The 68,425-nt window shown below is 38.7% G+C and overlaps 2 long non-coding RNA genes and 1 pseudogene across 2 annotated transcripts; 2 read left to right on the forward strand and 1 right to left on the reverse strand.

The window, feature by feature from the left end:
• The first annotated feature begins 402 nt into the window (after positions 1-402).
• On the forward strand, positions 403-6,038 carry LOC144577767 (uncharacterized). Its single transcript, XR_013522322.1, has 2 exons — positions 403-562; positions 3,625-6,038. It is a non-coding gene; the product is annotated as an uncharacterized LOC144577767 (long non-coding RNA).
• Positions 6,039-32,450: 26,412 nt separating this feature from the next.
• Positions 32,451-35,709, forward strand: LOC118144453 (uncharacterized). The gene is made up of 3 exons (XR_004729262.1): positions 32,451-32,556; positions 34,726-34,837; positions 35,439-35,709. It is a non-coding gene; the product is annotated as an uncharacterized LOC118144453 (long non-coding RNA).
• A 29,098-nt stretch (positions 35,710-64,807) lies between these two features.
• Positions 64,808-65,332, reverse strand: LOC100409759 (NEDD8-conjugating enzyme UBE2F pseudogene; annotated as a pseudogene).
• Positions 65,333-68,425: the final 3,093 nt, after the last annotated feature.

The raw sequence follows: 68,425 nt of genomic DNA on the forward strand, positions 1-68,425 counted from the left end.
AGGCAACCTTTGCCTGAGGAAGGTTGAAAAATTCTGTAGGAAGTCAGATAGTCTTCACTTCTCATGGCTGACAACCTATTTAAAAGGGCTCGATTTAGTTTTTGATCAGCATCAACTTTATAACATACATTTTACTACCCAAATTTCCTGATTTTGAAGCTTGAACTCATTTTCCTTTTACTGCTGGGCAACATTTCTCAAGGTAGTCTTTAAGGCGAAACGAAGGAGGAAAAAAATGCCAGGAATCTCTTTAAGAAAATATAGCAGTGTCTCCTCCACCTTCTTAAGCAAATGGATGGTTCCCAGGGAGGCTAGATTTGGTTGTGTACTTAGTCTGTAAATTGAATCTGCACATGGGATGGACATAATTTTACTTAAAAAAATAAAAAGAGGATTTTGAAGTATTATTTGTCTATATTAAAAGTGAAATAAGCATGCCTTAACTAGCCAAGCCATTTTGTCCTTTGTTTGCTAGATGTAAAATATTTCATCCTGACTTTGGAAGAAAAAATTCTCAGTGGTTTAAATCAAGTGCTTCAGTAAGGAGCAGGCCGTTTTTAAGGTATGTATGAATTCTACACTTCGCCATGATACAAATGAGCTCCTGCTCTGAATGAATAATAGGATTTCACTCCCCTATCCCCCCATTAAAGTTTCTTGAGTTTATTTCCTAATCTGCAGGAATGAAGTTTAACAAAACAAAGCGCCTTACCTGGGCTCTGAGCACCAATTCCTTAAGACAACTTTATTCTGATTCTCATTACATTTTAGTTCTCTGATGGCGCTTGGAGAGGTTTAAATCAAAATAGGAAAAATAGTAACGGTTGACTCACAGAGGTGGAGCTCAGTTTTTCAGTCTTTGTTCAGGCAAAACATGTGTTGGAGGCTATGAAAGCTTTGCAAAATCCAAATCTGGGGATTTTAGCAGCCACATGCCATAACTGCAGATCCCAGGCTCTGGGCATGACGAATACGTTTGTACTTCCCATTAGCCATATTGTTGCAACGGAATAAAAAATGTAGTCCTTTTCACACAATTTAATTAGAAGTACCAGATGTGGTGTTGTATGACTGATGTCAAAATATGACACTTTTATGTAAACACTTTAACTTAATCAATCAAGTAAATAGCTTTCATTATTTTAAAGCATTTCAAATCTGCTTGGTACAAATACATTATTTTTGTGTTATGCTAAATAGATCGTGGCCAGCTGCAGCATTATTAAGAGATTAGGGGAATAAAGTTAGATTTTGCTATATTATTTTTCAAGGGCTGGCCTTTACAATTTCCTTCTCTGGGAAAGATGAAAAGAAGACAGGGTTAGAAAATCCTTTAATTTTGTGGTGCCAAAAAAAGTTCTCCTTGAAAAAAAAAGCTCTTTCTCCATCCCCATCAAATGTTATTAAATATATCTGCATTCTCCAACACTTCCGGGGAAAATTGTTTTTTCTCTTGTTCTCTATGTAGTAAACGGTTTGTTGCTGAAGTAGCGCAACGTCAGCAACATATTAAGTGTTCTAGAAGTTTGATACTTCTAGAACAGTACAGACTGGGAACAGAGTATTCAAAAGCTAAGCCATTAGTTTCCAAGCACCTTTCCTTATCCTACCTAGTTTGAATTCTTTGTCAGTTCGAATTGCCTTATATCACTAGGGTCAATTTAACTTTATTGGCAAAAGTTGTGCCTTTGCCCAGAGATGTCCCTCTGTGAAGAGCAAAAGCTTAGGGGAGACAACAGGAAACTAAGACGATGCAAGAAGCTCAAGATTGCAAGCATGAAATGAACTATAGTTGTTATAAGTTCCGAAAGCCGTGTGAATCTTTGTGTGATATTCACGATGTGGGGGGCTGAAATAGCACTCTGTGGAAAATACTTCAATTTAAGAAGATGTGAAAAGGAAATCGACTTTAGGCTTCTTCAGGGCAACAGTGGCTCAGAAGGATGATTAAATGTGTGTTTCTAATAAACCTGTTTCTCACCTGGCCCTGCTTTCCCTAGACCTCTTTTTCTCCCTTGCACTGGGCTTTTGTGACAAAAAGAATTATTTTGGACAGAGAGTGGTTGGGAGCAGCACAATGGAAATGTAGAAGCTGATGTGTGTCAGGCCAATGTTCTAGAATATTCTACAACCTCCATCCTTGATATACTTTTGAAACACTTATTCTACATTGTACCATTCACACTATGGTTTCCAAAAATAAAAATAAAAAACATGTTTCCTGCCCTTGGGCAACACAGTGGTTGTGCTTGTGGAAACTGAGTGAGGACAAAATGAAAATGAGAACATTACCCTTGAGGCCCTGACTTTTCCTGCTTTAAGAACTATTGACAGGGAGAAAATCTTCTGAAGAAAAGAGAATTCAACCTATAGCTTATATGTTTTGTTTTCTTATTTATTATGCTGAAGTCAAAATTCTTTTGCTTGGTTAACAAGGGGATTGCTTTAAAACTCAAAACATAACTAAGAATAAGCTAAATCAGTATATAATTTCTTCAGAATTCACTTTTAAAAGCTAGTCATAAACTGAGTGATTTTGTGCAGAGAGGTGGGCAAAATTAAATCCTGGCCCGGCCTCTTGAAAAAGGTTTGAGATTGTTGAAAAGCCCATGTGTGCTGAGAGGCTCTTAATTCATTTCCATGCCAAATTGGGACTGTTTTAGTCAGAGTAGTGTCCAGGGATTCCAAATTAGGAAAATGCGGAATGACCCGTGATTCAGCTTCATAATCATTTCTAAGTAAAAATTTAGTAATTTTAGCTCTCTGCTGCATTACCCAGAACCTGAAGCATCAGAGGGTTTGATCAGGCTCTTCCTAAGGTCCCAGCATGAGGGAGGCCTCCCCACTCCCTCTTGGGCACCTCCCTCCACCGGCTCCCTCCCTTCCTCCCTCCTGTGTTTCCTGTGCTTTATCAGGGGCTACTTACTTTACTGATCCTACTTCGGTTGCAGGCATTACCTGGAGAAAACAATGAGTAAGGAAACCAAATGAACTTGCAAAGAAGAGGTGAGGGCTTTGTCCTCCAATGGATTGATTTTCTGGACCACACACCTTGAATGCGATCAGTTGGTGGGCCTGCTTTTTAGGCCACTGAAGCTGGGGGACTGGGTTGTTCATGTGTTTTGAAAAGCTACAGGAGTCAGGTTGGCATTCGGATGATTTTGCTGTGTGAATCATAAAGTGCAAGAAGTCCTGGAGGGATTTATGTTCCCCTTTCTCTGCATTTCCCTCCTATTCTTTTTTTTTTTTTTTTTTAAGTCATCTCTGTTTACTTTGGCAAATGCATATGTCTAAGTTAAAGGTGGGTGGAGGCATTCAGGGAAGGAAGTGTGTGTGGTGTGGGCGCACCATGGAAGTGCAGTGGGCCAGCTGCCACCCTGCTTTGCTTTGCTGCAAGACCAGACTCATCATCAAATGAATGTTTGGGGAATAGTTTGTTTTAAAATGCCAGAGACTGATAGGATTCTTTCTATTTCTCCCCCTTTCCCTCTGCCTTCTTATGCTGGATTCTTTATAGTGGAATATGGAGCACTATATCACTGTGTGATGTACCTCTTTGTGATAACATGTATGTCAACTATAATTTATTAACTCTTGGGCAACCAATTATTTGTTTACCACTAGGCTTCCCTGCTGGACTGTAAGACTCCAAAAGCAAGACTGAATCTTGTTCACCACCCTATCTTCAGGGCCTGGCATTTGATAGATATTTAATGAATATTTGTAGAAGAAATGAATGAACAAACGAGTGCCTGGCTTCCTACCAGATGACTGCTACTGTGAGAGAGTTGCTACCATTTTTGGGAGACCAATAAACTCCTAGCTCCAAACAAAACCGCAATCATAAATGGCTACCCAGGACCGTTAAAAGCCAGTTTAAATATATTTGAGGGAAATTCAACAGCGGAAGAAACGATAAGGAGGAGGAGGGTGTGTGATGATCACTATGTTTCTCTGCAGTATGCAATTAATGATTCTTTGCCATTTTGTTAAGAAATCTGAGTCATTTTGAAAGATCCTCACCCTTTTATGGTGTCCTTTCCCTTCAAATCTAGTGAATACCTAGTGACGTTGTATGTTGAGAAACTAGACTCCTACTCTGAAACACATTCACTCATTTATTCACTTATTTTTTTAACTTTCCTGAGATTTTATTTAGATAATATTAAATGGATAATTTTAGACAGCTTTTCATTCAAGTGCATATTGAGTATTGATAATGCAGTATCACAATTGCCAATGGGAGACATTGGGTAAAATACTTAATCTGCATGTGCCTCAGTGTCTTAAGTGTAAAATAGGGTTCATAGGATTAAATGAGATAATACTTGCAGTAAAGCTTTGAGCACAGTGTCTGGCAGATGGCAAGTTTTCACAGCTCATGAATGACTGGCACTGCAGTGCTCAAGAGGATCTTTCCCTGTCTACATTCAGCCAAATCGATAAAATGACTATCAACAGGAGTTTCTCACTGCACTCATTTTGTGCTATGGGCTATGGCTCCCAGCTTTTCACATGTTTGGCAGAGCTACAGCATGTTCACATCACACCACTCCCAGCAACATTTGTTTTTCTGCCTCTGTGGTCAAGTGCCGAATGGAGTCCTCTCGTTCATACCCTGGGGAGGTGGAGTGGCAGGACAGATGGTGTGTTGGCCATTTGCTGTCATGCTCAGATTATATTGAGCTTAGGTGCTGCTGGATACATGGTTGAAGGTTTAGAGAAAATTGTTCACAATCTGTGAAGCATGGGAATTATATTCCTGTGACATTTAAAAAATTCTTGGCAGAGGAAAAAGTGTTGAGTGAAAGGTAATAATCCACTGTTACCTTCCCCTTCATTTGACTGCTATAATAGCTGTTGGAAAGGCCTTTGAGAAATCTGTGAATTAGACTCTTGTCATTGTGCTTCCCATTCGTTAGACAGCCTCCTTATTCTTCTGTGCCATTTCCCACTGGCAGTCTGTGATTAAAAAATATTTTGGACACAGGCAAGCAATTGATGTTCAGTCCCCCAGAGATTCACTTCTTAACACAATAGGTTCTAAGTGAAATTGTGACCAAGTTTTGGTTATTACTTTTATGGGGGAACATGTTTCACAAGTATCTGCTATTTCTTTAAAAATGCTATCTCAGCCTTGTGGGAGATTGTTTTTTGTTTATGGGAAAGTTTGGATGATAATATAGAAGTCTCTATTCAAATTTTTTGGAGACTTTCACCCAGATGGAAGAAGGGGAAAAAAAAGCATAACCAACAAACCCTTTGAGACTTCATAACTTAGAAGCATGCATATCATTCGTAATTTTTTCTAAGACAATTTTCATACCATTTGTAATTTTTTTAAGATGATTTTTGGAAGTTGCTCTTCCTTCCTTCTTGTATCTCCACACTGACTACATTTATAAATACAGTTAATACTTACATTACAGTTGATTATGTATCAGGCATTCCCTGAAGAGTTTTACATGAATTAACTTCGTTGACACCTTACAACAACCTTATGATACAGTGGTGTTATTAATACTATCCTTATCTATAGGCAAGGCAATAGAGGCAAAAAGAACTAAAATAAGCCACTTAAGATCACAAACTAGTAAGCAGGTGACCTGGGTGTTTGAACACAAGCAGTCTGGCTGCAGAATAGTGCCAGCCCTTAACGACTATGCTTCGTTACCATTCACGTTCTAGCATATGCAAAGCAAATCAGAGAGAGCCTAGCTCAGGCCCAAGGACTTCACCAGTTATTACAAAACCTTGCAGAGCAACCGGTAGCCTCTGGGGCTCAGTGTTGAACACTTTGCTTGTGTGCCCTTAGTAGGCTATTCACTGAGCTGAACTTTTCTGCTTAAAGTAATAGATTTTTAAAGATCAACCCAGTCTTTGTGAAAAAAAAGCTGTTAATAGAATAAAGTATTGAGAGAGCTTTCTTCTCAGTGATGCACCCATTGAAGAAGACACTATCCTTATTACATTTAAAATGTATAATCTCTTTTAGGCTTATATATACAGATCCTGTATATTAAAACAGACTGATGTGTGCATCTTTCTCTTTTTTCTGAGTGGTATTATTTTCAAGTTCTATATGTTTTAAATTGTGTTTTTCGATGTTTAAGATTGTCTTTAAGTGGAAACATAGAAATTCTATAATGGGCCAGGCGCAGTGGCTCATGCTCGCATTATATCGAGCTTAGGTGCCACTGGATACATGGTTAAAGGTTTAGAGAAAATTGTTCACAATCTGTAATCCCAATACTTTGGGAGGCCAAGGCGGGAGGATCGCGAGGTCAGGAGTTCAAGACCAGCCTGGCCAACATGGTGAAATCCCATCTCTACTAAAATACAAAAATTAGCTGGGCATAGTGGTGGGTGCCTGTAATCCTAGCTACTCAGGAGTCTGAGGCAGAATAGTTGTTTGAACCTGGGAGGTGGAGGTTGCAGTGAGTTGAGATTATGCCACTGCACTCCAGCCTAAGAGACAGGGCAAGACTCCGTCTCAAACAACCAATCAAAAAAATAAAAAAAGAAAAAAGAAATTTTATAATGAGTCCACACAGGCTAAGCCTAGAATTGGCAGTTCTATCATATGGCTTTCCATGTTTGTTTGCCTTTTCATGTTTGTTTGTTTTAATGAATTCAATTTCATAAACTCTTATGTGGTCCAGTAGGATGATATTTTAGACATAGACTGAGTTTACTGACTTCAACATCTGTTTTTAGAAATGTCAGTGCTTCTCACCTTTAGTTGGAAGCTGCTACGTTTTACCCCTAGAATGAGGTAAACTTTGAGCAGTTAAGGTGAAGATTTTACCAGGCCCTCTTAAATGTTCATACCTTTTATGCCTTCCTGAACAGAGCTCTGGGGATAGAGCAATGTGGTCTTGGCTATTAAAGATAGTGGACCAGGAACACCTGGTCACAATAAATATAGGCTCCTTCTTTCAGCCTTCTCTGTGGTCTTAAAATGAACCTACAAATTTAAAAATATGTCATTTCCAGGATTATGATAATCCTAGGTAATGAGATATTTTCACAAGCCCTACATTGTCAATCTGATACTTGCTCATTTAAAAGGCCATATCCAAACAAGATTGAATTGTGTTAAGTATACAGTTCATCCCAACACCAAAAATACTTAAAAATCAAGAATATTTACAAGTTATCTAATTATAAAATCATAAAAGCAAATTACTTTATTCAATGTTATTTTAAGAAATTGTCCACCACTCTGAAAGCAGGCAAATTCTTGGAGAGTAGAAATAAATTAGGGCAAAGTCCAAATATCTGTGGGCTTCAGTGAGTCTAAAATCTTCTTTCCAAATAATAACATTTATTGGTGTGTTTCTAATTTATAAAAGTTATTCATGCTTGTTTTAGAAAACTTTGAGGAAAAAGGAAGGAAGCAAAACCATTTTCGATCTCACTCATGCCTGAAATCTTGTCATCCAAGAAAAAAGCAATTTCAAAGTGGCTGCATTATTGAATTTAATACACATTTGAATTTAAAATACAAATAAGAATATCTGATAATAGCACCAGTTACAATGACTCTATTCTACAGTTTCTAATGGTGGGACACTCCAATTTAAGATACAGTTTTCCTTATTTACTTTTTAAAAGTTACTTTTTCCAATCATGAAAGTTACATTTTAACTACAGAAAATTTGAAGAGCATGGGAAAAAAAAATCACACAATCATCCTTACATCTTCTCAGGGAAAGCACTAATATTGATCTATTTTTATCCAGCCCTAAAGCTTTTCTTTCTTTCTTCAGCAGGTGCTTTCGCAGAAATAGTTTGCTCAGGTCCTCTTAGAAAGGCAGGCAGATTTCGCAATGTCAGATCCTGAGCCAGGGTTTGACAGACTATCACTGTGTCAGCAAACAGTTTCCAACAACTGTGCTCTCTGGGCAGGACTGTGGGTGGAGTGTCTAGGAAGACAACTGAAAATGATCTGTGACATGAAAGCAAATTCAAATACGTTGGGAGCTGAGTGATCTATCTATCTGCAGCTCATACTTGCTACTGGTGCTTCTTTGCTTGAGATAAGTGCCATCTTGTCCTCATTCCAGCTTGTGCTTCAGCACAATGTGGTTTTCATTACCCAATCAGCTTGTGAAAATAACCAACCCAGCCTAATAGAATCAGGCACATAGTAGGTCCTGTAGAAATGCATATTGAGCTCAACCAAAGGAAACTTAACTTAGAATCTGGATGGCAGTCTTACTGAAGAATATCAAATTGTTTTGTAGAAAGACCTATAATTGAACTTAGTGAAAGGATAGATCTTTTAAACAAATGTGAACATAGTTTGATATGCACTGAAAGAGGTGCTGATTATATCACCGGAAAAGGAGAAAATGGAGGAAAATGTGAAGGCCAGAAAGAGTTATTCATTCAGCAAAGCACTATGCTTATCTTAGTATATACATGTCTGCACCTGTGTACCTGTAAATAAAATATTTTATAAAACTGTCCCGGGCTGTGGTGCTGATGAGCTTATTTTTAGAGAAAAAATAAGAACTGAAAACGCCAAAATATAGAGAATGTCAGATGCCAAGAAATATGCTCAAGGAATAGAAAACCATAATGAGAAATATGTTACGTTTATACATCAGCAGAAATCCTATTTTTGCTCTCATGAATTTTAAACGTGCATTTATTTGATTCAACTAATTTCATTAACATCTAATTTCTACTTAGGACTTTTAATGACATGCAAATGACTTACCTGAAATGAAGGCCAGCTACCCACATTTGGAGAATTTTCTTTTTCATTCCTTGGGAAGTTCCTTTAATGCTTGCAAAGTATTGGCTGTAGATACTGTCTACTAAGCACAGAAAATCAAATCAGTGAACATTCTTCTGGTTCAGCAGGTGCTCTTTATTATCTCTGAGGTCCCGAGACTCAGAGGGTCTACATTTCTGAAAGGGCGACCTAGGGACCACCTATGTCAGAGTCACCTGGGTACTGACTTCATGCAAAATCTGCTTGATAGCATGGAGATTCCTGGGCCCCACTGCAAATCAGCTAGTGGAGAATATTTAGGTATGAGGCACCAGAAATCCGGGTGATGTTTATGCACACCAAAATTTGAAAACTGGTGTAGAATACATGTGAGGAGATATTTGTTTAAATATCTCCTAAATTATGTAAATCCAGAAGAGAAAAGGGATGGAGCACACTGGATCTTTCACCAAAGACAGTAACTTACTCTTTAGTCTTAAAATTAGTTTGAACACACTAAGAGACAGATTACCAAAAACCCACAAGCAGAGGGTGAACTGATATTCAACGGAGGAGAAAACCAGATTTACTTCTCCAGTGAATGACCCTGCTTTTTGATCATTTCAATAACAATGATCGATGCCATTTTTTGATTACTATTTTGTGTTCAGCCCCTTCCACATACAACTGTAGGGGATCTTACTTGATCTTCTGAATAACTCAGTGAGGCTGATGCATCTAAATAAAGATTGTGAGGCCACTGAGGTTCAGAGAGATTAGATAATTTGGACCAGGTCTCCCTGCTAGTAAATTGTAGAGCTGGAATCCCTTTAACTGTAGAACCTGAGATCTTAGCCCCTAAAGGGCAGTGCATTCATGACTTTTATAAACCACAGCTTCGGATGCACCTCCCGGGGAAAGAACTTTAACTGAAATGTTTTGTTCCCCTCTTCTCTGCCTTTCTTGAACAATCTACCTTGATCAGTTGCTGTCATACAACATTTTGGGACCTACTAGACTTGTCAAAACCACAAGCAGAGAGAACTCTATACTGGCTGTTGCCATTTTCCATTGCTTTCCGGATTCAGGGCTTCACCATTCTTTCTAATTATGATATAGGGCAAGATGTAAATGCTGACTGCGAATAGAGAGACAGTGCTAAAAAAAAAAAAAAAACTTGCAAGAGTGCTATAATGTTCTGTATCATGTTCTAGGTGCTGCTTACATGGATACATTCAGTTTGTGAGTAAAGTTTATACTCATGAAATATGCACTATTCTGTTTATATATTACACATAAATAAAAAATTTAAATATAAACAAAATCTATAGTCTTATTATGAATTATGTAATTTAGTTGCTGAAACTCACCACCTCTGGCCATCTTCCACTGGCTCCAACTCTCCCTTTCATTACCAAATCAACAAACAGTTTTCTGGTGAGAAAATGGTAAGGTAATTGTTCCAACAACTGCAAATATAAGTATTTGTTAGACCAAAGACTCACAGTGGAATTTAACCCTGGTGAAGGAAATGGGCTGCTTCCCTGTAAAATTCTCTTCATCTCTTGGTTTCAATAATCTTAAAAGTTTTGCACATTTTTCTATTATGTTAACACATTGTGTACTGAGTGGGCAGACCTGAGGCATCTTGAATGTGCTTTAAAATTTTTGGCTTAAGTAACCCACAAACTCCTACATTCCTTAGTTTTGCCTGTATTGAGAATCAGCAGTTACTTATAAGTTTTAATAAGTTTCACATGTTTTGTAGTGAAACTGTGTTTGGTTAATTCCAATCTTTAATTAGTAGCCTCTGGATCGGTGTATACCAGACACAGGGATGTTATTAGTGTGAACTGAAAGCTATGTGTGTTCCTCCATAACAGATCAAAACAAACCTTGTGTGCTCTGACAGCATTAAACCCCACTGAGACCTGACCAGGATATGGTTTTCAGTTGTAAAAGAAAATTGTAATTCCCAAGTCCTTGCCAGATGTTGTACCCCAATATCTCGGCTTCATTACATCTACCCCAGAGTAGGTGGTGAGATGAGGGTTAGCCGAAAGGGGCCTGGGTTGGTTTTAAGAATCATTTAAAAATTAGAGTCATTGAAAATATTTAAAGTGGGAAAATTGGTGCATCTTGTTTTTTTGAACTTTTTAATAAAAAAAAAACTTTTGGGATGGCAAATTTTGAGGAATATAAATAGTACTTTCCAGTTTAGAAGATAGCTTTGAAATATTCATATATAAGGTAAATTTTGACAATGTTAAGTCAAGAAGAAAATTTTCATCTGCAAAATATAAAACAATGCTAAGATAAAATAATTGGAAATGAGAAAACTTGAATGAAAACACAGATTAGGGAGCTCGTGTCTGTTTCAAGAAGCAAATGAAAGAATCCTAACATTTTTCTAATCTCAAACCTGTGCTACACTGTGGATGCCACCAAGTGCAAAACTGCAAAAACTTTTATTAACTTGACCAAGACAAAAAGAGCTAATACATTTTAAAGAACACATTTGATTGACAGTGGCCTCTGAAGTGTGGAAAGGTATCAGATAAAGTTCAAATGCTAATGTAAATGGGATATTTACAACTGGTGCATGTGGTTATATCCGGATGTTGAGATTCCACCTATCTTGGAGTTTAACACGTGACTTGACTCCTAGGCAATTTTCATGCTCTTTCCGAGATCATTCTGTTAAATGTCACTCTAGCAAAATATACATTTTGTACCTCACATTTCTCCTTTCTGAAACTATTAGAGTTCTGAATGTTTTCTTTGATTAAACAATTGGTCTTATTCTAGCACTTATTTCAATATAACTTTAAAAAAATTTCACAGTAATATATAAGGCAGATGGTAAAATATAGTAGTAACTTTCACCTTAAAGGCAAATCATGTTGTGTCTGGTTGCAACTATGAAAAGTTATCCCTGAAGGAATGCCATAGTAAGAGTTTTTTCCCCTCAGTGGGATTTTATGTAATAAAGATCAATGTTAAATCTTGGTGATTTAAAATTTAAATTATATATATATATATTCCCTATAAAGAAGTAACTACAGAAAGCAACTCCATGGGTAATCTGGTTATGAACATAATTTGACACTAAATTCCCTGTTGACTAATTTGAAAGATACCACTATGTTTCTTTGTTTTTAGAAGCCCCCAATTCCCTGTCATTGATGAAAAAGCAACATTTTAAAATGTGGTGGGAGGATGTTTTTTTTAAAGACACTCCCCTCTCTCTTTTCACACATTTTGAACTTGTGAGGAAGCAAATCACATGCTGAATTTGAGAAAGAGTGTTTTCTTGCATCAACACCAGAAGCAAAGATTTTTTTTTTTTAAACAGGCTTTTAGGATCCCCAGTGCTAATTCTTGTGTGTGAACTAAGCAATAAAACCACACAGGCAAACTTGAACTAGGCTCTGAGGTTGGAGAATAAATTTAAACCTTCTTTGGAATTTTTCCTTTGACTTGTTTTATTCTCCAGATACAAACCACAGAAGTGGAATTTGTTGCTCTTCATGCTGTGTATAAATTGTTGTTGGCACCGACTTTTTGAATGATATCTTCTAAACATCCTTCAGAGGGATAGAGTTTTTTTACTCTTTCCTCTCCATTTTAAATTTAAAAATTTCAACTTCAAGAATTAACAAGATTCAAAAGTCTCTTCCTGGTTCATTATCTTTTCAGAGTTTTCATTAACAATTCATTTTGGGAAGTTTACCCATTTTCAGATTAAAACAGTTAGATAATGAGTTCCTCGTTTTATTTTGCTTTGTTTTCCTACAGTGAAAAAGATTTAAAATCATTATCTGTAATTCTAAACTATCTCCAGCCCTTGAAAGGCTATTAAATACACAAAACTAAGAAAAATATATTTTTTTATGATCAGTAATACCTTAATATTTTATGAGGACTATAAATATGTGATTCTTTCGGTATTTATTGTTAGGCTAATGAATGGTTTTAACTGCTGCTAAATTTTTATAAAATTAAAATTGAGAAGCATTTTAATTCAAATTATTATTTTATTAACACAAAGAAGTAGTAGTGCGTCCTTACTTGTGGAGTGCGCGTGCATGTGTTTTGAAAGACAAACCTCCCATCACCTCTTCCTACTGCTTTGCAGTACAGAGTGGTGGTAAAGTTGTAACAGCAGAGGAGTTAGTCCTGAATTCTGCTCTTCATCCTGCCTCATGCTAGCTGTATGACTTTAGGTAAATACCTTCATTTATTTAACTCTCAATTTACTCATCTCTAGAATAGAAGATTTAATAAACACCTGCCTCAAATGTTGTTGTTAGTGGCTACACATCTTGTACACTGTAAAGTGATGTGTTACTTTGTTACCAACCAGGGGTAAGCATCTGCAGTAAGTAGTTCTCCTATTAGCAAATATATTTCCTAAGACAATGGGGAGATAGTGGTTAAGTGATAAGCCTTTGAAACTAGATATTCTAGAGTTCAAAATCTGGTTCTGTGTATCAGCTCTAACACAGTTTGACAAATTTCTTTATCTCTCTGACTCTCAGATTCCTTACCTGTAAAAAGGGGTTATTGAAATTACCCTGAAGGGTTACTAAAAGGATTAAATGTGATAATATACACATTGGGCATTTAGTATGTGCCTGATAGTAATTGCTCAATATATGGTAACATAGTATTATGATTTTGTCTTTGTCAACAGTAATCAGTCTTGAGTTCCCCTTGAGTAATTATACTTACTACTTGTGTTAAAAATGATGTATCAAGCATTTATATGTGCCATTGCAGAGGAAGCAACTCAATAAATATCTCCTGGGTGAATACACGACTTTCATCAATGTGGATTTTTTTAAAATGTAATTTGTTACCCAGCAAATGCTCAACGTTAAAAAAAATATTTTCAAAGAGGCTGGGCATGATGGCTCATGCCGGTAAACTTAACACTTTAGGAGGCCAAGACAGGAAGATTGCTTGAGGCCAGGAGTTTGAGACTAGCCTGGGTAACATAGGGAGGTCCTGTCTCTACAAAAAAAAGTTTGAAAAATTAACCAAGCATGATGGTCCATGCCTGTAGTTCTGGCTACTCAGGAGGCTGAGATGGGAGGATTGCTTGAGCCTAGGAGGTTGAGACTGCAGTGAGTTGTGATCATACCACTGCACTCCAGTCTGGGTGACAGAGAGAGAGAGAGAGAGAGAGAGACCCTGTCTCTAACAAATCAAAACAAAACAAAACAAAACAAAAAAGCATAGGATAGTTATCAATCAAGGCATATCTACATAAGCTGACGATGATTATTTCACCACAAAACTTCAAACAAAGACATGCTTATAACTGTTCTTTGTTCAAGGACTTTAGTCTAAGATAGTTCTTTAGCCACAACATAATTATCTTTACACAATACTTTCCCTTGCAAATAATTTCAAAATAGCAGACTGCTTGCTATAGGGACGTCTCTTACTGCTCAAGAAACTCATCAGAACAGTAGCCATTCAACAATTGTGGAGACTATTTAAAAATATTTTTCACCAAAAAACACTGTAAAGAAACATTTTGAGTAATGTTAATTTTCCATAAAATAAAACACACGTGTCAATTGTAAGATAGATCACACTAAAAAATAAACGTCCACAGATTATTTCTAAATCTTATTGCATGCCTCTGTTTTACCTTTTATCACTGCAAGAATTAACAGCAGGTGAAGGAGTAGAATTGCACAACCACTGTGTGCATAAATGCTAACAAACAGCGAAACAGCCAAAGGTTAAACACCAGAAAGAAGAGGTATCATACATGTGGCTAGTAGACATATTAAACTACTATACCGTGGAATGTTGATGATAACTTATTGTTTAAGGAGGCTCTTTCAAGAGTCTGACAAAGATGACACCAACACTGTATTGCTGTTTATCTGGTCTTATGCACTAATGGAGCTCAAGGTCTTTTTTCACGTGCTCGAGAAGTTGCAAGCAGACACTACCATTTTTTTTGGCAGAGGAAGAAGAAAAGACAGGCAAGAAGTTAAAGGTATCTCAGTGTTTGCAGGTTAGAGTAGAAGATGCTAGCAGCAGATTTCGTTAGCTGAAGCAGTGTGGTGTCTGGTGCAGCCTGCTGTGCAAAGCCCCCTGTAGACGCTGCCCCACTTTTAGACCTTCTCAGGAGGTTTTCTCTTGATGGGTAGATCCCCAGGAGACTCCCAAATCATGCCATTTTGCTTCTCCTTTTGCCTGGAAAAGTCCTCATCCTCTTCTCACCTTCTGTTCTTTCAGAGCTGCTCAAACATCACTTCCTCCATAAAGCCTTCCTTCACCCAGCACACCTCCGTGTACCCCCTCGTGTTAGTTAGCATGGCTGGTTTCCAGGTGCTGGTCACATACTGTAGGTGTGTCAACCAGCATTCGCCTCATTGTATTGCAATCAGAGGTTTACATGTCTTTCTTCCACCATACTACTGGGCAGGGCTCATGCTGGATTCCTTTTTATATGTTCACCATACAGAATAGAACTTGGCAGAAAGGAAGCCCAAATTTAACATAAAATAATTGAATATAAATGGAAATTAAGAAGTCTTTATTTGCATCTTGATGATGTAATTGTTTTATAAGAAAGCTTAAGAACATGGCCTTTTAGGAAGTGCTAAACCTGAATATTGAGAGATTAAAAAATTAATTTTTAAATGAAATGTACTAATTATAGTGGCATTATTATTAGGCACCTCTTGAAGAAAAATTCAGGATTCCAAAAGTTAAAGAAATATGGGGTTAAGCAAAATTTAAAATAACATATTTAAACTCTAGGTTTTACCAGAGCCTAGTATATATGTGTATTTTGTTTTCTTACCTGAATGCTAAATTATGAGGGGAAGGAGATTTTTACTTCTATTTTCCAACAAGTAGGCACCGTGCTTGATATGCAGTTAATGTTCAGTTAATGTCTACTTGACATCACACACACACACACACACACACACACACACACACACTTCATTACCATACACCACACATCCTGAGAATCATCAGGAAGCCTAGCGTTATTTTTGGCTAGGGTTCACATGAAAAGACATCAGCTTTTCATTGAATACCACCAATATATAGTTAATTCATGAATAAGAGAAGTGTCATGATCTGTAAATGATTTAAGGGTGCTCCCAAATTCCTGGAAGCCCAGTGACTACAATTAGAGAAACACAACCTCAAGAGTATTTTTCCAATATAGATCTTACATTTGCTTTTATGTTTACAGTTTTAGAAATGCTATAGCTGTGACTGTACCCAAAAACTAATGCCATGTGAATTTGCCTCTAGTTTCATGAATGATTGCAGATGTGAGAACGTCTCCAGAAAACCTGCTTTCTCTATTTGGGTGAGGAAAAGAGAGAGAAAATACAAGAATTCTCCTGTGTAGTACTGACTTCCTCTGTGGCCCCAGAGAAGCCATTTGAACTTTCTTCTTTAGTTCCTCCAGCTGTAAAATGGTACTAATAATGACTAATAATGTATTTCACAAGGTAACAGTGAAGATTAAAATAGTGTTTCAAGGAGGTAGGCCCCAAGTATGAAATATATGTATAATGCTAAACTCTGACCAATGTTTTTCTATCAGATTGAGTTTTCAAATCCCCTGACTTCATTTAAATACCCAAGTCAAATGACTTGCAAGCAAGGTGCCATATTTCTACTTTAATAATTTAATTTTTTTTTTTGACAGAGAAGTTTCTGGGAAACAATAGCATTTGGCATTAAGATAAACAACGTAAATTCTTACCCCATCTATATTGCAACTGTTGGCAATCCACACAATTTCTTTGCTCTTCTTTTTCCTTTCGGGTCTAAAAGCAAACTATCTGTGCCTGACTCTTACAGAATTGTGAAAAGTAAAGAGGTTAACATATGGCGAATGCTTTAAACTCTGTGGTGAAGATGCCAGAGAATAATATTCTACAGATGGGAAAACTGAGTCCCAGAGACACAAACAGGCTTGCCTTAAATCATGTGACAAGTTAGTATCAGGAAAAACACTCAATACTCTGGATTATAACCAGTTATTTTGGCCTTATGGCTTCCTAAGGAAACAGTACCTATAGAAGCAGAGTTTTCCCTTCTCACTTTCATGAGAGTCAGCTTTCTTTCACCTGTTGAGATAGCTTTTGCTTCCTTCTAAAACCGAAGCACTTTTTTTTTTCTTGCTGAGTTTTCTCTCTGCCTGCAGGATAGAAGAGGAGGTGGCTAGAACTTGTTGCCAAGGAAAAGAGCCTGATTAGGGTGTCCAATTGAAGGCTTCTTATTGGCTGCCAAGAACACTGTTATATGGCTTGTAGAAATAAATCAAAGTCTCGAGAGGAGGCCAGAAAGTCAAAGAAATGCTGTTAAATCTTGAGTCCTGTATGATGCCGAAGAAATAAAGGAAAAATATAGGGTGTAAATTGAGTTGTAATTCCAACCAAGTCAATGCAGTCAGTTGTGATGGCCAAACAACAGATGCATGAAGGCTTTAAAGGATGCAAAATATTACAGACTCTGGCTGCTACCCAAACACCCTTGCTGCTGAAATCAAAGAGTCCAATATTCTTTCAGAGACAATGTCTTAAAGACAAAGCGGCAGACTCTCTTGGCTAAAAGGGTTTGCAGTGGATATATTGCCAGTAATCTTAAACCTACTCAGCAGAGACTGAACAGGCTTGGGAAGCAAACAGGTTTTGTAGAATGATGAATTTTGTATAATGCCTAACATATTCTTGGCACTCAATGGCCTCATTATTATTCCTTTGAGTATTAGTTATGTAGCACAGCAGTATATGAACATAGGACTCCCTGAGTGGGGAAGAAAAGAAACCGGCATGATTTCTTCAAGTCTTCCCTGATGGTTCCACTTCTGGGGGTCTGGGCTGAAATGACAGGGAAAGGCAAAAAATAACACCTGATATCTTTTTAGTGCTTATTATACCCCAGCCCTGTGCTAAATTTATATGCATTATCTCTTTTTTGTTGTTTTGTTTTGAGACAGTGTCTACCTCTGTCGCCCAGGCTGGAGTGCAGTGGCATGATCTTGGCTCATTGCAACCTCCGCCTCCAGATTCAAGTGATTCTTGTGCCTCAGCCTTCCGAGTAGCTGGGATTATAGGTGTGAGCCACCACACCTGGCCTATATGCATTATCTCATTTAACCAACACAATTATTCTATGAGGCGTATAAGCTATATTTTTTAAGATGAGAAAATGGGCATAGATAATGTGAAAGATAGCATAGTCACAAAGAGCTTGTTCTCTGTGGCCAGACTTTGTGGGTTTGAATCCCAGGTCCTCCACTTCTGAGCCGCGAGACACTGGGTAAGTGATTAATTGCTGTCTCATGTATAAAATTGTGTGAAAATAGCACTTATCATCATTGTGATAATTAACTAAATTAATAGACTCAAAGCCTTAAGAATAGTACCCAGCACATAGTAAGTACTCGATAAATTACTTGGTGATTGCCAACCAAGGTTATAAACATAATTAAAAATAGGGTAGTGGCAGAGCTGGGCCTAGAACTCAGGTCTCTTTGAAGCCAGTGACTTTTCCATACCCTTTCACTCTACGGCCTATATAAGGAAAAGAGAGAGGATGTGACTGGGAAAGGTAGAAGCAATGTTCTGGAGCAATTTCTAGCTGCTCAGCAATAGGAGAGCACCAGAAAGAGAATTTCTTCCACACTCCACCCCTGGCCCATTCTCACCGTCACTGACTGTATTTATTTTATTTTTATTGTTTCCAATTGATATCACTGAGAGCCAAAAATAAGAGTAGCACAACGGTACATCCTTACTTTCGTGCTGCCTTGCTAATGCTGTCTGCTGGCGGTGTATCCTCCCTACCGATTCTTGCCTGTCCTTTGCATCCAATGCTTATTGCCAAAAAGAGAAAAGAAAGATGGTTTCCCTGATGTTTCTCATGAGCAAATAGCTTCAGGGGGAAGATCATCAATTCTATTCAGAGTTTTAAAGGCATGGGCATTTAGATGTTGAAAAGGCACTGTCTAATGCAATTTTCTTGACATAACCCTTTGGACTTGGCTTCAGTTTTGATGAAACCCACAGGAAAGCTCTCATCAGCGGCTTGGACAGACAGCACTTCCCTCACAGCCCTGCTGGATCGTCTGCACGGAGGATGAATCATGTTCTCGGATGCTCGCAGCTACCAGTGGTGCTTTGGTGGCAGCGAAGTCCAGGGCCCTCTGTAAGACTCCAAGTAAGTTGGAGGTCCCACATCTGTTACAGAGGGAGTTGTAAAGCTGATGCTACCAGTTTAGAGGACTAAGGCAGTTGTTAAAATTTTTATTTTAATAATGATTTAATTTTTTAAAACTCAGGACCATAAGAAAATGTTCACATGAATGTAATCAGAGGGTTTTCAAGTTTTAATGCGGCAAAGTCAAGTGTAATCAGTCCTGCTGTCAGGCTTCAGCTGAGATCACATCCTCTTTGATTCCAGTATGGGCTAAGAAATAACCTTATGAGAGTGTGGCTGTTAAATGATGTAGCAGGCAGGGGCCTGCCCAGCAGTTCTTGGAATGTCTTTCCTGGGGCCAGAAGCATCTTGTTGTTCTGCTGCAGAGGGACACCACTTTGCCTCAGACCCAACAGGCTAAAGACACAGCAGAGACCTCCCACCTGTTGGGTAGGAAACCTGGACTTAAAGGTTTGAGTTGCCAAAGGGATGCCAATTCAGACATGCTGTGATTGTTTCTGTATCACATTCCAGCCTCCGTAATGGGTAGGTAATGCTTTAATTTTCTGGAAGAGGATACATTCAAATAGTGACTTCCTCAAGGAGCTTCTTTGTTCCGCCAATAGTCGTACTATCTAGTCTTCTTTGGGCTTTTTGCAACAGTATAGATTGACTGGATATAAATTAATATGTGTTAATGATACAGAAGATAGAAATTATTTAGGCAGATAGTGAGGGTAAGAGAGTCCTTGGGAAGACTTCCCTTGTAACAAAAAGCACCCCTCAAATCATTTCTTTTCTAACAAAGAGCAGCCTGAAAAATCAAGCTGCGGACACAGATAAGCAAGCTGGAAAGTTGCATGGGTAAATGCCAGCAGCTGTGCCAATAGAAGGGCTACCTGAAAACTAGGTATGTTCAACATGGAGGCTCCATCTTCCCTTTTCTTTGTCACCACATGTACAGTACAGAACCAGGCAACATGGCACTGGTCGATGCATCATAAAAGACTAGGGTGGGATGGCAAGATTCTTTGTGCATCACGCAAATGGCACACCTGGTCCAACCAATCTTTCATGCCCTATGTAAATCAGACACGGCCTCCTCAAGTTCATCGATGAAACCTTCTGCATTTCACTGCGGAAGTAGCAACCCATTTTTCCAGGACCCCACTCTCTGCAGCAGAGAGCGCTTCTTTTTCTTTTGCCTATTAAACTTCCACTCTGAACCTCACTCTGTGTGTATGCATCCTAGTTTTCCGTGGCCATGAGACAATGTATCTTGGGTATTTACCCCAGATGAATGACACTGCTTCATTAATTTTGGGGCAAATTGACCCCACATTTTATGCATTGGAGTCCAGGAACTTGGCCTTTACTGGTAGACCACAGAGAACACTGAGGGAATCTGCAGCGCACTGTCCAGGGATGTTTAGACTCCATTACCCACCTGCCACCCAACATGGCCAGTGTTTACTGAAACAAACCCAGTAGCTACTCAATGTTTTTACTTTAGAAACCTTTTTGGAAGTGTTTCAGTGGCTCAAGGTTAGCTGCACCATTTTCTCAGTCCTTGAACAGACCTGTTATCTACAAAGTTAGCATGTTCTACCCAACATCTAGAATCATTTAGTCCAGACTCCTGCCCAGTGGGGAAATCATTTCCACAGTAATTCTGATACTGAATATGCCGCAGGGCAGCACTCACTATGCACAGGGTTTGAGAGAACAAATAATCTTTACATTGGGTCAGAGCTTCTTAAGTGAAAAATGATGAAAATGTGAGGTTGATTCATTGATCCACTGTTAATTCCAGGCTACTATCCAATTTGCTATTATGTTTGATCTGGCTTGCTTTTCTGCTGTCTTTGTAAGTGCCTCTTTAGAGCTGGGAGTATGTGTGGAATGATATTTATGTTAATTTTCATACTTCGTAGTAAGCTCAATGAAAGAGTTGTTTGTTTTTTGCTTGAAAGAAGCTGAAACTAACAACCTAAATGAAACAATGGAGTAATCTATGCATTTTTCTTACTCGCACTGTTGTCAGTGCCAACCTTGCAGGTGGGAAAAATTTATGACTGGAGGCTACTAAGAAGGTTTTCTAATCAGCAAGCCACTTCTTCCTATACCTTTTTCTCCTAGAAGTGTGAAAAAGTCACTTCACATGCTGCTGGAAAAATGTCTATTTGTCCCATAGAGAAGTTCACCAAAACCTGTTACCTGTTGAATAATCAAGACTTTTCTAAGGTAAAATTGCTTTCCAAAACATTTGGTCTCAATCGGAAACACACTCGTGTTCATTTGCTTAAATCTCGGTGCAAGTTTCCAGGAAATTTGAATGGAGACTTCTCTATTATCATCCAAACATCATTGGCTTCTCATGTCCCTAGATCTTTTAAGTACTCATCTTTGATTTAGACATTGGCAATTCTCACCCTAAAAAGAAAATGTTTTAAAATTGTTTTTCTTATCAATGGGTGATACATCATGTAGCCCATTTCCCCATGAAAACAATGCTGCTAGTCAGAGTTTCTCTTTGTTCCAGGTTTTTCACGTTAACGTGGGGTCTGCATAATAAAATCGTTACTAGTAAAGGGCGTGCCAGATTTGTGGCACGGCCCATAACACATATACATTACTGAGACCACACACAGATCAAAAAGATAAAGGCACACATTGCTTTTGAGCAATGGCCCATGTGCCAAAAATGAGGTTTCACCTACAAGAGACCAGAAGAATGTAAGGGTTTTTGTCTCAGGGAATCAAAAGTTTCCTCTTTTGTTCTAGTCTATGTTTTAAAAGGATGATAGGACATTATTTAGCACCTTTGATTGTTCTTGTTTCACTATTTGCAACTGAAAAAGGAAAAAAAAATGCCTTCTTCCTCCCTCCAGTAGCCACTATATGAAGAGCAGAGACAAGTGAAGGGCTGGAAACTTTGGCTCAGGGGCCAGACTGCCTGGGCTTACTTCTGCACTCCTCACTGTGCAACTTAGTCTCAGTTTCCTGTAAAACAGGAACAATAACTGCACCTACTTTGTGAGGCTGTTGTGAGAATTAACTGAGATAATACAGGTACCCAGGACAATACATGGACCCTAGTAAGGTTTCAGTTGCTATTGTTACAATAAAATATTATTGGAATAACATCAATATGCTCCCTAAATTAAATTGCATAAGATTTGGCACCAATTTGCCCCAACTTTAATAAATATTAATATATTTTAGTCAATCTGTACTGTTGCAAAAAGCACAAAGAAGATTAGATAGTACAATTGACCACTTGCTCTATGAGGAGGTCACCTCTTGAAGGCATCCTGTTCTGGAAAATCAAAGGGTCACCCAGCCATTCTCCAGCTCTTTATAGGGGTTGGGCTGGAGTATAGGTATAATCACTGTGTGTGCAAATTGACTTAATTAGGGAGGGGAGGCATTATTGAAGATGTTACTTGTTATTATTAAGGTAGGTGTCTCAAACTTGCTTTTAACCTTTCTAATCAGTGACTCTTAACCCTGGATGCATATTAGAATTACCCAAGGAGCTTTAAAGCCATAGTGATGCCTGGCCCCAAGATAGGAGCAGCAAAATGTAGTTACTTAGACTTGGGTTCAGATCCTGTTTCCATCATTTTTAGCCATGTGATCTTGACAAGCTATTAACCACTCTGTTGCCTAATCTGTGGGATGGGCGGTGGGGGGTCGTCTTAGGGACTAAACCAAGTATTTAAAGCTCCGAGCACACGTCTTGTCATGTAGTAGGTATCCAGTAAATACTTGTTATTAGGAACCTATTTTTTTATGAAGACCCCAGCCCAAAAATTCCTCCACCTCCACTGAACTCAGTTGTGGAAATTTCACCTTGGAATACAGTCCTGGGAAAGAACTAATGAAGGTCTCTTATTTAGAAAATTAAAGCACAAGAAAGTTATTCAAAGTTACATGGCTAATAATAAGCTAGAATCTGAACTCAGGTCTCCTAATTCTTTGTCCATTGTTTTTCTTCCTGTTCCACAGTTCTTAATCACGCATCCCCAGAAGCCTCAAATTCTGGCCCTTGATGCCAGCATTAGTCTCATATTTTCCAGTCTCTTCCAGCCTTAGCTTTATGGTACAACACCACCAAATTGTTTTCTGATACTCAGAATTACTGCTTCTTACCTATTTGCCTTGGCTTATTTGATCATCCCTGCCCTGCCTGAAATGCTCTCCTTGCCTTTGTTTTCTAGCAATTACACTAACTTCTGTTGCTGGCCATCAATGATTAACTGCTACAGCAATCGTCCTCCCATTTTGTAAACAGTCAGAAATGAGACAAAACATCAGACACTGGACAACAAGATTTTGATCCCTGTGACTAGGAAAATAAATGGGATGAGCCCTGTGATTGACACAGCTTATACCTGGAGGCAGTTTACAGGACACTACCCATGGTGGGACAACCAAAACAGCCCAGAGGTTTACTAAGTTGAAGAGACAGAGTTTAAAGTCTGGGGAGACTGAGGAGGCTAGAATTTGCAAGACAGATTACCAGAAAGGGGAAGCTAGATAGAAAGGAAGCTCTGGAGATCTGCAGAGCATTTGCGCCATGTCTTTGGATGAGTCTTACTGATCTGCACATGCACATGAAGACACTATGAAGATTGGGGGGTGGGTATCTCCCTGAAAGCACAGGCTGAACAATACCTAGAGCCTACAGAGGACTGAGATACCTTGTGTTTCTACCAGTCTGAGTGAAGAAACCTCAAAATATGTAGGGCATTGGGTGGAGTCCTCAGAAGTGCCATGCCTTAATAATGGTGTCAATTAGTCCTATAATAAAAGCTGCTCTGGAACCACCATACAAAACTTAAAAATGAACCTTTCATGAATCAGACTAATCGGCCACAAAATCCAATGCTCTTTAAGGGAAGAGAATACAATCCAGCACCAAACAAAATTAACAATATCTATAATTCAAAAAGTAATTTTTAGATATACCAGAAAGTGTAAAATGTGATTTATAATAAAAGACAAATTACTCAGTAGAAATAGATCAAGAAATGACAGAGGTAATGGAATTAGTAGGCAAAGACCTTAACAAAATTTATCCTATGCTTAAGGATGTAAAAGAGAACATAAACATGGTGAATAGGGAATAAAAGATATTTAAAAGACCCAAATGAAACTTATAGAGATGAAAATATATGAAATAAAAAATAAGCTGGATAGGATTGCCAGCATCTTATAAGATCCAGAAGAAAAAGTCACTGTATCTGAAGGCATAGCAATAGTAACTATGCAAAATGAAGCACAGGTTAGGAAAAAAAAAAGGCCTGGCATGGTGGCTCATGCCTGTAATCCCAGTATTTTGGAAGGCCAAAGTGGGTGAATCGCTTGAGGTTAGGAGTTCAAGACCAGCCTGGCCAACATGGTGAAATGCTGTCTCTACTAAAAATACAAAAATTAGCCAGGCATGGTGGTTGGTGCCTGTAATTTCAGCTTCTTGGGAGACTGAGGCAGGAGAATTGCTTAAATATGGGAAGTGGAGGTTGCAGTGAGCTGAGATTGTGCCACTCCACTCCAGCCAGGGTGACAGAGTGAGACTGTCTCAAAAAAATAAAATAAGTAAAATAAAAAAGACCAAAAGCAAACATACACATACAGAGAGCCCCAGTGAACTCTGGGACATTATTAAGCCATGCAACATATGTGTAACTGAAGTCTTAGAAATGTGATGTGGGGGAAACAGAAACATTATTTGAAGAAGTAGTGGCTGAAAATTTTACAAATTTTATAAAAAATATAAACCCATAGATTCAAAAGACTCAACAAACTCCAAACAGAAGCAATGTAAGGAAAATTACACTAAGGCACATTATAATTAAATTTCTGAAATTAATGCTAAAAAAAAGATCTAAATCACAGCCAGGGTGAAAAAAAAACATTATGTACAGAGGAATAAACTTGAGAATTACCACAGACTTCTTGTCATACACCATGCAGGCCTAAAGAAAATGGAAGGTCATCTTTTGAGTGGTAGAGAAAAACAAAAATCTGCCAACCAGGAATTCGATACCTAATGAAGATATTTTTTTAAAGATAAAGGCAAAATAAAAACTTCAGGTCAATAAAAGGCATGTGATCTTTACTATAAGAAATGTTAAAATACAAACCACTGTGCTTCCATTATTCATGAAAAAAAAAAAACCAAGAAATGTTAAAAGTTGTTCTTTTAGCAGAAAGGAAATGATACTGAATGAGGAATTTGGACCGATGGAAAGAGCTAAAGAGCACTTAAATGGTAAATGTGTGAGTAAATATTTAAAAATGGGGTTTCCCCTCATTTTTCATCTCTTTTGCATCTATTCATCCATCTAGGAAGAACTACTATGCTTCTTTATCACCTCTTTTTAGGTCAGAAGTGACAAACTCAACTCCCTATACAGGCTTAGATTGATAAGGTAAATGAGTAAAGTCTGTGTATACTTATAAGGAATAGTGGGAACAGTAGTAAACTGTAGAATGCATGTCTCATTTAAAAGGAGTAATCATTACTCAACTTCTGTTGATAGTTGCTGGGAGGGAATTGAGTCAACTTCTTTCTTTATTTAAATGTAGCAATTAATTTAAATCAACCCAAACCAAAAACTCCAAATATACCACATCTGTGGACTATAGTCAGCTGTTGGGCCACCAGGGTGCAATTACTATTTTAGGTATTCTTCACGTGTGCCCTCATAATACTCAGTGACTATCTGTTATATTTACTAAAATGTATTTCAGTTTTTTGTTGACATATGTGTCTTCCCAACAAGATTAGAACAATCCATGAACAAACACTATATCATTTATTTTTATATTCCAGGTGACTAGTATATAGCCTGGCATAGTAAACACTCAACAAAGACTTATCAAATTTTCATGTATTTTTTTTTCCAACATGAGCTCATACTATCTGCATCTCAGAGAACTGGAGAATGGTTTAAGAGTTGAGCACTTTGACTAAAATTTTGGTGGCATACTCAGTGTTTGCATCAAAATAATTTGATTTACTTTCCTTAATTCAGTTGATAAGTTTATGCTATCCCAAATATAAAAAAGTTCTATGAGAGTCACAAGTATGTGGGTTAAAGCAATGTAATACTTTGGTAGCTGTAGTCTTACTTCAATGCCTTTATTTTTGTAATAAAGAAAGAAACTACAAAGTTTCCCTCAGCTTCCCTAGGAAGTACCTCTCTTAAGGTAATTCCACAGTGAGGCATCTGTCACTGGGCAACTCTCTGTCTGAACATGAATGATGAAGGTATAGGTAGGGATCTTTCTTTTTATTCCTTCCCAGATTTGCTTTTCTTAGAACTTCCTCCACCTGCTTCTGTCCCCCGACCTGGACTTCACTTCATTCTGCACACCTCATCTCACCGTTAAAAAACCAAATCAACAAATCAGTGTTTTGAAAGCTGCCCCAATGCTCAAATGAGAAAAAATAAAATATTGATGATGGTCAACATATTGATTCTTTATTATGTCCCAGGTAAATGACATCATGTCACTTAATACTCATGATAATCTGATACCACAAGAGTACAGAAAACAATCTCCATTTCACAGATAAAAACACTAAAGCTAAAGTTTTCACAGCTCATAGGTTCTGAAGTTGGATTTTGCGTTCTTACTTTCTCCATTCTTGCTCCTCAAAGCATTGTCACCTGAAACTTTACTAGAAAGGTAGTATCTCTGGCCTCACACCAGATGACTGGGTCAGAATCTGCATTTTAGCATGATCTCCGGGTTATTCATATGCACTTTCAAATTTGAGATGTCCTGTTCTATACTGCACCGCCTCCTTTTAGGTGCCTCCTGATAGTGCCCATCTGCTACTGGCCTGGAAGCCCCCACACACTTCCCAGTGTGCCCAACTTTCTCTCAAGAGTGATTTATGCAGCAAGCCTTCGCTGGTGGAATTCCATTGTGTTGACTTAAATACTCACCCTGAGATCCCTCCCTTCTTCCTACTCTCAATCCATCATCATGTCTCATTTTCTATTTTTGGACACAGCTCAGGGACATGAAGAGGGAGGGCTGGGCTTGCAGCACTGGAAGGTTGCCTGACCAATAATTTCTCCTTGTGGCTGCTTCTGGGCCTGTGTGGGCCATAGAACAGTGCTATGGGTGAGAAGTCAATAGAACCTTCATAGAAACACCCATCAAGCAAAACCCTTGGCAGAACTGAAGCCATGGAAGTTGTAATGGGCACAGAGGTCCATGGAGGCTGGCGAGTTTATTAAAGCTTATTTCCATGTTGATATTATTCACAAGCAAAAGTCTGACCATTACATGCACTTTCTATTGAGTCCAAAAGACTGTAGAACTGAGTCATTATACAAATGGGTTCTTAAAATACCGCATAAGGGCAAAGTTGTTGGATGGTCAATGAAAAATATTTTTTCAGTTAAATTAGCTCATATGCTTTGGCTTTGAGATGGCAGAGGTGACAAAGGATGCTTTTATGATGTCTTTCTAAGGCCCATGATGATAATAAACTATTTTTTTTTCTTCTTTTCAAGAGGTATCTCCAAGCTCCCCGTTTGCCATTTCTCTCTTTGGAAACCTTTTGTATTTGTCACCTGGTTTCTGCGGGGGCTGAGTTAAGCAGAAAGGGCCTCTGTAGAGAGATGAGAGGAATTCTTTTCTCCTGAGACATGGCCAGTTGGGGCAGAATGCCAGTGAAGAAGCCAAGTTTTCTGCCAACAGTATAGAGTGTGAAACTGTAACATATTCTTTAATGTTGTTATAACTTTATTTTCCACTTTAAAGTAATAGAAATTCTTCCTAGAAATAATGCTGTTTAGTAGAGACAGCATGGCATAGCTGACTAACGCCATATCTTTGAGCACTCGCCCACCTTTGTAATAAAGGGACATTTTTCATATGGCTCCTGCATTCACAAGATCAGGAAATGACGGAAATGTCTTTATCACAGAATCAAAGTGCTCAAAGGGGGCGCTGTAAGATCATTTTAAATATTTTATTCTTCAAAGATAGGCAGACATTCTAATTTTTTACAGAGATGCAAGGCAGTGGGGTATAATGAAAATCTTGAAATGCATCTTAATTCTATTATTAACAAGACTTTGGGGGAATTGTTCTACTTTTCTGATTTTTAATATTCTTATATTTAAAAATAAGAAAACAGACACTTTTGTACTTTTGATTCTGAAAACATGCCTGCGAGTTGTTGTAAGATAGTGAAACAATGGATTTAATATAAAAGAAGGGCAAGGGCTCCTGTTTTAATGTAAATTTTGCTTTTTAGACACAATAGTTGAATTATTAGAATTCTAGCATCTCACATACATTCTCTAGTTTTATTTTTCTTTGCAACAGAGTATGTAGTCAACCTGTTTAAGTGGGCGCCTGGCTGAGGATAGAGACATCACTTTTAACATGTGTACTAATTACTATGCTGTTCTGTATATTAAGTTCATGATACTCCTGTTACTAGTAGTTAAACCTTTATTTTTCTATTTTTCACCATTTTAATAGAAAAATTATGACAAATTGGAGTAAAACATTCAACTAATTGCACAAATATTAATCTTCATTTGGATCACTCAATTCACAGAAGTTATTTCTTAGTGGTAGTTATTGTTAATTACTGTTGTTACAAACAAATTCCAAACCTCAGTGACTTAGTTTAATTTTTTTTTTCTCATAAAAAGTCCAGTCTAAGGCTGGGCATGGTGGCTCATGTCTGTAATCCCAGCACTTTGGGAGGCTGAGGCGGGTGGATCATGAGGTCAAGAGATCGAGACCATCCTGGTCAACATGGTGAAGCCCCGTCTCTACTAAAAATACGAAAAATCAGCTGGGCATGGTGGCACGTGCCTGTAATCCCAGCTACTCAGGAGGCTGAGGCAGGAGAATTGCCTGAACCCAGGAGGCGGAGGTTGTGGTGAGCCGAGATCGCGCCATTGCACTCCAGCCTGGGTAACAAGAGCGAAACTCCGTCTCAAAAAAAAAAAAAAGCCTGTCCAGTGGACTTTGGGAGGTTGACACAGGACAATCACTTGAGCCTGGAAGTTCAAAACCAGTGGGCAACATAGCAAGACCCTGTCTCTACAAAAAACCAAAACATTTCCCGGGCATGGTGGTGCACACCTGTAGTTCCAGCTACTTGAGGCTGAGGTGAGACGATTGCTTCAGCCCAGGAGGTAGAGGCTGCAGTGAACCATGATCATGCCACTGTACTCCAGCCTGGGCAGCAGAGCAAGACTGTCTCAAAAAAAAAAAAAAAAAAAAAAAAGAAATCTATCTATCTATCTATCTATCTATCTATCAAAAGAGAATGAGAGAGAGAGTCCACTGGGGCTGATCTTGCTTGGGCAGCTCTTCTTTAAGTTGCCAGACTCAGTGCCCTGGCATCTTTTCTCAGAGATTCTGTTATCCATCAGAGCCTCCCCCGGAGGCCTGTGCTGGGTCTGCTTTATTCAGCAGCCAATGAGCAGAGAGGTTATCTCAAATGTCAAGTTTTCTTCTTCTTTTATTTTTTTGAGATGGGGTTTGGCTATGTTGCCCAGGCTAGAGTGCAATGGCACCATCACGGCTCACTGCAGCCTTCACTTCTTGGACTCAAGCAATCCTGCTACCTCAGCTTCCCCAGTAGCTGGGACTATAGGTGCATGGCACCACACCTGGCTAATTGTTGTATTTTTTGTAAAGATGGGGTTTTGCCAGGTTGCCCAGGCTGGTATTGAATTCCTGGGCTCAAGTGAGCCTCCTGCCTCAGCCTCCCAAAGCACTGGAATTACAGGTGTGAGCCACCATGCTGGCCTTTCAAGGGTCTTTTCAAGGGCCAGGGCTAGAAGTACACACCTGACAAATGCTTACACTTCATTGGCTATTGTCACAATATGCTATGAGATGCAAAAGGATTGGGAGGTATAGTTTTTCCATGTGCTCAGGGGAGAAACTAAATGGTTTGGTGAATCCACAGCATTGTCTGTCTGGCAACAGGGCTGTCAAACTGAATTATTAGCCAGCAAGCACACACTAGGGCTCTCAAAAAGTTTGTTCATCAAAAGTGATGCATAAAAGGGTGGTTTTAGTATACAGTAAGCACTGTATAGCTGTCCACAAATGATGTATGGAAGTTGAAGGCATAACAATTTGCGAGTATCTATATATCTTATTGCTCAGAGTTAATGCCTATTGCTGAGTTGCAGCAAAGAGTCAGTAAGATATTTATGTGAAAATGCCTAGCACAGATTTAGTATTGACATGTTGTTCCCTAAACTTTTTTAAAAACTAGATTGTTGGGTGGGCATGGTGGTTCATGCCTATAATTCCAGTGCTTTGGGAGTCTGAGGCAGGAGGATCACTTGGGCCCAGGAGTTCAAGGCTGCAGTGAGCTAAGATTGCATCACTGTACTCTAGCATAGGTGACAGAGCAAGACTTTGTCTCTTAAAAAAAAAGAAAAGACCAAAAAAAAAAAAAAGATTCTTCCACAGTCTCCTTTAATAAACTCATCTAGTGATGAATGGGTTCCAGCTAGAGTCTGCAACTTCTTATATATTGCCAAAATTGATTTTTCTACAGTTTAATCATATTTATTTTGAATGATTCTCATAGAAATAGTAAAACATCTGATCATCACTCTTCTTGTACTACTCTATCAATGTCAAAGCCATCTGGCCATCTGTAAGTCTTTTCTTTTGGCTCATTTAAAACTTTTTTGATATGTCTATCAGTTTTCACATACAATTCAGTGTACATTAACTGCTATTTTCTTTAGGCTCTTTATGTTGAAAAGTAAGGGATTACAGTGGTTTCCTACCCGAACTTTCCATTGACTTTTATCTCCCATTCAAAAATGAATATTTATTTCCTTATTGCTCTCCATCAATTAAGAATGTGTTTATGTGAAAATACCTCAGGGAAACAAAGATCACTTCACAAAATTCAGAATGCTAATTTATCCCACTGGGCTACTGTTATGGAAGTTACCAGCCATATCATCACAACCAAAGGTTTTAAAAGAAGTAATTTTATATCAAGAACATATGAGTATTACCTTATCCTTTCCTTTAATCTTGTCTTCATCTTAAAAGCAGAGTTTTCCAAAACCTACTGTCTTCTGGGAATACGTCAGAATTTGTCCTGAGCCTTCCTTCCTGATATGCCCCTCAGATTCAGATCCTCATGAATCAGCAGCCACCTCATAATGTGAATGCTCAAGAACAGAATGAGGAACAGCGTTCTCCTGGGTCTGATATGAATTTGGGAGGGCTGACTTGCCTATTTTTCGAGGTGTTGTGCCCAAGAGGAACGGAGACCAGGTTTCCTTGCTTCTTTACCAATCTACTTTTCAGTTTCCTGTTCAACTCCCTTCCTTTGCTTATAGGTTTCTAGCTATTTTCATTTATTAATGTTGAAAATACCTTTTCAGATGAATTAGTCATTTACAAATTCAAATTAAGATTTTCATTTCCTGGTTTTATCACAGCTGGCATAATGAACCATGTCAAGTTTTTAAACTATATCGTGACAACATTTAAACTTGTTATGCTTTGCCTGTGGATATAATTAAGACACTGTGTTTGGTATCAGTTTATTCTTAAAAAGCAAAGTAAGAGGTGTATTTATAGACTCATCAGCCAATGAATGGATGAAAAAGAAAAAGAAATTAATGGGGAAATGTCAGCCAGAATGGAGGAGGGACTCACTGAGAAGTTCATTTCCAGACCAACTATTTGGAATTTAGTCCAAAGACAGCTGTCCCTTGATTTACAGTAGGGGAGAAAAATGACATTGTAAGACTATTGGGCCTCAAGTTAAGAAGCAGGCAAAGAGTAACACTTCAAATAAACTTCTGCAGTTGGGATGGGGCCCAGGCACAATGCTTACAGTCAGGACCCTACCTGGAGGTACATGCCCTCCTACAAAGAGTGGGGCTTAGGAAAATCTGGGAAAGAAGGAAAATCTCTAGGAAACATAGAAGCTTTGGAACTTGGTCCTGGCCATTTGAAAGCTGTTTTGATTTGAAGCCCCTGGGGTGTGGGGGGTAGGGGAGTAGAGTGAACGGGGTAAAGAAAAGGGCAGAAGACAAAATTATAGTATAAAACCCCAACCCAAGGAATTCAGTTTTGAGAACCAACAAAGAAGAAAAATGAATTGCAAAGCTTAAAGGATACAGATTCATTTCTTTGTGTTTTCTTGAGAGTTTGGGCAGTACATTTCTTTCATTGTAAAATGAAACACAAAAGTTGTCAGACATTCTGGGGCATGTGTCTAACATTAGACACAGGTGACGCAGAATAAATCTGCATTGTCTTGAGAACATGTAAAAGGGCAGCATGGGGGGAGGAAATATGGCTGTTTTGGCATCCTGTTTTTAACTACCCATATTTCAGAGTCTGGGAGAAATGATTTGGGCCCGGGCAAAGTCCTGTGGTCTGCAAACGCTTCAGCTGGAGTGAGGGGGGAGCAGAGGGGAAATGGCTTCAACGGTTCTCTTCCCCAAAGCATCTAAAGGAATGTTCATTAATGACTTTTAGAAGAAATTCCTTTGGATTTTCATGGGAGAGCAACCAAGAAGAGTTCTTCAAAAACTCAGATTTAAAAATTCATTTTCTAGAGAATTAATATCTATTAACAAAAGGTAGGTTTAATTTAGAAAAAAAAATCTCTGGGAATTCATAAAGGAATGTTTCTTTTGTTTGTTGTACGTACTTGTCTCTAGATCCTAATGTACCTTCACTTCTGAGCCATAGGTTTGCTTCTCCATATATACCTAAAGTCTTTTTCTCCCTCCTCTGCCTCAGTGAATTTGACTGATGTATTTTGCTGATGTGTGTGACTGTGGGTTCTTGGTTTAACTCTTTAGGGAGAGAATAAAATGATACAAGAAAGGAAAAGAAAGAAGAAAGGAAGGGAGGGAAGAGGGAAGGAAGAGAAAAAGGGAGGATAGAAGGGTAGAAAGAAAGGGAGGAGGGAGGGAAGGGAAGGGGAGGAAGGAAAAGAGAAGGGAAAGGAGAGGGGAAGGAAGGAAGAAAAAGGATCAAGGCATAACAAATCCATTTACTTCAATCATGGAATCAAACCATTCCTATTTCTGAACACTTTCCTCAGCTGTGGCACATCTGGAGATACTGAGGAAATTCGTTCACAGAGCTTTGAGCTTTGTTTCTGCTGAGTTGGCTGTTCTGCTATATAGAAAAGTGTGTGTGTGTCTGTGTGTGATGTACATTTAATTCACAAAACAGTTACATGACCATCCAAGCTTCTCAAACTATCTGTGGCAAAGAACCAGTTTTTAAATGTCCAATCAGCCATTAACTTTATTTCAATCAAACATAACAAAAATGTATTTCCAGAAAAATTAAATTTAAAACACCCCAAATCATGCAAAATGCAAGCCTCTCATATCTAATTTTAGGTTTGAAAGTCAGTCCAGCATGGTGGCTCACCCCTATAATCCCAGCACTTTGGGAGACTGAGGCATGTGGATCATCTGAGGTCAGGAGTTCGAGACCAGCCATACCAATATGGTGAAACCCCGTCTCTATTAAAAACACACAAAGTAGCCAGGTGAAGGTGTGCGTCTGCAGTCCCAGCTACTCAGGAGGCCGAGACAGGAGAATCACTTGAACCCCAGAGTTGGAGGTTGCAGTGAGCTGAGATCATCAGACTCCATCTCAAAAAAAAAAAAAAAAAGACAAAATAATTTTATGTCTGATGATTAGAAAAGTTTCTAAATGCTCACTCACAGTTTTACTGAACTCATTGCAATGTGGTGCCGTCTGCTCAGGGCTAGCACTGTCCAGGGAACACCCTTTCCATAGTACCAGTGTAGATGTTCTATAAAGAAAAGGTCTCTAAACAAAGGAAAGGGATAACAGTTGATATTTTTTAAGCTCAGAGTTATTAACTTGTTATTAAAATATAGACAAAATAAATTCCAGAATTTTTCAAATAATTTCTTTTAAAGAAAACATTTAATTGCCTGGACAGTGTTGATTTTTTAAAAAATCACTGAAGTGTTTTTTAAAAATAGTAAAATTAACTATATACATGGAGTCTCGCTGTTATCATATGGGCCCTATTTGTGCTCAAGCACTGGAAGAACGAATTGATTTTAACATAAATAGTTTTAAGAGTGAAAGTTTCGAAAATGTAAATAAGGGTATGGTATTCTGAAATGCATATTCAGCTGGTTGACATGACATACGCATTCTTGCATGCCATTATTTTTTTTCAGTTTGTCTTTCTTTACTCAAATGTAATGAATTAATGTAGACCACTGCCTAATTTAGTGTTGACTGAAGCAGTTTGAATTCACATATTGGGTTGAAATAGCCACGAATATTGTAGAGTACTGAAAAGACTCTAAGTGAATTGCTTGTTTTCATCTTAAATTCTAAGACATTTACCAATTCCCACTGATCTCAAGTTGCTCTAACGAACTTTCCACACAGAGCCTAATAGAATTTATGTCCCTAAAAGCAGTAAGTTAAAGAAATGGAAGCTTGAGTCATAAAGAAATTCCCTGGCTATAAATTTATTATTTGTGAGAAAGAATTTCTTTTTTAACAAAAAAATGCAGAGCAGAGCTATTGCATATCATCCCCACATGGAACAAGTGGTGAAAGGACTGTTGGGTTATGGAAATCATATTATTGTTATCATATGTTTTCCTTAGCCGCGGCTATCACAGAGAACCTTTCGGGGAGGGTATTATTTACAATGCTCTATTGTTCAACATCCCATGTTAGGATTCTGTTTCAATAGTAGTTTATAACCATCACATATTTTTTTCTTTCCTTTCTAGATTTGACTTTAGACAAATGTCACACTCTAGTAATGAGATTTTAAGAATTACTCAGTAATCGAACCATGTGAATTCAATGGTCTATAAGCTTGAAATCTCAAGAAATTACTAAGTAAATTTTGGGTAGTGAATATCCAAAGTGTTCACATAAACATGTAATTAAAAAATGGAACTAACATCCATTGAGCAGCACTAAACTGACATGAATTGGCTTTATCGTGGCCAGTGAGAAGAGCTGGCTGGCTCTCTGATAGCTGCATTAGAGGCTGGGACAGAATGTGAGAGCTGATTAGGGGCCCTATGTGGGTTGCATGTGACATCCAGGTGCATAAAGTTTTGGTGTTGGTGTTTGACTTTTGACTGAACTTCGGACACCTCAGGATTCTGAAACTTCTTAAAAGTTGACCTATTTAAATTGTTTGCCTTCCTGTGGGGCCCTTCCAGTGTTCCTGGATGATAGGAACCATCCAGTTTTGTCAAAACACAAGCATAAATCTGAAGAGTTCTGTGTTCTGTGAGAGGCAGCTTCATGGAGAAGACAATCATTCTCTCTGTCTCTTGGTAGGATCTGTTTTGGACCCCAGGGGGTGATTTGCCACCTTTTGGCACATACTGAGTCTCTACACTGTTTCTGCTCCCATTCTTGCACTTGTTAATATATAGCCCCCAGCTGGTTGCTCTCTAAGTGCCACTCACAATCCATATTTCCACAGTGATGACATTGGCTGCTTCGGTTAGGAACTTCCAGAAATAGCCACTAACCAAGAGAAAGAGAGCCAATAACTAGCCCTGAATAATTGGTCAACGATGCTGCTTTTGTTGTTTCCTATTCCTTTTGCTTCCTGGAAAATACAGACCTACAAAGCAAACATTGTCTGTGGGTTGATGATACAGCATTGTCTGAACCTGGAAGGATGATCATGAATTCTGATGTCTCGTCTTCTCACTTCAGCTCCAATTTTCATGTGTTTTAGGAATCTTGAGATTAGGTTATGTACTCTAACTCTGGACAAATGGAAACACCAGGGAAGAGTTATTTATCTCATAAAATTTCTTACAAGGTATTAACTTTTAGACAATTTTGGAGAAGATGAGCAAATGCAGTTTTCAAGGCCAGCAGGGCTGGTTGCTATCAGCAGACCAGTGTCAGCACATAAGACCTGCCGTTGCTGACCTAGGAAGTTTCTATAAGATGAAAATCTTTTTCATAATCACATGATGGCAATTGCCAGGGTGTCACTAGGTTATGGATATGATGGTTTATGTTAAAAACAATTATTTTGTTAAAAAGTATTTGTCGAACTTCTACTTTGTGAGAGGTCTTCTCCCAGATGCTGGGCACAGTACCTCTTATCTTCTTGATAATAGCTGTTCTAACAGACATGAGATTATATCTTATTATCATTTTAATTTTCCTTTCCCTGATAATTACTAATGCTGAGCATTTTTCATTAGCCTACTGGCTATTTGTATGTTTTCAAATAGCAAAATCTTGATCTGACTGACTCTCCTCTGTTTTTTTTTCTCTCTCTTCCTCTCTCTCTCAGACATGCACACACACTCTTACTCTGCATTATAAATATTCATTGAGGTTGCAGTGGGAAAATCATATAACTATACCATTACTTCAGTAAATTTTAAGTTATTATCTGCAAGACTTGAATCCATGTCCAGATAAACAGAAATATTTTGATCTAGACTTTGTCAAAGTATGTTTCAAGGTGGGAAATATTGGTTATTCATTTCAAAAGTAGTAATAAGTAACACATTTTGTTATATTGCTGAGGTGTGTAAGATACAGAATTGTAGAAATCTAAAGAAAGAAATATCTGTAAGGGGAGCTCTCCATGGAAACCTATCAAGCTATGAATTTGAAGCATGCTAAGTGGCTTCTGGTAAAGCTACATCAGTGGAAAGGTTTATCACTTAACAGTGTCTGCACATGGAGTACCATAGTTCTGTGGGAAATACAGCCAACGACTCATAGGTTTTCTGGACAGCTACACAAATGTTTTCTTTTAGTGTGATAGTTAAAGTATTTGACCTTAATTCTGAAGTTTTCTCTCGTGCCTCCACATCTGAAAGAATTCAGCGCTATCTTGATTTGAAGTCTCTCCTGGTTAGCAAGCTGACTGGTGGTGATGTATCACATATAGTGGTTTCTGTGATGTGGGCCACTGACTATGGAAAGATGAATGAAGATCACAATCACATTAAGTTTGAGAACTATGGTCAGACTTAAACCATTATCCTGAGGTGTATGGCTGTTGATTTATCAATGTCCTCATTTTTATGAAGGAAATCTTCTCAAGGTTGCTGTATGCTCTGTGTGTGTTGTATGTCAAATAAGGTATAATGTTCTCTCATAACTTCATAAATAAGAATATATTGCTTTGAGAGATGGAATAAAATGACAAGCTTTATTTGGCATCTATATATTTAAGAGATCATGAAGAGATTAATGGTTGTTGGTCGCTGGTCGAATTTCTTTGATATACACTATTTTTTCCCCACTAAAATTCTGCACTTGCCACTCCGTGGATGAGTTACCCACACATTTATGTACATAAATTATGGTGCATTTATTACATCATTTCCAACCTAGCTGGATAAAAGCATGGTGGGGGATTTTTCCCTGTGTGCAATTTCCATTTTGGTGGCATTTCTGCTTCCTAATAAATTCCAGACAGTCAAAGTAGACATCCAAATTCTGGTTTTATGTATTTTAGCTTTCGGAGTTCAGCCATACTTTGTTTGGGAGATGTCCTACTGGGAAGTTATTTAGATTTATGAATAGTTGATGAACTTTTTGCAGAAATGGGGGTCTGGAGATTCATATAATTTCATTGTATATAGTATAATTTTTCTTTTTTCAACTCCATTTTAATTTTTGGTAACTTGGATGTGATATTTAATAACCTATTGACTTAATTTTATCATTTACTAATAGCTTCAACTTTGATCTCTTTCTAACCTATTGTCAGAAAAATGTAGGGCAAAAAAAAAACAACAAAAAAAACGAGTCCTGGGGCAGATATAAAATGTGTCTCCTCTATTCATTTGAATAGATATATATGTTGGCCTTCAAATATGGGCCAACTTTCTAACTTCTATCGCTTTACTAGCATGGAATTGCCCAAATGCCCTCAAGTGGTCTCAGCCCACACTAACCTCTTTTTCTTATTGCTCTGCATTCTAAATGCAGAAGTTGGCTTTTTCTGTTACTTAAAATTAACATCTAAAGGAGGAGTGTCTACGTATTTTTGTCCTGGAATTTCTCATATTTTAATACTAACACAGCAATGAATAATGTTTGCTATGCAAATAAAGTTTAAACAAATGCCAGATTGATAAGGTCAGTTTTTTTATTTTGCCTAAACAATAAACAAAACAGGAAACACATTAAAACCTAAACATGCAATCTCTCAAGGTAAGAAGTTAAGAAAAGTTATACTCAACATATCCACTTATAAGTTAAGAATATAGTCATATAAATTTTATTAGATTGAGGGAGAAATCACTCTACCCTCTGAAAAGATGTAGATAGTCATATAATTCCATTAGCCATTTCAATGAGCTAGGCCTCCAGGTTCATGCAAATTCACAGAGAAATATCAGAGCATAATAATTTTGGTCAATAGCTTTTTTTTTTTTTTTTTTTTTAATTAGATGGAGTCTTGTTCTGTCATCCAGGCTAGAGTGCAGTGGCATGATCCTGGCTCACTGCAACCTCGGCCTCTCAGGTTCAGATGATTCTCCTGCTTCAGCCTCCTGAGTAGCTGAAATTACAGGCTCCTGCCACTAGGCCTGGCTAATTTTTATTTTTGTATTTTCAGTAGAGATGAGCTTTTACTATGTTGGCCAGGCTGGTTTCACTCTCCTAACCTCAAGTGATCCGCCCAACTCGGCCTCCCAAAGTGCTGGAATTACAGGTGTGAACCGCCACACCCAGCCTGGTCAATGGTTTTAACTACCAACTCCATGTAATTTTTGCTTGCCTTCAGTCAACTGATTTGCTCTCTGGTGGAGGTATTCAGAGGCTGGTGGAGGTAGGGGGAGTCTTGAGGGTAGGTGTGGAGAAAATAAGAACCCCTAATCAACAGACAGGCAAGTATTGGAAAAGTGACTACCATGTACACAAGACAGCCAATTCTGATACTAAACTTTCTACTCTAAGAAAATCACATACATTTAAAAAAAGGAGAAGAAAAGAAAGGCTAACAACCAAAGGAAAACTACCCCAACTCTTAGATTAATTAAGGAATAATTATTTTCAGATATTTTGTTTTATGCAAAGCTCGTTTTCAATCTTTTCTTTTAAACTCAGTAATCTCAATTGCATTAAAAACTAGCTCACTTAAAAATTGTTTTAGAACAAAGTTTTAGTAGATGTACTTTGCATGTTTTTTAAAATTTATTTATTTATTTATTTTTTAATTGCATTTTAGGTTTTGGGGTACATGTGAAGAACATGCAAGATAGTTGCATAGGTACACATGTGGCAGTGTGATTTGCTGCCTTCCTCCCCTTCACCTACATCTGGCATTTCTCCCCATGCTATCTCTCCCCAACTCCCCACCCCTCGCTGTCCCTCCCCTATTCCCCAAACAGACCCCAGCGTGTAGTGCTCCCCTCCCTGTGTCCATGTGTTCTCATTGTTCAACACCCGCCTATCAGTGGGAACATGCGGTATTTCATTTTCTGTTCTTGTGTCAGTTTGCTGAGAATGATGTTCTCCAGGTTCATCCATGTCCCTACAAAGGACACGAACACATCGTTTTTGATGGCTGCATAATATTCCATGGTGTATATGTGCCACATTTTCCCTGTCCAGTCTATCATCGATGGGCATTTGGGTTGATTCCAGGTGTTTGCTATTGTAAACAGTGCTGCAATGAACATTCGTGTGCATGTGTCCTTATAGTAGAACGATTTATAGTCCTTTGGATATATACCCAGTAATGGGATTGCTGGGTCAAATAGAATTTCTATTTCTAGGTCCTTGAGGAATCGCCACACTGTCTTCCACAATGGTTGAACTAATTTACACTCCCACCAGCAGTGTAAAAGTGTTCCTATTTCTCTACATCCTCTCCAGCATCTGTTGTCTCCTGATTTTTTAATGATCGCCATTCTAAGTGGCATGAGATGGTATCTCAATGTAGTTTTGATTTGTATTTCTCTAATGACCAGTGATGATGAGCATTTTTTCATATGTTTGTTGGCCTCATGTATGCCTTCTTTTGTAAAGTGTCTATTCATATCCTTTGCCCATTTTTGAATGGGCTTGTTTGTTTTTTTCTTATAAATCTGTTTGAGTTCTTTGTAAATTCTGGATATCAGCCCTTTGTCAGATGGGTAAACTGCAAAAATATTTTCCCATTCTGTTGGTTGCCGATTCACTCTAATGACTGTTTCTTTTGCTGTGCAGAAGCCGTGGAGTTTGATTAGGTCCCATTTGTCTATTTTGGCTTTTGTTGCCAATGCTTTTGGTGTTTTGGTCATGAGGTCCTTGCCTACCCCTATGTCCTGAATGGTTTTGCCTAGATTTTCTTCTAGGGTTTTTATGGTGCCAGGTCTTATGTTTAAGTCTTTAATCCATATGGAGTTAATTTTACTGTAAGGTGTCAGGAAGGGGTCCAGTTTCTGCTTTGTGTACACAGCTAGCCAGTTTTCCCAACACCATTTATTAAACAGGGAATCTTTTCCCCATTGCTTGTTTTCGTCAGGTTTATCAAAGATTGTATGGTTGTAGATATGTTGTGTTGCCTCGGATGCCTCTGTTCTGTTCCATTGGTCTATAGCTCTGTTTTGGTACCAGTACCATGCTGTTTTGATTACTGTAGCCTTGTAGTATAATTTGAAGTCCAGTAGTGTGATGCCTCCCACTGTGTTCTTTTTACTTAGAATTGACTTGGCTATGCAGGTTCTCTTTTAGTTCCATATGAAGTTTAAGGTGGTTTTTTCCAGTTCTGTGAAGAAGGTCATTGGTAGCTTGATGGGGATAGCTTTGAATCTGTAAATTACTTTGGGCAGTATGGCCACTTTCACGATATTGATTCTTCCTAACCATGAACATGGAATGTTTCTCCATCTGTTTGTGTTCTCTCTTATTTGTTGAGCAGTGGTTTGTAGTTTTCCTTGAAGAGGTCCTTTACATTCCTTGTTAGTTGTATTCCTAGGTATCTTATTCTCTTTGTAGCAATTGTGAATGGCAGTTCGTTCTTGATTTGGCTCTCTTTAAGTCTGTTATTGGTGTATAGGAATGCTTGTGATTTTTGTACATTGATTTTGTATCCTGAGACTTTGCTGCAGTTGCTTATCAGTTTCAGAAGATTTTGGGCTGAGACGATGGGGTCTTCTAGATATACTATCATGTAGTCTGCAAATAGAGACAATTTGGCTTCCTCCTTTCCTGTTTGAATGCCCTTTATTTCTTTTTCTTGCCTGATTGCTCTGGCTAGAACTTCCAGTACTATATTAAATAGGAGTGGTGAGAGAGGGCATCCTTGTCTAGTGCCAGATTTCAAAGGGAATGCTTCCAGTTTTTGCCCATTCAATATGATATTGGCTGTTGGTTTGTCATAAATAGCTTTTATTATTTTGAGACACATTCCATCAATACTGAGTTTATTGAGGGTTTTTAGCATAAAGAGCTGTTGAATTTTGTCAAAGGCCTTCTTGGCATCAATTGAGATAATCATGTGGTTTTTGTCTTTGGTTCTGTTTATGTAGTGATTTGCATTTATAGACTTGCGTATGTTGAACCAGGCTTGCATCCCTGGGAGGAATCCTACTTGATCATGGTGGATAAGCTTTTTGATGTGCTGTTGCAATCGGCACATTTTATTGAAGATTTTTGTGTCTGTGATCATCATGGATGTTGGCCTGAAGTTTTCTTTTCTTGTTGAGTCTCTGCCGGGTTTTGGTATCAGGAAGATGTTGGTCTCATAAAATGATTTGGAAAGGATTCCGACTTTTTGGATTATTTGGAATAGTTTCAGAAGGAATGGTAACAGTTCCTCTTTGTGTGTCTGGTAGAATACGGCTGTGAACCCATCTGGACCTGGGCTTTTATTGTGTGGTAGGCTCTTAATTGCTGCCTCAACTTCAGATCTTGTTATTGGTCTATTCATGATTTCGACTTCTTCCTGGTTTAGGCTTGGGAGGATGCAAGTGTCCAGGAATTTATCCATTTCTTCCAGGTTTAGTAGTTTATGTGCATAGAGTTGTTTGTAATATTCTCTGATGATGATTTGAATTTCTATGGGATCTATGGTGATTTCCCCTTTATCATTTTTATTGCATCTATTTGGTTATTCTCGCTTTTATTTTTTATTAATCTGGCTAATGGTCTGTCTATTTTGTTGATCTTTTTGAAAAACCACCTCCTGGATTTATTGATTTTTTTGAAGGGTTCTTCATGTGTCTATCTCCTTCAGTCTGCTCTGATCTTAGTTATTTCTTGTCTTCTGCTAGGCTTTGAGTTTTTTTTATCTTGCTCCTCTAGCTCTTTCAATTTTGATGATAGGGTGTCAATTTTGGATCTCTCCACTCTTCTCGTTGGGCACTTAGTGCTATATATTTTCCTCTAGAGACTGCTTTAAATGTGTCCCAGAGATTCTGGTATGTTGTGTCTTCGTTCTCGTTGGTTTTGAAGAACATCTTTATTCCGGCCTTCATTTCATTGTTTATCCAGTCTACATTCAAGAGCCAGTTGTTCAGTTTCCATGAAGCTTTGCGGTTCTCAGTTAGTTTCTGAATTCTGAGTTCTAACTTGATTGCACTGTGGTCTGAGAGACTGTTTGTTATGATTTCCATTCTTTTGCATTTGCTGAGGAGTGATTTACTTCCAATTACATGGTCAATTTTAGAGTAGGTGTGATGTGGTGCTGAGAAGAATGTATATTCTATGGATTTGTGGTGGAGAGTTCTGTAAATGTCTATCAGGTTTGCTTGTTCCAGGTCTGAGTTCAAGTCCTGGATATCCTTGTTAATTTTTTGTCTGGTTGATCTGTCTAACATTGACGGTGGAGTGTTAAAGTCTCCCACTATTATTGTGTGGGAGTCTAAGTCTCTTTGTAAGTCATTAAGAACTTGCCTTATGTACCTGTGTGCTTCTGTATTGGGTCCATATATATTTAGGATTGTTAGCTATTCCTGTTGTATCGATCCTTTTACCATTACGTAATATCCTTCTTTGTCTCTTTTGATCTTTGTTGCTTTAAAGTCTATTTTATCAGAGACGAGAATTGCAACTTCTGTTTTTTTTGCTCTCCATTTGCTTGGTAAATCTTCCTCCATCCCTTTATTTTGAGCCTTTCTATATCCTTGCATGTGAGATGGATTTCCTGGATACAGCACACCGATGGATTTTGGCTTTTTATCCAATTTGCCAGTCTGTGTGTTTTGATTGGTACATTTAGCTCATTTACATTTAGGGTTAATATTGCTATGTGTGAATTTGATACTGCCATTTTGATGCTAGCTGGCTGTTTTGCCCATTAGTTGATGCAGATTCTTCATTTTGTTGATGTTCTTTACCACTTGGTATGTTTTTGGAATGGCTGGTACTGGTTGTTCTTTTCTGTGTGTAGTGCCTCTTTCAGGAGCTCTTGTAAAGCAGTCCTGGTGGTGACAAAATCTCTGAGTACTTGGTTGTTCACAAAGGATTTTATTTTTCCTTCACTTATGAAGCTTAGCTTGGCTGGATATGAAATTCTGGGTTGAAAGTTCTTTTCTTTAAGGATGTTGAATATTGGCCCCTCACTCTCTTCTGGCTTGTAGGGTTTCTGCCGAGAGATCTGCTGTGAGTCTGATGGGCTTCCCTTTGTGGGTGACCCGACCTTTCTCTCTGGCTGCCCTTAGCATTTTCTCCTTCATTTCAATCCTGTTGAATCTGACAATTATGTGCCTTGGGGTTGCTCTTCTTGAGGAATATCTGTGTGGTGTTCTCTGTATATCCTGGACTTGAATATTGGCCTGCCTTGCTAGGTTGTGGAAGTTTTCCTGGATAATATCCTGAAGAGTATTTTCCAGCTTGGATTCATTCTCTTCGTCACATTCAGGTACACCTATGAAACATGGATTAGGTCTCTTCACATAGTCCCACATTTCTTGGAGACTTTGTTGATTCCTTTTTGCACTTTTTTTCTCTAATCTTGCCTTCTTGTTTTATTTCATTGAGTTCATCTTCAACCTCTGATATTCTTTCTTCTGCTTGGTCAATTTGGCTGTTGAAACTTGTGCAGGCTTTGTGAGGTTCTCGTGTTGTGTTTTTCAGCTCCATCAATTCACTCATATTCCTCTCTAAGTTGTCCATTCTTGTTATCATTTCATCAAATCTTTTTTCAAGGTTCTTAGTTTCTTTGCATTGAGTTAGAACATTTTCTTTTACCTCACAGAAGTTTCTCATTACCCACCTTCTGAAGTCTGATTCTGTCATTTATCACACTCATTCTCCACCCAGCTTTGTTCCCTTGCTGGTGAGGAGTTGTGATCCCTTGTAGGAGGTGAGGTGTTCTAGTTTTGGGTGTTCTCCTCCTTTTTGTGCTGGTTTCTTCCCATCTTCTTGGATTTATTCACCTGTCGTCTGTGTAGTTGCTGATTTTCAGATTGGGTTTCTGAGTGGACATCCAGATTGTTGATGATGAAGTTAATTCTGTTTCTTAGTTTTCTTTCTAACAGTCTGGCCCCTCTGCTGTAGGACTGCTGCGGTCTACTCAAGGCCCTGCTTGCCTGGCGTACACCTGTAGTAGCTGCAGAACAGTAAGGGTTGCTCCCAGTTTCTTCTTCTGCTATCTTTTTCCCAGAATGATGCCCACCAGATGTCAGTCTGATCAGTCCTTTGCGAGGTGACTCTTTGGATATACGGGGGTCAGGGAGCTGCTTGAGGAGACAGTCTGTCCTTTATAGGAGCTCAAGTGCTGAGCTGTGAGCTCCGTTGTTCAGAGCTGCTGGGCAGGTACATTTAAGTCTGCAGCAGCAGAATCTGTAAACCCCTGTTTTTTCCCCAGGTGCTCCGTCCCGGGAGTTAGGGCTTTACTTATGAATATCCGTTGTGCTGCTCCCTTTTTTTTTCAGGGCTGCCCTGCCCAGCAAGGAGGCAGCCTAGACACTGTCTGCCTGCAGAGGCTTTGCTCAGCTGCTGTGGGCCCCATCCTGCTGCTGTGTGAACTTCCCTGCAGTCCTGTTTATATGGGTGTGGTTTGAACTGCCTCTGCACTTGTGGCCTGCCTCTGTAATGGTGGACCCTCTCTGTTATGGCGGGTTGCCTTGGCAATGGCAGGCTGTCTCAGCAATGGCGGAGTACCTCTGTAGGGGTGGAGTGCCTTGGTAATGGCGGACGCCCCTCCCCCACAGAGCTGGGCCTTCCTGGGTTCAGCTGTGCTTGCCGTGAAACTCTCAACCGCAAGCATTTCCAATTGCTGGGGTTTTTTTTTTGTGGGGGTGGGACTGGTTGAGGCTGATCACCTTGCTCCCTGCCTCAGAGCCTTTTCTTTTCAAGTTGAATGGTTGACTCTCTCTCAGGTGTTCCAGTTGCCTGCTGAAAGGGTGCCAGGATCTGTGTGATTTCCCATGCAGCGACCCACTGCACTGGCTGAAACAACGACGCTGCCCGGGAATCTCCTGGCCTGACTTCCTGTTTCAGACCCCTCCTTAATGGGATGAATGGGCAAATCTGCCTTCTCAGAGCTCCAATTGCCAGCTTAAAAGGGCAACCAGACCACTGTACTTTGTACAGAGAGCCGCTCCACTGGGGCGCCGGCAAAACAGCCTTGCTGGCTGAAACAGCTGCACTGACCAAAACAGCCATGCTGGAGCTCCATGGGGCTCCTCTGCCTGGGAATCTCCTGGTCTTTGGGCAATAAAGATCCGTCAGGAAATGCAGCGTCCACTCATCCTCTATGCTTTCACTGGGAGCTGCAATCCTGAGCTGCTCCTAAAGGGCCATCTTGGATCTTCCCACTTTGCATGTTTTATACAGCTTGTGCAATGCATATTGTAAAATACTGTTATTACATTTTGTTATGTAATAAACCTAGTGTCTGTTATGACGTTTTTCCTTTCTACCATGTAAGAAACTCTGTTTTCTTATTCCCAAAGATGAAAATATGATGGCTTTTTTTATTTGAACTGATTTGAACATTATGTTCAGACAAGTGGAATAAGAAAAGCTTATTTACTGAAAGGAATATTAGGATAATGGGTGGTATTGAAAAGTTACTTAAAATTAACATCTAAAGGAGGAGTGTTTAAGTATTCTTGTCCTGACAGATTTTCTATTGTGTTAGCAAGGTGGAAAAGTTTCCATATAAATGAAGAGAAGGAGAAGTAGTAAAGGTTAAAGAATGACTCATATCTTCAAATAAGGTCATATAAAAAAGAGAAATGAATAAACGGGTATGTAATGAGAGAAATCCAATGTTATATCAACACTTCCAAAGAGGCTCAGAACAAGAGATGACATTGTCTTTTGGCTCAATTATGCCAGATACCGGAAAGAGTAAAGCTCTATGTTTGCTGAGATTCCTCTTGCTCTTGGACCCTGACAAGATCGAAGCCTGAAAACCTGAGTGGACTTTCCCCAAGAGACATATTCACATGACACAATGGTGGACTGGATTAATTATTAATGATAAAATGGAATTCCAATAATTTGCCAGTAACATTTGAATTGTACATTTTTTGTTTTAATGTAAGGGATCTGTATAGGAAGAGGGGAGTGAACTGTGATTTTGTGGGATATATTTTGGGTCCTTGTTTCCTGGCATTCAGCTTCTAAACTCCTTGGAATCTCCAAAGTAATAAATGTGTTTCTGAATGCTAATGAGATGACTGGTGACTGGCAACCTTTAGGTAGCCTCAGGATGAGGACTGGTCACAGAAAAGACCAAGGAAGGATTAGAGGATTGGGACTTCAGCCCCATCCTTCAACCTTGGGGAAGGAAAGAGGGACTGAAGGTGAAGTTGATCACCAGTGGCCAGTGGTTTAATCTATCATGCCTATGTAATGAAGCCTCTGTAAAAACCCCAAAGAATGGAGATCAGATGAGCTGGATAACTGAAGACATGGAGGAGGTTCCTGGAGTGGGGCACATCCAGACAAGGTATGGAAGCTCCCTGTCCCATTCCACATGCCTTGCCCTGTGCATCTCTTCTGAGGAAGAGATGCAATCTTTGTAATCTTTTTTTATGTTAAATGGGTAAATGTAAGGAAAAAAAGGAATTCAATTAATTATTAATTCCACAAATATTTACCAAGAGTCTACTAGAAGACAGGCACTATATTAGTCACTGTCAGTACATAAGACCCTGCTTCCAATGACCTGTGATGTTTCCAAATGATGAAACCCTTTCTCATAATCAGAATCAGATGATCGTAATGGGGGCAGGTTACTAGTTTATGGAGATGCTGGTCATGGTGACAGTTACCATTCAGTTCAACAAGTAATCGCTAACCTCTGCTCTGTAACAGGCCTGCTGCCAGGTTCTGTGTAGTAGTACCTCCTCATTGCACTATGAACTCTTTATAGTTTTTTAATTTTATTAGCATTTATAAGTCCATATCTAGTAAATTTGGGTCAAAGAGCTCAAAAGAACTGCCCCCAGGGGGCAAAATCTTGATCTGACTGGGGATCTTTTCCTCTCTCTCTCTCCCTGTCTTTCTCTCTCTTTCCCACACACACTTGCACACTCCTCCATTCTGTCCTAATCTGACAGGATACAAGACCGCAACACTCCCTGCCCTCATGGAGCTTACATCATCGTGGCAGGAGGCAAACAATGCACCTAAATAAATAAGTTACGTGGCTATTATTTATTAACAGGGGATAAGTACTGTGAAGGGTAATAGAAGAGGGAAATGGAATGAGCCATGGGGGAGAGGAGGTTTCATGATTTTAAATAAAGGTGGTCTAAGAAGGTCTCACTGGGAAGGGACATTTGAGAAAAGCCCTGAAGAGGGAGAAAGGGAGAGCCCTATGGATATCCCAGGAAGAATTCTGCAGCCACAGGGAACAGGGCCACCAGCGTGTCTGGAATGGGTGGGCGAGGGGAGCGAAGCAGCAGACGAGGCAGAGGAAAGGGAGGTGAGTAGATGGTCAATAACCACGCATGCGTCTGCGACGGCGCCGTAACAGAATGCCACAGACTGCGGCTTAAGCAACAGATTCTTCTTTTCCCACAGTTCTGGGGGCTAGAAGTGCTAGATAAGGTGCTGTCAGAGTGATGTTCAGTGAGGTGGCTTTTTCCAGCTTTCAGTAAGCCACCCTCTGGCTGTGTTTCCCTGTGACCTTTTCTCTATGAGCACGTGGAGAGAGCTCTCTGGTGTCTCTTCTTTTCATAAGGACACCAGTCCTGTTGGATAGGAACTCCCCCTTTTGACCTCATTTAGCCTTAATTATCTCCTTAAAGGCCCTAATCTGACTTTAATATAGTCACATTAGGGCTTAGGGCCTTGATATGGTTCGGCTGGGTCCCCACCAAAATCTCACCTTGAATTGTCTCCACGTGTCAAAGGTGGAGCCAAGTGGAGACAGCTGAATACTGTAGGCATTTCCCCCATGCTGTTCCCGTGATAGTAAGTCTTATGAGATCTGATGGCTTTATAAATGGGAGCTCCCCTGTGCACCCTGTCTTGCCTGCTGCCACATGAGATGTAACTTTGCTCCTCACTCGCCTTCCACCATGATTGTGAAACCTGCCCAGCCATGTGGAACTCTGAGTCCATTAAATCTTTTTCCTTTATAAATTGCCCAGTCTCAGGTGTATCTTTATTAGCAGTGTGAAAACAGGTGAATACAGGGCTCAATGTTTGAATTTTGTGGGGGGATATAATTCAGCCCATAACGTAATTGCAGACAATTGAAATTTAGAGTGAGGTCAGTGGCGGAGAGACATTATTGCAGTTTCTTTTTGAAAGGATCATCTTGGTTGCTGGGGAGCTGGCAGACCAGTTAGAATAAAATGGGGCAAGGTAGTAACAGGGGTGGACCACAGAGTGTGTAGGATCTATTGTGCAGATGAATTTGAGCATAATCTAAATGAAACATCTGTCATACCCTGAAGTTCTTCAGTGAGGCTCTTAATTCCTTTGTGTACTAACCTCTGATAAGACTGCTGTGTTTTACTCTGTTGTGATATGTGTAGGGAATTTCATATTAATAAAAATTAATAGTCAAAATAGCAAAGCTTGCTAATGAAACTTTAAGCTTGAGAATAAAATATGTTGCTGTATTCCTCACAGGATGACACTTTCATTCACTGGCAATCCAATACCTTGAGTAGAAGGAAAAACAGGTTATAGAGTGCGTAACTGGGAAATCTATGTAAGTGTGTTTTGATTGAAAAAATCTGCTTTTCTCCTGTCTTCACATGGCTGGTTTTTTTGTGGTATTCAGGTCTCAGCTCAAAATCTCCTCCTCCGAGAGGTCATCCTGGCCACTCAATCAAAGTGATTTCCTGCTGTTACTTTCCATCCCATCACTCTGCTCTGTTTTCTAACATTTCATTCAGATATTTTCTTGTTTGTTTGTTGTTCTTTGTCTGCCTGCCCTTCCCACAATCAGCATTAGAGGAAAGCAAGATCTCTGTCTTATTCACCACTGTGTTCCCAGCATCTAGAACAGTGCCTTGTGTAGAGTAAGAATTCAATAAATATTTGTAGAACAAATGAAAGAACAAAAGAAAAAACACAGAGACCCAGTCATGTAGCTAACCAAGACTTAGAAACTGTGTAAGGGGTAAAGAAATCCCTTCTGTGTAGTACAATGTTGAAGGTTGACAGGGACCACACAGTAGACAAAGGGCTGGGCAGATTTCAGGGCTAGAAGGTTTGTATTTTTGATAGTTTATGTGCAGTTCTGGGAGTCCAGAGATTGGGGGTTTACATCTGCTCTATCTCCGACTCACGGAGTGACTTCGGTACAAATCATTAACTTCCGCAAGCATTACTTTCTCCATCTGTGTGGTGTTACCAGCTAGTTTAAACATTTAGAAACCTTCATTGGCAAATATGACTCTATTTATGCTGTTTCTTTCAGGAGATTGAGTGCTTTGTGGGAGCAAGCCCTGCTTTTCCCTTTGGTTTCTGAACTGCTCTCCTTGGCAGGCAGGTGATTAATTTCCCTGGATTCCTCTTCTCCTGCTCCCTTTCCCAGCCTCTCCCAAATAGTTTCTGCATGCAGTGATCACCTTGAGACATGCTTTGGATTGTCATTCTTTGCCTTCATTCTGCTTTACTTACCACCTGAGCTAGATGAAGCCACCAGCTTTCCACCACGCAGATGCTTAGGCCTGCGTCAGCACCAGAGGGAGGCATATAGCTTTTTCTCCTCTCCCACTTGATAGTGCTCAGAATTTAGGTCCTTTTTCCATATCCAAGATGCTGCTCATGCACCTCCAGTTTTCTTTCCCTACCAACCAAGTCTACTGGGCCAGGAGGAGTCATTGGCCCTGTGAACAGATGTTGGATAACTTCCTTCTTGACTTGACTTGACTGCATTTTCACTTTCTAAAAGTCAACCTTCTTTCTGGGTTTGGCTCTGGGCAGTCATCTAGCCCTGCCTGACTCTGAAGCTAGGGGGATATTGGGCATGACAGTTAAGGACATAAACTTTGGACTCAGCCACACTGGGGCTAAAATCCTAGGTACACTACTAATCCTGTGACCTTGGGAAAGTTCCTCAACCTCTCTGAGCCTCAATTTCCTCATTTGTAAAACAAAGATCAGGAGGGGTTGTAAGAATTAAATGATATGATATGAGCCAACAATTTGGCACAGAGCCTGGCATGCAAGTCTGGTAGTTGCCATTACCAATTACTAATGTCTTCTTTACCAGGTCAGGAAAACCTACATGATGACGTTTCATGCTTACTCTTCTTCTTGGTTCCAGGGGTTGTTATTGAGGGTTTAACATTTTGGCTTAAAAAAATTAATCTGCAGCATCCCGAGACCTCTAATTGGTAAAGTTAGTTAATCAAACAGTTTCACTTTAGATATATTATCTACTCATCAGCTTGCTTTCGACAGTTAGTGTTGTTGAGGTATTTTGGCTGACGCTTAGAAATGCAATCCTGAAAAGAGTGTGCTGTCTAATGCCATGCCCACACAGACAAAATCAAAGAGAAATTCATGTAATTTCCTGCAGAACGAGGATCATAAAGGTAGCTAATCTGGACAATTCCAACTGGATTATAATATGTGAATATATTGTGGACTACTTACATTTTCCTCAAATGTTTGATATTAGGAATATCTAAAAATTATTTTATTCTGAAACTGGCCTGATCTAATCTTTTCTATGAAAAGAATGTTGTATTGGCTTCTCATACAGCCTAGATTGATGAAATATTTGCTTAGTCCCATGGATGGAATTTCCTCTAAAAAAGGAAATATCTCAACAGGGACATTTAGTATATGTTTTCCAACTCACCATGTAGTGCAGCAGGTTTTCTTCGGTGGCATGCAATGCTACTTTCTGATTTTAAGCTCTAGTTTATCTTGCAGATTAAAGCAATGAAAGGGGTCGGAATCTATTGGTGTTAAGAAGTCAGCCTCAGCACTAAGGGAAAGAAGGAAGGAAAGAAAGAAAGAACAATGAAAGCATTGTAAGAAATATTTATATGGCAAATGTTACAGAGAAAAACCCCAAACCAAAATGATTTTTCAAAAAATGTTGGAGGAAATGTTATATCTTTTTATGTGCTTAAGAAAACAGTTAAAAAGAACTTCACAGCACTGGGTCTATTAAGTACATTTATTCCAGTGATTTCCCAGATATTTCCAAGTTCCATTTAAAACAGAAGTCTCCTATCAAGCAATCCTTTGAAATTATTTACTCTTTTATGGTTGTAAAGTATGGAAATGTAATGCTTTTAATGGAAACCCTAATAAATGGCACATGCTACAAAGTGTCTACTGATGTACTTTATAGGTTGGGATTCTTACGTCACACTGACTTGCTAGTCTACAATTCTGGTCCCAGTAAATGCCCCAGTGATGTAGAAGAGGATACAGGGAAGGGAAAGTTCAAGCAAGAATGGCATGGATCATTTATGCTTACCAGAAAGACATGGCAGCCAGAGTCTATCTGTTAGGCAGCAAACTGTGCCAGAAGCCTGAAACAGAATTATTTGGATTAAGGACTTTGTTTTGTTTAAGAGATGGTGACTTGGTGAGCACCGTAACTTGAAAACAATTTTCTTATGCTCAGTATAAAAGAATGTTTTGTAAAAACCTGGCTATGAATCTCTGGAATAAAATAGTATGTAACATTTTAGCACATATTTAATTGGCAACAGAAAAAGTAAAACCACTTGACTTATAAGGTTAAAATGATATTCTGGATAAAATCAACTCCCAATCAAGATTTTTTTTTTTTAAGATGGAGTCTCACTCTGTCGTCAGGCTGGAGTGCAGTGGGATGATCTCAGCTCATTGCAACATCCAACTCCCTAGTCCAGATGATTCTCCTGCCTCAGCCTCCTGAGTAGCTGGGATTACAGGCGTGCACTACCACACCCAACAGATTTTTGTATTTTTAGTAGAGACAGGCTTTCACCATATTGGCCAGGATGGTCTCGATCCCCTGACCTTGTGATCTGCCCACCTCCGACTCCCAAAGTGCTGGGATTCAGGTGTGAACCACTGTGCCTGACCCAATCAAGAAAATTTAATGTGCTCCTCTAAATGAATATTTTATATAAAATAAATATATTCTAAAGTTATATATCCTTAATTTTATTCTGAAATAGTACTAGCAGTTCACACATCGATATTCTCCCCTTAGCAAATTATTATTATTTTTTCATTGAAATGTTTTTAAAGCATTCTCACTTGGGGAATGATTTGACTTAAAAATTCAGGCATTCTGTATTAAATAGGAATTGATTTACTGACATATGAAAGATTCATGCATTCCATGGTTTAAAAATCTTCTTAAAATGTTGTTAATAATCTGTGGGTATATATTTCAAATAACTGTCATTAAGTTGAGAATAACTGTCATTAAACAGAGATAATTAAATTTAATAGAGTAGTTACTATATTCTTAAATACCAATGAGTGATTAGAAGCAGATTTATAGAGGGTTTAGTCATGGCTGAAATAGATTCATGCCTTTTCAGCAATAAATTCATTTTGTTTCCTTTGTTTTATTTTTCTATGTAAAGTAAATCATTAGCAGGCATTTAAATTGGTAGTGTATGAAAAGCTAAATGCCAATTAAGTAGTATTCAAAATATACAGAATACACTACTCTTCAAGACAGTTCAAGACTGTACACTAATCCTTTGTGAGCTTGGAAAAGTCCACCCTTGGCAGAGACTCAGAGAAGCCTAGAGATGAATGGCTGTTAGGAACAGAGGGATAGGAAATTCACCTGATCTCGTTCATATTTGTCACGTGGTGAAACAGTTGACTAACTTCCTTAAGTTTTTTTGATACTAGGGTAAAATATAAAAGGTAGATACTTTTAACAACATTGTTCAGAAACATTAGTGTGATAGACTCTCATGCTTTCCGTTTTGTTTCATTTTAAGTAAAAAGACATATCTCCCGAACTATCTGGAGGGTTTGGTTTCTTTTCACTGCCCTTCAGCCCACCCCAACCCAAGTTTGGAGAATTTTGTTAGATCACTTTGATCTTCTGTTTGACTTCTGCTTCATGGAAAAATGCTCATAAACCTTCAGAGAAAGGCTTTCTTTACTTTTAGCTTTATTCAAGAATTATAAACAGTGGACAGATCTATAGCAAAACAATTTTAAGAGCACTTAGGAACCACATGCTAATTTATTTGCTCACTACCAAAAAGAGGATTGTTTGGTAAAAAGAAGTTTAAAAAGTTCAGCTTTGCTTAGTGAAAAAGAACTCTACTTTTAAGTGGCTAAAAGTATTGCGTTTTGGTTTCTTTTTTAATATTAAGATCTCCAAAGCCGCAATCTTTTTAAGGATGTTATGCACAAGGATTGGCATGACATTTGAAATGGCTTCAAGAGTACTGTTACTCTTGACATGCTGGCAAACACTTCACAGATGTGCGTTCTTGTTGCAGCCACGTCAAGAGAGGTTACAAAAATCTGTGACTACTAACAAGTCTCTGCATGTCTTAATCCCAGGGTAATGGTAGGCCACGAGACATGAAGATGAGGGCAACCTATTCCCTCTAATCCATCATTATTCCAGCCTTTGTGCAGCTTCTCAACAAATTATGTGATTGACCCATTGAGCTCTACATTCTTAGATGTTGGATTGCAACTGTGGTTTCAGATAAAAACAACAAATAAATGAACAAAATTATAAGCCGTTGCCATTTGGCATTTTGCAATTCTGAGAATATCTTTCAGTGTAGCAAGTGAAAAAGGATTGAAGGCTTTACACTACTGATTTTAAAAATGTAGTTCTCTAAAGCTCTATTGGGCTCGTAAATTTATATCTCCTGGGCTGAATAAGTACTATTGAGAGATTTTATTTGGAAATTCACTTAATTTTATGTAAAAATTCAGATTTCAGCTTCTCTTAAAATGTCAGCTCTGACCACACTAGCATTTTCTCTGGCAATATCAACTGAAAGTAGCAGTAGCTGTGCATTTTATAGAGACAGTTTAATTTTTATGATTTTTCTCATTCTTTAACCATGACACTGGGCTTCTTGACTCATTTACCCATGGTCCCTCAGTTGACATTTGAGTCTTCAGCCCATGCAGCATATGATTATTTTGAAATACCAACACCAGAACTGATGTATGAGGGGGGCTGCAAAGTTTAAGTTCCTATTCTGAATCGATGTTGTCCATTCTGCAGAATTGGACCTTTTTCTTCAGCAGAATATTATGATGATGAGACAGAAGGTATTAGGAAAATCTACAGAATATCTTCCCAATAGGTGTAATTTGGTAATCTCAGTTGTCACCAGTGGAGTGAAGTGAGGTGAAGAATTCTATTCCAGGTTCAGTGGAAGAAGCATCTTTTGCTGTGTTGGCATATCGTATACAAATCTTCAATAGAAGGCCAGTTCCAGGAAGACGGAGACTGGGTTTTCTTGTTGAGTCCCATGTACCTGTAAGAGTATTTGTGGCACATAGTAGGTGCTCAATAAATGTTTGTTGAATAAACTAGATGGACTATTTATGGAATGTCCAAGTTTCAGTTTAAATAGAACATATAAAATAATCATTATTATTTTTTATCGAGTGCCTTCTATTTATTAGGTACTTTGCAAATATCATTTTTTTATTTTTCACAAGAGGTAGACATTGTTGATCCCATGTTATATATGTGGAGATTGAGATTTAGAAATTTTTAATTGTCTAAAGTCATGTGCCCCAAAATAGCAGTGATTTTTATTTAAGTCATTTTGACTTCAAAACTTGTTCTTTCTATTACTACTCCACATTTTTTAAAAATATAAGACCACACTTTAAAACATTAAGCAAGAACAATTATGAATAAGCTCTGTCCGAAGGACACCAAAACATCTGACGAATTGCTGGCATTGTACTTTCAATCAACCATGTTGGCTTTTTTTATTTTACAAAACCCACTGTTCAGCTGAGTGTGCTGATCAATTCTGGACATTGCAGGGGAGCAGGGTGAGTGAATTGAGCGTGCAAAAGTTAGTCTGTGAACCGGGTCAGAAAGGGTATAAGACACACACTCCAGGTAGAACCAGATATTCCGCCTCAGGCTGTCTTCTCTAAGCTGCCGATTGGCCTCCCTGACCCCGTCCTATTTCAGTAGAAAGCCTGAAGGGTTGAATTTCCTCTGGGCCTCCCCCTTGACCTCTGGTTTGTCCTACCATGGCTTGAAAGCCTAATTCAGACTTGCAAAGCTCTTAGTCATCCTTGCTTCCTGCTAACTGTGTCTGCTTTGTCTCAGATCTTCATTTTTGTACGTCTAGCTCTGGCATAGTAATCTTACTCCAATTCTTGATTTCTCCCTGAGCTTGGCAGTTTTGGGTTGTGTATTTTTGACCTTGCACAGTAACCAGTCCTAGTTAGTCCAATCACAGGAGCACAGGCAGACAAGACTCAAGGCCCTTGACTTATAGTTGGACTAATTAGAACTGATCAATTTAGGATGAGGCTAGAAAAGTTGTTCAACTTCTCTGCCCCATGGTTACATTTGCCTTCCCTTTTCATGGAGTTGTGGGGTTAGCTTTAATGGTGCTTATAAAGTCAATTGAAAAATGATCATGAATTTAAGATAGTATAGTAATAACATTTTAAACTAAATTTCTATTATCTCAATATCTAAAAAATAATTATGTAAGTATAACATGAACAATATTCACACATAAAGATCAAATAATTAGCCAGTTGCAGTGGCTTACACCTGTAATCTCAGTGCTTTGGGAAGCTGAGTCAGGATAATTGTTTGAGCTTAGGAGTTTGAGACCAGCCTGGACAACAGAGTGAAACCTTGTCTCTACCAAAAAAGCAAAAATTAGCTGGGCATGGTTGTATATGCCTGTAGTCCCGGCTACTCAGGTGGCTGAGGTGGGAGAATTGCTTGAGCCCAGGAGGTTGAGACTGCAGTGAGCCATGATCACACCACTGCACACCAGCTTGGGTGATAGAGTGAGACCCTGTCTTGAAAAAACAAAAATCTAGTAACTATCAAGTCCAGAATGGAGAATCAAAACTGAAACAAATGTAGAAAATGATAGAACTGTGAAGTAATCTGGGCCTGGGATTTTCTTTGTTGGAAGGTTTTTAATTAAAAATGAATTTTTAAAAAAGATATAAGACTAATCTATTTCTTCTTGAAGGAACTTAGGAAGCTTGTGTCTGAAGAAATGTGTCCATTTCATTCTGAGCTGTCAAATCTATGGATACACAGTTGCTTTTCTATTATTCTCTAAATAGTTGTACATTACATAGTAATATTCTATTTCTGATATTTGTAATTTGTGTCTTCTCTCTCTCTCAGTTTATTAATTTTATTAACTTATTTCCCATAATTGTTCTGCTATCAGTTTCACTGATTTCTGCTCTGATCTTTATGATTTTCTTACTTTGGTTTTACTTTGCTCTTTCTCAAGTTTCTTTAAGGCCAAAGCTTGCTTACTTGATTTGAAATATTTATTCGCTTCTAATATAAGCATTTCAGTTCTATAAATTTTCCCCAAAGCATTAGTTTGATCAAATCTTACAAATTTTGTCTGTTTTCATTTTTTATTCAATTCAGAATATTTTCTAAATCTCTTTATGACTTCCTTTTTTGATCTGTTAGTCATTTAGAAATGTGTCGCTTAATTTTCAAATATTTGGATATTTTCCAGACATCTTTCTGTTACTGATTTCTATTTTAATTTTGTTGTGGCCCAAAATCATGGTTTGTGTGATTGTTGTTGTTTTATATTTCTTAAGGTTTGTTAAATGGTCCAAAATATGGTTTAGCTTGGTGAATACTACAGGTGCACTTGAAAAGAATGTGCATTCCTCAGTTGTTGGATGGAGTATTCTATAAAAGCATATTTTTAAAAATACAGTATGTTTTCTCTTCTCTTGCCTTTTTCTATATATGTTTACATATGCTGTAAATAGTACATTGCTACTATTTCTGCTTAGGTAGCCAATTATCTTTTAGACAATTAAAATATTAAAAAATTAATATTATATTTACCTTCATATATACCTTTTCCAGCATTCATTTCTTTGTATATATCCAGGTTTTTTCTGGTTTCATATTCCTTTCGTTTGAAGAATGTTTTTTCCTTTCAGCACTTTGAAGATGTCACTTCATTGTCTAGTGGCTTGTATTTCTGATGAGAAATCTGTTGTAGTTACTTTTTCCTCTGTATATAATGAGTGCTACCTTCTATATCTACTTTCTTCTCCTCCTCTTCCTTCTTTGTCTTTCTCTTTCTCTTCTTCTTTTTGAGACAGGGTCCTACTCTGTCATGCAGTTAGAGTGCAGTGGCATAATCATAGTTCACTGTAAACTTCAACTCCTTGGTTCAAGCAATCTTGTCCCTTTAACCTCCCAAGTTTGCTAGGCATGCACCACTATGCCTGGCTTATTTTTATTTTTTGTAGAGACACAGTTTTTCTATATTGTCCAGGTTGGTCTTGAACTCCTGGCCTCAAGTGATCTTCCCACCTCGGTCTCCCAAAGCACTGGGCTTACAGGTGTGAGCCACTGTATCTGGCCTACTTTCGTCCTTTTGCTTTCATTAGATAAACACTGCAGTTTGAATATGATTGTGACTTGTTTGTTTACTTACTTGATGGGTTAATTCTGCTAAATGTTCTCCGAGTTTCTTGGATGTGTGGGGTGGTGTCTGTAACAGTTTACTAGGGCTACCATTACAAAATAGCAGATGGAGTGACTTAAACACAATAGATATAGTTTCTTAGCATTATGGAGGCTACCAGGGCCAAGATAAAGATGTCGGCAGTTCTGATTTCTCCTGAGGCCTCTCTTCTTTGTTTGCAGATGGCCTTTTCTATGTGCACACACCCCTCTGTTATTGCTCTGTGTGTTCAAATTTCCTCTTTTCTTTTCAGTTCCAGGATACATGTATAGGATGTGTAGGTTGGTTACATTGGTAAATGTGTGCCGTGGTGGTTTGCTGCACCTATCAACCCATCGCCTAGGTATTAAGCCCCACATGCCTTAATTATTTATCCTGATGCTCTCCCTCCCCCCTGCCCCAGGGGGCATATACAACAGGCCCCAGTATGTATATTCCCCTCCCTGTGTCCATGTGTTCTCATTATTCAGCTCCCACTTATGAGCAAGAACATGCGGTGTTTGGTTTTCTGTTCCTGTTGCTGAGGATAATGGCTTCCAGCTCCATCCATGTCCCTGCAAAGGACATGATCTTCTTCCTTTTTATGGTGCATAGTATTTCAAATTTCCTCTTGTAAGTACACCAGTCAGATTGGGATTGGTGAGGCCCACTCTGAAGTCTCATTTCAACTTAATCACCTCTTTAAAGGCTCTTATCTCCAAATACAGTCCCTTTCTCAGGTTCTGGGAGTTTCTTTTTTACATCTCAATATATGCTTTGTAGGGGTGGGGAACAATTCAGCCCATAAAAGTGTTTTTATTAATTTTGGAAAATTTTTGGCTATTATCTCTTCACATATTTCTTCTGCCTTACTTTCTCTTCTCTTTCTGGCATTCCTATTGTATCAGTTAGCCCATTTACTATCATCCCACAGTTTTTGGATGTTCTATTACAATATTTTTCTCTCTTTGGTTTTGCTTTGTGTTCAAATTGAGTACCTTTTGTTTATCATCTTCAAGATCACTAATTCCTTACTCAGCTGTGTCAAATCTTCTGGTTAGCCCATCAAAAACATTCTTTTAAAAAATATTGCGGTATTGATGGAACGTATCTCAAAGTAATAAAAGCTATTTATGACAAACCAACAGCCAATATCATACTGAATGGGCAAAAACTGGAAGCATTCCCTTTGAAATCTGGTACTAGACAAGGATGCCCTCTCTCACCACTCCTATTCAATATAGTACTGGAAGTTCTAGCCAGAGCAATCAGGCAAGAAAAAGAAATAAAGGGTATTCAAATAGGAAAGGTGGAAGCCAAATTGTCTCTATTTGAAGACGACATGATAGTATACCTAGAAGACCCCATCGCCTCAGCCCAAAAACTCCTGAAACTGATAAACAACTTCAGCAAAGTCTCAGGATATAAAATCAATGTGCAAAAATCACAAGCATTCGTCTACACCAATAACAGACTTAAAGAAAGCCAAATCAAGAGCGAACTGCCATTCGCAATTGCTACAAAAAGAATAAAATACCTTGGAATACAACTCACAAGGAACGTAAGGGACCTCTTCAATGAGAACTACAAACCACTGCTCAACGAAATCAGAGAGGACACAAACAGATGGAGAAACATTCCATGTTCATGGTTAAGAAGAATTAATATCGTGAAAATGGCTATACTGCCCAAAGTAATTTACAGAATCAACGCTATCCCCATCAAGCTACCATTGACTTTCTTCACAGAACTGGAAAAAACCACCATGAACTTCATATGGAACCAAAAGAGAGCCCGCATAGCCAAGTCAATTCTAAGCAAAAAGAACACAGCGGGGGGCATCACACTACCAGATTTCAAACTATACTACAAGGCTACAGTAATCAAAACAGCATGGTACTGGTACCAAAACAGAGATATAGACCAATGGAACAAAACAGAGGCACCGGAGGCAACACAACATACATACAACTATACAATCTTTGATAAACCTGACGAAAACAAGCAATGGGGCAAGGATTCCATGTTTAACAAATGGTGTTGGGAAAACTGGCTAGCCATGTGCAGAAAGCAGAAACTGGACCCCTTCCTGACACCTTACACTAAAATTAACTCCAGATGGATTAAAGACTTAAACATAAGACCTGGCACCATAAAAACCCTAGAAGGAAATCTAGGCAAAACTATCCAGGACATAGGAGTAGGCAAGGACTTCATGAACAAAACACCAAGAGCATTGGCAACAAAAGCCAAAATAGACAAATGGGACCTAATCAAACTCCACAGCTTCTGCACGGCAAAAGAAACAGTCACTAGATTGGATCGGCAACCAACAGAATGGGAAAAAATTTTCGCAGTCTACCCATCTGACAAAGGGCTGATATCCAGAATTTATAAACAACTCAAGCAGATTTACAGGAAAAAAACAAACAAGCCCATTCAAAAGTGGGCAAAGGATATGAACAGATACTTTACGAAAGAAGACATATATGAGGCCAACAATCATATGAAAAAATGCTCACCGTAACTGGTCATCAGAGAGATGCAAATCAAAACCACACTGAGATACCATCTCATGCCAGTTAGAATGGCGATCATTAAAAAATCTGGAGACAACAGATGCTGGAGAGGATGTGGAGAAAAAGGAACACTTTTACACTGTTGGTGGGAGTGTAAATTAGTTCAACCATTGTGGAAGACAGTGTGGCGATTCCTCAAGGCCTTAGAAATAGAAATTCCATTTGACCCAGCAATCCCATTACTGGGTATATATCCAAAAGACTATAAATCGTTCTACTATAAGGACACATGTACACGAATGTTCATTGCAGCACTGTTTACAATAGCAAAGACCTGGAATCAACCCAAATGCCCATTGATAATAGACTGGATTGGAAAAATGTGGCACATATACACCATGGAATATTATGCGGCAATCAGAAATGATGAGTTCGTGTTGTTTGTAGGGACATGGATGAATCTGGAAAACATCATCCTCAGCAAACTGACACAAGAACAGAAAATGAAACACCGCATATTCTCACTCATAGGTGGGTGATGAAAAATGAGAACACATGGACACAGAAAGGGGAGTACTAAACACTGGGGTCTATTGGGGGGAAAAGGGGAGGGCCAGTGGGAGGGGGAGGTGGGGAGGGATAGCCCGGGGAGAAATGCCAAATGTGGGTGAAGGGGAGAAGAAAAGCAAAGCACACTGCCATGTGTGTACCTACGCAACTGTCTTGCATGCTCTGCTCATGTACCCCAAAACCTATAATCCAATAAAAAATTAAAAAAAATTAAAAAAAATAAAAAAAAAGTAAAAAAATAAAAAAAAAAGAAAAAGCAAAAAAACAAACAAACAAAAAAATATTGTAAAATTATTTAATATTGGTTGTGATTGAAAAGTCATAATTGTATGCATTTATGGCGTACAACATGATGTTTTGATATATGTATACAGTGTGGCATGATTAAATCAAGCTAATTTACAGATCCATCACCTCGCTACCTATCATTTTTTTATAGTGAGGCATTTGAAATTTACTCTTTATTTTGAAATATATAATATATTATTATTGACTGTGGTCACCCTGCTGTGTAATAGATCTGAAAACCTATTCCTCCTATCTGTCTGAAACTTCGTACCCTTTTATCAATGACTTCCTATTCCCTTCCTTCCCATGATCCCCATGACCCAGACTCTGGTAACCATCATTCTACTCTCTACTTCTATGAGTCCAAGTTTATTAGATTCCATGTGTAAGTGAGATCATGCAGTATTAGTCTTTATATTAGCTTATTTCACTTACCATAATGTTTTCCTGATTCATTTATGTTGTGGAAAATGACTGAATTTTCTTCTTTTTAAAGGCTGAATAGTATTCCATTGTGTATGTACACCATATTTCTTTTATTCTTTCATCCATTGACGGACACTAAGATCGTTTTCTTATCTTGGTTATTTTGAATAATGCTGCAATGAACATGAAAGTGCAGATATCTCTGTGATATACTGATCTCATTTTTTTTGGATATATATCCAGAAGTGGAATTACTGAAGCTTATTGTAGTTCCATTTGTAGTTTCTTCAGGAACTTTTATACTGTCTTCAACAATGACTGTACTAATAGACATTTCCACCAACAATGTACATGAGTTTCGTTTTCTTTGCATCCTTTTCAATGCTTTTATCTTTGGTATTTTTGATAAAAGCTGTATTAGTCCAGTCTCACACTGCCATAAAGAAGCATCTGAGACTGGATGGTATATAAAGAAAAGAGGTTTAATTGGCTCACTGTTCTGCAGGCTGTATAGAAAGCATAGTGGCTTCTCCTTGGGAGGCCTTACAAAGCTTCCAATTGAGGCAGAAGGCAAAGGGGGAGTGAGACATTTCACACGGTAAGGACAGCGAGTGAGGAGATGCCACACACTTTTAAACTACCACATCTTACAGTAAGACTCACTATGGCAAGGACAGTACCAAGGGGGATGGTGCTAAACCATTCACGAGAATCTGCCCCCATGATTCAATCACCCTCCACAAGGCCCCACCTCCAAGATTGGGGATTACAGCTGCACATAAGGTTTGAGAGGGAACACAGACCCAAACCATATCAAAAGCCATTCTAACAGATGTGAAGTGATATCTCACTGTGGTTTTAATTTACATTTCTCTAATGTTACTGATGCTGTGCATTTTTAAATGTACTTATTGGCAATTTGTATGTGTTCTTTGAAAAGTGTCTCTTCAGATTCTTTGCCCATTTTAAAATCAGCTTCTTAGTTTTGTTGCTATTCAGTTGCTTGAGAGGTTATATATTTTGGATATTAACCCTTTATCAAATGTATGGTTTGCAAATATTTTCTTTACTATGCAGAAGCTTTTTAGTCTGCTGTCATTCCATTTATCTAGTTTTTGCTTTTATTGCCTGTGCCATCAGGGTCATATCCAAGAAAGTTATCACCAAGGCCAATGGTGGGTGTTTCTCCCCTATGTTTCTTCCAGGGGTTTTACAGTTTTGGGTCTTATAGTCTGCAATCCATGTTCAGATAATTTTATACGATGTAAGATAAGGGTCTTTAATTTTCTGTTTGTGGATATCCAGTTTTGTTAACATCATTTATTGAAGAGACTATCCATCTCCTGTTGTGTGTTCTGGGCACCTTTGCAAAAAATCAGTTGATCCTAAAAATGTGGGTTTATTTCTGTGTTTTGTATCCTGTTTCATTTGTCAATGTGTCTGCTTTTATTCCAAGACCATGTTGTTTTGATTATAATCACTTTATAATATATTTGGAATGAGGGAGTGTGATGCCTCCAGCTTTGTTCTTTTTCCTTAGGATTGTTTTGACTATTTGAGGTCTTTTGTGATTCCATACAAATTTAAGGAGTGCTTTTTTTCCATTTCTGTGAAAAATTACATTGGAATTTTGATAGGGATTGCATTAAATTGGTAGAATCTTTTGTGTGGTAGGAGAGTTTTACAATATTAATTCTTCCAATCCATAAACACTGGCAATCTTATTTGTGTTTTCTTCAATTTTTTTTCATTGGTGTTTTACAGTTTTTACTATACATATCTTTTACCTCTTTGGATTAATTTACACCTAAGCATTTAACATTTTTATTGTTATTGTAAATGATTAAAAAAAATTTTTTCTTTACAGATAGTTCATTATTAGTATAAAGAAATGCTACTAATTTTTGTATCTTGATTTTGTATTCTGCAACTTTGCTGAATTTATTTATCAGTTCTAACAGTTTTTTGTAGTCTTTAAGAGTTTTCTATTTGTAATATCATGTCATTAGCAAATAGAGACAATTTTACTTCTTCCTTTCCCTTGGGGGTGTCTTTTATTTCTTCCTATTGAATAATTGCTCTGGCTAAGAATTCTAGTACTATTTTTAAAAGCAGTCATTGACCAGGCACAGTGACTCATGCCTGTAATATCAGCATTTTGGGAGGCCAAGTTGGGAGGATCACTTACTTGAGCCCAGGAGTTTGAGACCAGCCTGGCCAACCTGGTGAGAACCCATCTGTACAAAAAATAAAAAACAAATGGAGTGGTGAGAGTAGACATGCTAAATTTGATAATTTCAAATATCTCCTCTTTGGGCTTACTGATTCTTCTGCTTGACCAAGCTGCTGTTGAAGCTTTCTGTTGAATTTTTTGGTTCAATTATTGTATTCTTTACTCTAGGATATCTTTTACCTCTTTGGATTAATTTACACCTAAGCATTTAACATTTTTATTGTTATTGTAAATGATTAAAAATTTTTTTTTCTTTACAGATAGTTCATTATTAGTATAAAGAAATTTTTGGTTCAATTATTGTATTCTTTACTGTTTCTATTTCTTTGTCAAACTTTTCATTTTGTCATGAATTGTTTTCTAAATTTTATTTACTTTTTTTCTGTTCCAAAATATACTTACATTAAATAAAATATGCATTTCAGTAAGAGACCTACAGTGAATGACTCTGCATTCTGGGAAGCTCCACAACATCTAGGCAGGGCTAACATTCGTGAAAGAAGCTAAGAGATTTTGCATATTTCACCAATAGCCTATGCAGTACAAGTTCAAAAAGGTAAACGTGTTAAGGTAAGTAGAGAACTCTTCAAAAGCCCAAACACATTTTCTTGCCACATTTATGTTGAATTCTCCATCTACAATGAGCAGTCATGAAGATGGTCTTCTTCAAGGCAACATGTTCACAGGACCAGGGCAATCCAGGGGACTGAGAGGGAGCATGAGGATGGGAGCGGGGGGCTACCTCTTGCTGTTTCACCTTATAGACAAACTATAACACAGTCCATGGGTCTGCAATCATCCCCTCTTGTCATCTGTCATAACTCTTGATGTAGTCATGTACTTTATTCCAGAAGTCCTCCTTGTCCCACAAATGATATTCTGCAGCTTCAATATTCAGTGGATCATCAAAATTAAAAAGATCAATAAACAAAGAGTTTAATCCCCAAATGGCCAGTGCCGTCAATTGAATGTTCTCTCAGTAAACTCGGACATATTTCCCCGGTGTGATGTTGGGGTGCCAGATCTTAGTCAGGCATTTCACTTCGGAAGGCACCATGTTGCACGCATTGGGAACTTCAGTTTCAAACAGAAAATTTCCACCCTGGTAGTAACCCTCATCTGGGATTACTATTAGCTGAAAACAGTGAAGCTTGTTTGGATCAGGAAAATGCACTTTACATGTACAAGGTGAATTAGCTTCAAGTTCTGCAACCTCTGTAACAAGCAATTTTTCTCTCACAGAAACTCTCCGAGTGGAGATAGACGCTGTGGCTGCTGTCCGGGACCCTTTGAGACCATCATCACGCTTCAGTTTGCTTGCTAGTGTTAGCATTACTGCTGCCTTTACCATGGGCTCCCCAAGACAGGCAAGGCGGGCTCAGTGTCCGACACCATGCCCAGCCCGGGCTGCTGCAGAGAGATGTGGCCCCTCACAGCCGCTCTGGCTCCCTGCGGCAGGACCAGAAGTCTTATTTACTTTTTTATCAGTATTTTTTTGTAGTTCCCTGAACTTTTTGAATAGGAGTCTTTTGAATTTTTTTGTCAATTATTTCATAAATCTGCATTTCTTTTGGGTCCATTACTTGAGCTTTATCAGTTTCTTTTGGTGGTGTCATATTTCCCTGATTTTTTATCATACTTGTGTCTTACATTGATGTCTGTACATTTGAGGAGATGGCCACCTCTTTTAGCCTTTGCAGGTTGCTCTCTGATGGTGATAGACTTTTACTATTTAGTTTAGTCTGGGATAATGGATAATCCAGGTGATAGCAAAACCAGACAGGCAGACATTGGTGTTAGGCTCTTTAGCTGGTCTGGGTCTCTTCCTATGTTCTGAGGTCAAATGGTATTGCTGGCTGGGCTCCATGTTTGGGTGAGATCACTGGCTGGACTCTGCCATCAGGTGGGGTTGCTGATTGGGCTCTGTGATTATCTCTAATTGGCCAGGGTTATAGTTGTCTTCCCTGGCTGAGCAGTACTATTGCTGAATTGGAGGTTGGGCAGAGCTGTCTGATGGGCTCCAAGGCTGGATGAGGTCTCTGGGATTGCTGCTTGGCCACATGGGTTGGGCAGGGCCAGAGACTGTGCTTCATAGATATGTATGGGCTTGAGCTTGTCTCCTGGCCTGGGTAGGTTTGAGCAGAGCACTGAGGTTTGGTGGACTCATCGTTCTGGAGGTGGCACCAGATGCTTTCTCTGTGAGTAATTGCTGACCTGCAGTTATCTCTTGGCTTGAGAAAGGCAGGCATAACGAGAACACCAGGGCTTAGTTGGGTCACCTCTCTACTTATAGGGTTGGAGATGCTCCCTTCAGATGCCCCCTTCACATGTCATTGTTCACCTGCAGTCTGCTCACTCTGGGGAAGACTTAATATGAGAACTTGGTTAGATTCAAATTTAATTGGATAACCTCTCCACCCCTAAGGTTGAGTGGGTTTTGCTACTACCTGCATGGGTCATTGACGACTTTCATTTGCCTCTTGACCTAGGGAAAAATTAAGAGTGCCTATACTATATGGGGAAGCTGACTAGGAATTTGAGCTTGGAAGACCCATGGTCTGTGTTTCCTGTGGTGTGATGCTATGTGCTAGTTTCTCTAGTGTGGTGCCTCCATTGGCTGGAATGCAGATCAACCACCAAGATCTGTGCACTGGTCACTGGGAGCCTCACTCCTGTTTTTTGTTTCTAACTGACCACAGGTGTTCCAGTCCTGTCGGTACTTCCAATGTTCTCTATGGGATAAGAGAAACAATCCTCCTGCAAAGGGTGTGAGAATGGTGGGGAAGATGACTGTCCATCTCCAACTCATGTTTTTCTACTACAGAAATTATGGGGCCAGGGAAATTATCTCTGTGTGGCACTATGCTGGCTTGAGAAATGTGCAGTGTAGTTCAAGAGAATTATTATTCTTACCATTTGATTGCAGCTTTTCTAGGTTCTTCAGTCCAAGGATGTGCCACACTCACCCCTGGTGTTCAGGATGGTATGCTTGCCTATGGATAATTGCTAGGTTGGATTTCTTGAGGGCGAGAGGGAATGAAGCTGCATAATGCCTATTCATTATCCTGCTTTCCTCACTCTCCAGTATTCCTCATCTCTTTTATCATGCTTTTCATTCTAGCGTTTTTCTTATAGTTTCCATCATGTTAATTACATATTAATTAATATGTTAAAAGAGTTAGTGAAAAAGGTCATTAATCTGGATGATCACAAGGATTTAGTGAAAAGGGTAATTAATTTGCATGATCACAAGGAAAAGATCAGCGAAAAGATGGCAAGGTTTGGAGTCAGATGTATCCCAGTTCAAATTCTGGCCTTTTGAATTTTGGCAAGTACAAAAGGGATAATATTTTGTAAATACGAAATATTTGGTATTTGTCTTTCTTTCTCATTAAATTATGTTTCTTGGCATTTATTTTGCTATTATACCCCAGGAAGGGGAAATACCATGTTCTTATAGCCCAGGAAGGGGAAGGCTACCTCAGGAAAACAGAAGACATGATTTTTGTTATGGTAGGTGCACAGAACATAGCAGCTATTGTTATTCTGCCAATAAATTGTAATAATACATTTAGCTGATGGCTTATTCTAATTATAGGTAGTTTGTTATGGCTGTACTTTCCATTTTGAGGAAAGATGGAGATTTTCCAAGCTCAAGTGCAGAGTGGCAGGCCTTTAGCTGACCATGTTTTAGGCAATAGCAAGGGACAGGGTCATATGGCAGATACAGCAATTTAAGGCTCCGCCATTAATGGGGAGGATTCTACATTCCTCTGTGTTCCATGTGAGACACAGCTATGGAGCATGGTGGTCAAAAGAGATGCAACAAAAGTAAGAGAGTTCCTCAGGGACTCGTGTTTATCTTTTCATCCACAGTGATGGGACTATGCAATGAATAGGAAACATAATAGCACCAGATGAGTAAAAAGCAGTTTAGATAAATCTACAAAGATTCCTATTTATCTCTCTCATAAGAATATGACAGTGGTCAGGTTAAAGTGTGGTGCATTTACAACAAGACCCAAAACCAAATAACTCTTTTTGGAGGGTGGGGAAAGGGACAGAGTCTCACTCTGTTGCCCAGGCTGGAGTGCAGTAGCACAATTTTGGCTCACTGAAACCTCTGACTCCCAGGTTCAAGTGATTGTGTACTTCAGCCTCCCTAGTAGCTGGGAATACAGGTGTGTGCCCCCACACATGGCTAATTTTTGTATTTTAAATGGAAACGGAGTTTCACCATGTTGGTCAGGCTGGTTTTGAACTACTAACAAGTGATCTGCTCACCTTGGCCTCCCAAAGTTCTGGAATTACAGGCATGAACCACTGTGCCTCGCCAAATGAGTCTTTTTTGCAAATCAGTCATCAAATTTGTTATTTTGCTTTGGTTTTTCAAAAATGCATGCTCAGTTTTATTAATCTTGCAATG

Source organism: Callithrix jacchus, chromosome 9 (genome assembly GCF_049354715.1).
Source record: "Callithrix jacchus isolate 240 chromosome 9, calJac240_pri, whole genome shotgun sequence".
In the NCBI taxonomy this organism is placed as follows: Eukaryota; Metazoa; Chordata; class Mammalia; order Primates; family Cebidae; genus Callithrix; species Callithrix jacchus.